Here is a 70707-nt window from a genome sequence, read left to right as displayed (position 1 = left end):
CCGCATGTGTTTATTCTGTGTAAATAGTGAGCCACGGCTGGAGTGTGAACCCCCACAGCCCATGACGGGAGGGCTGGCTACGTGCCAGCACGGTGAGCCCCACGAGAGCCAAAGCCAAGGAGGCCCTCAGCCAGCGGTGGAAGAACCTTCCTAGGAACATGTTTTGCTTAAAACGTTTGCATCTTCTGAAACCTGTGGAAAAGAAACTGGATACCAAGCGGTTGATGGAGAGCAAGAGTTGGGAGGAGTGAGGCAGCCCAGGGTCATCACGACAGGAAGACGCCGTGTCCTCTTTGACCCGGCACAGCTGCTGCCCTCATCCAGCCTGGGGAGGTTTCTCCCCTGAGGGCCTGCAGCGATCCTGACACGTGTGGGCGCCGCCCGTGCTCCTGCTCAGGAGTCCCGGTCCTGTCTCCTCTCCATCCCTCCGACCTGGCCTGTTGAGTGACTTGACCGCTGGTTTGCTCCCTCTGCTGGGGGCCCGGGGGTTGTGGCGCCTGACCTGGGTTCTCGCTCCAGGAGACAAGGCGTCTGGTCAGGGTCTCTCTCAGGAAAGAGCCTGCTCTTCGGGTCCTTGGCTGTTGCTGTTTCCTCTGTCTGTCCTTGTCACCAGGCTTCTTTGGCGAATAGAAACCACTGAGAGAAGAGAGAGGGGAGAGAGGAAGGCAGACAGACAGACAGTGAGGGTCTCCCCACAGCAGCGAGTGGGGAGCTGCCCGCCTTCCCCACATGAGGAACAGCACGGAGGACACGGAGAAGCCGAGCCCTGAGACCCGTCCCCGGGGCTGAGTCTGGTGGTGCCCATGGTGGAGGAGCTGAGAGTTAGTTCAGGAGGCACATTCTGGGCCCTGTGAAGTACCAGGCGCCGTGTGCCACAAGAGGTTTTTAAACAAGGAGCCATTAAAACACTCAGCCTGTGGTGGGGGAGCTGCTGGTGTGCAGGAGAGATGGAAGCCGACCTGGGTCTTCACAGTGAACTGTGCCGGGCACAGCGGAGGCGGGGCGCTGCTTCGGGAGCAGAGCACAGGAGGAGGGTGGCCGTGGCTTCAGAGGAGCAGTTTCAGACGACCTGGGTCTTGAAGAAGGAGGGTCTGTGGGTTGGAAGCAGAGGATGGTGTGGGCAAAGATGTGCGGAGTCGATGCTGGTGGTGACTTGGAGTGAAGTAGGGTCTCACAGCCTGAAGCTGGGAAACACGGAGGGAATGGCAGGAGCAGGGCTGGGCCAGAGAGTGAGGGTCGGCCTTGATCATTTATCCTGCGGAATTTAGTCTGAGGAGAGCGGAAAAAGGTTTGTCCAAGGAAGAAGGATTTGAAGAAGTGGAAAGGCCGCCAGGTGGGATGAGGGAACAGCCTGAGCGGGAACTTGGAGGCAGGGTTGGGGCGTGAAAGATCATCCTGGATCTGTGCGGTGGTGTTGAGAGGTGAGGCTGGAAGTGGATCCATGTGGGGAGCTGGAGGGCCTGTTGAAGTCGAGGTGTCAGGATGATTTGGCAGTGGGGAGAGATGGGAGCACTCAGCCATGTGAAATTCTTACAGAATCCTGTGAATTCCAGGAGGAGAAGTCCTTTTTGCTTCCTGCTTGTCTGAGTCCTAAGGCTACTGTTACTACCAGGGCTCAGGATGATCACCAGAAAGCATATACTCAGCCTGGATGATCTCAGTTCCCTACAGGGATGGCTCTGCCAATTTCAACTGGAAGCTTTGCACTTGCCTTTTTTTTTTTTTGGTGAGGAAGATTGGCCCTGAGCTAACATCCATTGCCAATCTGCCTCTTTTTGCTTAAGGAAGATTGTTGCTGAGCTAACATCTGTGCCCATCTTACTCTATTTTATATGGGTCACCACCACAGCGTGGCTTGACAAGTGGTGCTAGATCCACGGCCAGGATCTGAACTGACGAATCCCAGGCTGCTGAAGCAGAGCACGTGAACTTAACCACTGTGCCACCGGTGGGCCCTACACTTGCCTTTTACAGAGTGCTAACATGGAAGCCCTTGCTGAAGAACATTTTCATGTCTTTCATCATTAAGTACATTGGTAGACTTCTCATGCAACGACCTTTCTGCAAGTAACCACACCATCAGTTTCTCTCAAGTGCAGCATGAAGAAGGAAACACGTCTGTTCAGACAAACTTCTGTGTTACCTTCAGGACAGATAATGAGATAATATACTCCAGTGCATTCGGCACTTTTTGCATGGCTGGCAGGCAAATCAGAACTAAGTCGGCTTTGGAAATGTGGGAACTCCCTTGTTCTCTTGCTCTGTTCTTTCTCATTGGGTCCTTATTTTTTAAAATAATTACATTCTCTTTTACTTGTTCTTTTTAAATGTGTTTGAATAATGTAGATGCCTCAGATACTTCTGGGAAATAGGCTGGGTGTGTAATATGATTAAATCTTAAGTGAATACTTTCCTCTCCCTGGAAGTCAGCTCATGCCTGCTTTTCCAAGCAGCCCGAAGGCCTCCCCCTCCTCCTGCCGGCCACTCATGCTGGCTGTGGCACCGGGCCTGCCTCTCTGTCAGCTCATCCTGGCCAAGCTCCTTAGTAAGATGCACTCGCTCCGAGCCCGTCCGCCTCTGCTCGCTGGCCCTTTTGGCTTGAGATGTTTTCCATCTTTTCTATATTTCAAAGCTTTGTGGTAAATAATCAATTCAAACCAGCATTGAGTCTCTCTTTCTGTAATTCTAAAAACCCGTTAAATTATATTGTTGGGAGAAAACAATGGCTGTGCTAATCATGCCCTGTGCATGTGCATCTTAATTTCCCTCGAGGACTGAATATGAATTTTTACTAACATGTTAATTTTGTGTGTTAATCAGTAGCTGTAGGCCGAATGAATGGATTGACTATGTAAAACTGTTTGATATTGAAACAACTCCTTTTGACCCCCTCAAATTGGCTTCATTCCCCTAAAGACGGTTAAAGTTAATTAAGCACTCAATAGGTTTATGGTGTTTAAATTAAAATATATGACTCCTCATTGTGCAGTCATCAACTGAGAACGACATCCTCCTCCGGGCCGCCTGGCTGGCTAATGGGCTTATCAAAATTCATGATGTAACACGAAGGCCGACCAGCACAGACTCCGCGCCACTTGAGGGACTGCACTGACCGCCGTGCCCACCAGGGGGCACAGGAGAGCCACACGCCGCGTCCCGGCCACAGGCCTGTTTCTCTCATTTGTGAAGAAAGCGAGCCATTCCTCTTTTTTCCTATAAATGGGAGCTGTCCCTTGATTTCCCCAGTCTTCCACTTGTTCTTTCCTTCCTGTACACCCCTCTCCTGTCTTCCTGGGTTTATTTGTGGCTCTGTGCTTGTAACAGAAGCGTGTGGCAGAAAGCAGCCCACATGGCTCTCAGAAAAAAAGAGCCATTGCTGTCTGTAGTCTGGATCACTTTTCCATGAAATTTTCATGTGGGGGAAAGAGCCTGAGGCTTGTGCTCCCCGAGAAAGTCACTGACATGGGGCAGAGAAAATACACAAAAGAACGCCTGAGTCTTTTCCCCAGAAAGACATGAAGGCTGCCGTTGTGCCTGCTGCCTCCCTCCGGGAGGGTGGGGATGGGGGTTTTGCAGCCTGCACGACACTTAGGCCTGGATCTGGGGGAAGGACTGCTTGCTGAAGCCTGCAGAGTGCAGTGGGGAGGAAATGGTGGGTCCTGCAGGAGCACTGACTCTGCATTAAGACGGGGCCTGGGTGAAGCAATTCAGGGAGCTCTGCTCACAGGTGTTGGCCCAGGCCTGCCCGCCTCTCCTCTGTCTGGCAAACCCAGCTTGACTATGGGGATGTTCGTCAGTCATGGACAGCTGCTTGTGGTCACTTTTGGAAACGTGGCTGGTGGTAGGGATTGTTGGGGATTCCAAAGGGTTCTTATTGATGAATCTATAGCTCACTTTCTTAGACTGGTTTTAAGAAACGTATACTTTTATTTAGTTATAAATGTGTGCGTGTGTGTTTAGGGGTAAGTCACAAGATGGACAGAAGATACCTCCTTTAAAGGATAAGTAGCCACGGGTATGAGACGAAGGAGTATGAGCATGAGTATAAGATGAAGGAGTATGAGTATGAGATGAAGTATGAGATGGAGTACGAATATGAGTATGAGATGAAAGAGTATAAGACGGAGTATGAGTATGAGACAAAGGAGTATGAGTATGAGTATGATTATAAGACGGAGTATGAGTACGAGTATAAGACAAAGGAGTATGAGTATAAGGAAGAAGGAATATGAGTATAAAGAAGAAGGAATATGAGTATAAAGAAGAAGGAATATGAGTATAAAGAAGAAGGAATATGAGTATAAAGAAGAAGGAGTATAAGGAAGAAGGAATATGAGTATAAGGAAGAAGGAGTATAAGGGAGTATAAGGAAGAAGGAATATAAGGAAGAAGGAGTATGAGTATAAGGAAGAAGGAGTATGAGTATAAGGAAGAAGGAGTATGAGGATGAGACAAAGGAATATGCATAGAGTATAAGGAGGAAGCAGGCGGACCGGTGAAGGAAATGGGCGTCATCATGAGGAAGCTTCAGGGTCGCAGGGTTGTTGTAAGAAGCTTATACCTAAAGAGATGGGCATGGGCCTGCCCTGGACTGCAGTCCGTCAGTGGGAATAAGTGTTTGAAGGGCATAGTTGGCCACCTTCTATTCAGGCTATGTGAATAGCATGTGAGTTTATTTTCAAAATTCTTTTGATTAGTAATTATTAATGGTGACTTCCTGGAGGACAGTGGTTTTTAAGCCATGAGGTAGGGAGCAGAACCTGGAGGGTAGTTTACATTTTAAAACTTCTGAGTTATTGCCTTCTGGTATACAAAGTTATCCATTATCCTATTTGACCTTCATAACACGTTTTCTCTGTATTTTCAGAAAAAGAAGCAATGTTCAGAGAGGTTAGGAAATATATTCATCATCACACAGTCAGTGGTGGATCTAGGACATGAGCCTGGGTCTTCAGATTCAGGACTCCTGTCCTGCGGCAGGGTGGGATAAGGGCCTAAACCAGACTTGAAGAGGGTTGTGGCTTTTGCCAGCAACTGGGCGACACAAAGAGGAGTCTTTACGGGGAGGGTGGTGGTGATGAACCAGACGGAGGAGGAACCTGACATTTAAAAGGTGGGGCAGTGGGAGGCAGCAGAGCTCCAGGAAGGAAGCCGTTCCTGGTGCCTCCTGGGCCGAGCTCCTCCCAGCCTCGCCTGCCTCTGTGCTGGAGGGAGGAGAGCCCTGCCCTTGGGCCTCTCCTTTCCTGTCGAGTTGTCGTCATCCTTCCAGTCCTTCAGCAGGTGGGGAAACCAAGTCCCAGAGGCTCTGTGCTGGTAGGGAACCTGCTCTGTAAGTTGTAGGGCCCGGTCAAGAGAGGCTTGCGTGTCTCTCCAGGGAAACCACCGGCTCTGGAGGAGTGAAATGGGAGCCGTTGCTTCCTATCAGCCCGTGTGTTTAGGGACAGCCCCTCCCGGGAGCCTCCTCTCCAGAATTGCTCCCACTGACCCTTTGACGAAGCTGTCCACCCAAGGAGCCATTTCACTCCCTGCTTTGGGACTGTGCCCTTCCCCCCTGCATGTCCAGCTCTTTCTTAAAGTTAACCAGTAACTGGTCTTTTTGTCATCCTGCTTTGTGTGGGGAGCCCTTCTAACTTGGGGTTTTTGTTTCCTTTCTCTCTTGGGTCTGCAGCAAAGCTTTCATGTCCCTTTGTGGGGAGGACTTCACGCTGTCCCCCCAGGTGCCAGGCTGCCTGCAGCTACCCCAGCCACACCCACATCCTGCCCCTGGGAACAATGCCGCCTGAGACTGAGGCCTCCTCCAGAAGGCTGCATTTAGGCTAGGAGAGCAGGATCATCAGTCTGAGTGTGATGCTCCTGTGCACTTTTCCTCCTCTGTGAGGAGTTCTTTCCCCAAAGAGGAGCCTGATAAACAGCAGAAGCCTCAGGAACCAATTGGCTGGAAAAGAAATGACAATAAAAGTCGCGCAGAGTAAAGCCTCTGTCAGCCCTCATTTGAGTAAAACAGGCCTAGGAGTAGCAGCAGAGAACTAACTGTTTGATTTGTATAAGCCAAGAGGATTTTCAGCACTTAGAGTGAGAAGAAAATTATTTCAGTGTGACTTTGTGTCTTCACCCCCAGACCGGGAGCTAATTGCAAGCTTCTCCCCATGCGGTCGGAGGTGCTCACAGGAAGGTCCCGAGGCAGGCCCTTGGGCTGTCTGCACTCTCTGCGGTTTGTAACCCGGAACATGCTGTGTTGCAGAAACCTCTCCAGGTCATCTCTCCTAATTTGTGCACTTAATTGACAGCTTGTTAACAGTTCATTAGGAACACTGAAAACCATGTGGCAGGAACAGATCTCTCTATGGAGAGGATGTGGTCCTCCTTCTAACCACTGTTTACTAAATTTCACCAGAGACACAACAGCAGGGCAGAAACAGCCCACTGCCTCCTTCAGAGCAGGACTTCGTGTCCCTCCTTGCTGAAGTCCTCAGTTTCCGGACACTGTGCTGTCTCCTGGTGCAGGCTTTGTTCTAGCAGAATGGGAACCCGTGGGCCTGTGATGGGGACATACCCAGAGGTTCTAGGGCAGCAGAGGGAGGACTCACCCATCTGTGAAGACAAACTGGCAGCTCTTAAAGGCACTGGGATTATGGGGCACCTTGATCTTCCCACTCCTGCTCCCCACTCCGCTGGGTCTCTGGAGACCTTAATTATTGTCTTTGTGGAGGCTTCTGGTAGGACCAGTTGCGATCCAAAATTCTTTCCTGTAATCCTCCCTGATCCTCTAGGGAGAATTAGTTGTCTCTTCGTCTCTGTGCCCATAACGTTCCACACTTCTTTCTGTTATATATTATCACATCGTGCTACTTAGGTGGCACCTCTTGGCCTGAGCATCTATGAACTTGTGTTTTCTCAATCTCTGCATCCCCAGCACTGGGCAACCCTGGGTTGAATTGTTGGAATAATTGCTTTTAGATCACGTTTAAGTATTCTGTTCTCAACCGCAACCCCACTGTCCCCCCCTTCAACCCAGCCACCTGGTGGAATTCCATTAGAACGTGAGCAAGAGTCTTCAGGCTGAGCCAGTATGTTAAATCATTGGCTTCTCCAAAATAAATTCACTCTACTTTCATTGCATCAAATATTTATTAAGCACCTACTGAGTCCAGGACTTAGGTGCTCGGTGGTGAGCAGAACAGACACAGGTCCCGCCCGTGTGGGTGTCATGATTATTAATCACAGTAATTGCTGTAGCCTGTAAGCTTAGGAGGAGCCTTGCAGCTTTCAAACGCACGTGGTGCTTTAAAGCCCTCAGAGCAGAAATGTGCTAAGGGACACCAGCGCCAAGAACTGCGCCTTTTCAAAGTGCGTCCCTTCTTCCTTACCCCTGGAGTCCCCCTACTCACTGCCTGGTGCCCTCTTGTCACCAGAAGGAATTGGCTCAGCCAGCTATGGGGTTATGAAAAGATTATTTGAAGAATGCTTCACAGAAAGTTGATATCACAAGTTTTCTTCCATCTTTTTACTAGATTTTGAGATATGTGCCAACTTCACGCTTGGCCAGGCTTTCCTGTGTAATCTTGGGGTGCAAGCTGATAACACTTGAGCTTTGTTCATAAAATCTTTCTGTAATTTTTAGTTCATGAGGCATCTGCGTCTTATATCCAGGGGTTATATTCGGGACTTCAGTATAGCAGGCTGGGGACATCCCACCTGGGATGGGGGGCTTGTTTGTGTGAAAGCTTTGTGCTGGGGAGACGTTTCTCCAGCCACAGGAGTCCAGTGGTTATGACACGTCTCTGGAGGGATTGAAATTAATTTTGTGGATGTAGTTGAAGCTACCAGAGAATCCAGCAATTCCCCAGTTGAGTCCCCACGTCAGGCAGGATACAGTGACAGCCTCAGACACATCTTGTTGAGTGTGGTGGTTGTTTGTTGGGGCCTCTCCAGGATCCACCCCAGCTTCTCACGCTGAGGGACTGACTTTCCTCTGGGGCTTGTCCCTCTCCATTCTCAGCCACCCAGTTTGGGTGGGATGGACCCTCTTCCAGCTCCTGGGATGGGCCCTGATTGGCCTAAACTGGTCAGGGAAGCCAGCAGTCACTTGCAGTGGTTGCTTCAGAAATGGACATGTGACCTAGTTCTGGCCAATGGCGGAGGGTGAGCCGTCGGATTTGTGGGGAGCTACTGAAGAGGATCTTTTTCTTCTGCTGGATGTGAGGTCGTCTACTGTTGGAGCCACTCTGAGACCTCAGGGTGACTTCTTGGAGCTGCCGGAGACCACAGAGACACTGGAGTTAAAGGCGACGTGGAGGAGTGCAGAGGGGAGAGAGTGTGAAATCAGGTCCTCGGTGAAACTGATGTAGCCTTGCCTGAAGCCTATCTCTTTGCCTCTGGTTAGGTGGACTGATGAGGCAAGCATGCCCTTTGCCTGCTGTTTGCTTGAGTGAACTTGAGTGGGTTTTTCTGTCACTCGTGACTGAAGAGTTCCTAACTGATAACTTTACCAATATCCCAAGTGTCCTACACTTCGAATCAGTTAGTCAGGGATCAATAACAGAATGGAACTTAGCCAAAGGTGGCAACTGTGAGAGTCTTGGGCAGGTCAGCTTAGATGTGGAAGCATCCACAAGCCCTTTTCACTCCTTATAAAGCGCAGCTGCAGCAGGAATCCCAGGAAGGTGATGCTGCCGGGGTCGGGCAGCTAGGGTGCTGACCGTGCCTGGCACAGGCCGCGTTCCACTCTTTGGGGTCTGATCCATTGCCTAAAAAGAGCAGTTAGTCTGTGTGTGTCACAGGGTGGCCTAAAGAAACTCGCCCTGAAAAGTCCTGGGCCACAGTCCCTGGGGTAGGGCAGGGGACAAATTCTGAGTGTGGACATCACTTTACAGGCTGTTAGAAGTAGCAGGAATGTCCTCCAGCACTGCTAGACTGCCAGCCTCTGGGTCTGCATGGTCCGTACAGTGGCCATTGAGGGATGTGGCCAGTCTGAACTGAAATGTGCTGTAAATACAAATATACACAGATTTTGAAGACACGGTACAAAAAAAAGATGAAGTCTCTCACTCGTAATCATTGGTATTAATTACATGTTGAGACTATAATATTTCAATATATTGGGTTAATGAAATATACTATTACATTAATTTCTCCTGTTTCTCTTGACTTTTAACAGTGTGGAAAACTTGACCCCACCTGTCTAGCTCATGTCACATTTCTACTGGACGTTGCCCCTCCTGAGGCCAGAGACGACATTTCATTAGCCCTGGATGCCGGTGTCTGGCACAGAGAGTTCTCCACGTGGCTCTTCAGGAAACAATCACAACCAAAACCTGCTGTTGAGAGCAGCCGTCAGCACACACCCGCCACCTGTGTCTGCGTGTGTTGGTCGCCTCTCTGTCAAAGTTGTGTCCTCACGTGGTGAGGTCCTGGGTAAGGCCACATCCCTGAAAGTAGAAGGCAAGTCTTCCCTGGGGAAGGTGACCATCCTAGGGTGAAAGTCCAGACAGGAGGGGGGCCTCAGCCAGGAAAGGGGCCTTGGAGGCTGGAGAAGGGAGTCTTGTCCGTCCCTGGACCTCGCCTCTTTGGATCTAGACAAAGAAACTTCTAGATATGCCTGAGGATGCTTCTGGAGTGGGAAAAGGGAATGTGGCTTCTGCCACACAGGCAGGCTGGGAGCAGGTGGGAAGGGGTCCTAGGGCACCAGTGGGCGATGAGAGAGCTCAACTTCGTGACCTGGATCATCTGGGTGTCTGTCACTGTGTTAACGTCCTGGAGCAAAGCCTGCTCCCGTGTTGCTGTCCAGCCTCTGTGGAGAGGGATGTGCTGATCGGGGCTGGGTTGACCATGGTGGTCATAGCAGCAGAGCTCAGTGAGGTGTCCCCAGAAGAAGAAGAAGCCTAGACCCTACCTCTCTGTGTGTGGAGATGCTTGCTCCATGGACGGCTCAGAAGGTCAGGGCTGCTGCTCATGGGACTTGTCTTTGCAGCAACACGTCTGAAGTAGGTCTGGCAGGACTGCCCACACTGTGAAACCAGAAAGTGACCTGATGATGAGGAAAAGCATCCTCCAGCTTGGACTTGCTCAGAGTGCTTTGCTGAATGGCCTCTAGGACTTGCCTAAGCCAGGCGCCACTTGCAGGTGTTCCCTGACCCCTCCCGCTGGGCAGAAGGATGTCTTCCATGCCCAGTCCCCTTGGGCTACTGCGTTTGTTGTACTCTGGTGTGTTTGTTAATGACCCTGTCTCCTCTACCAGACCATGTGCTCCTCAGGGCATGGTTCACCATCATCCTCCTGGCCCTGGCGCAATGTCAGACACTTAGCAGGCATTCAAGTTATATTTGTTTAAAAAAAGCAAGCGGATGGTTAAGGTCATGGGCTTATATGGACAGACATATATGGACAGTGCTGGGCACTGGGATGGAAGAGTGTTGTAAAGTGCTCAGCACGTCTGGCAGCTGAGCTCAAGCAGGTGCTTTGCTCTCTGGGTTGTCTACATCCGCCTGCTTTTTAAAGCTTGGTGTAGACAAATGAGTGCCCAGGCACTGCTGATCCTGGAGCTGCGGAGCCAAGGAATCCCAGTATCCTACTCGCAGAACAGGGAACAGAGTTTCATCCTTGTTCTGGCTCCTCTGCAGCCCCAAAGGAGCTCAAGTGGACTGATGACACAGGAGTGATCTTTTAGGGAGAAATTATTTGGACAAAGCTGTTGGCTTTTATCAAGGTCTTATACATTTTCAGATTGGCAGCATGGTCGTTCCCACAGTGCAGGGCTGGAGGGTGACGGGTTTCAGTTGTTTGAGGCCCTAGAGAAATCAGTGCCAGCTATTTATTTTAAAAGTAGTGTCAAGAGTAGACATTTCTGCAAATTATTCATGAGGTAAACAATTCAGTGTAGCTTCTTTGGAAATCAGAATGAAGATGGCACTGAATGACTCCAGAACCTGTAGAGGGGAGCCTGGGCTGGGCTATCCAAGGGGGCTGCTGAAATGCAGAGCTTTCAGGTTCACTGGCACCTTCACTGAGTCAAGATCTTTAAGGCTGACACTAAGAAAGACTGACAGTTTAATAAGGAATTGGCGTTGATTCTCAAGATCCAAGTGAGCACTGCTGTCGTTTTTATCCAAGCCCAAAGACCTAAAGTCCACCCTGTGCCCCAAATTCATGTTAGAGGGCCATTCTCCTCTTGCCAAAGACTGTCCATCTTCCTTGATTTGGTGTTTTAGCCTCTGTCCATTTCTTATTCAGTCTGTCAGTTTCTTTATAACTGGATGGGCTGAACCTATTGAGAAATCTCGACGACGTCGCTTTCTGGAATAAATGGCCTGTTTCCCACTCTTTGACTTACAGCTTCAGAATCTCACCTCTGAACTGATGTTGTTTTGATCCCACCCTGACACTCTCTTCTCCTTGGAGTACGTGGTCTGGTGCCTCCGAGAAGAATTTCCCTACTTTCTGGTCTTGGTTACCGTGTGGTGCCTGTTCCTTTCTTAAACCTCGAGCATGAGGCACGCTTTCCAGGATGCAGGACTTGGTAACCTTCATCAGTTTTTAGCATCAGCACTCTGTTGTTGTTATTGTTGTTGGAAATAGTGTATTATCTTCTATCGACGACTCTATGGTTTCTGCTTGTCACATGACTAGTCGTGTACGACCAGAACTGGAGGAAGTTTTCTCTGCATAGTCTTTGTTTCTCACTCTTCTTTGTCCTACTTGATGCTCCCGTCTCCCCTAAACCCTCACTTTTTTTGTTTTGGAATTATCAAACTACATATATTAATTTTTGAGAACTACAGATTCGGGACGAATTGTGCACTTTCCTCCCTCGTTCTCTCCATGTGTACTGTGTGAGAACAGTTCTGTACGCACTCAGGTGGTTAGTATTATTCTGAGGTTCACATTAGCTTCATACTCACAAACACCTGGGAAAAGCAAGGAGCTCAATAACATCAGGTCTTTTCGCCCATTTTCTTAATGCTGTATTCATAAGAAGCTTTTAGATGAAATGCAGCTATACAGTGGTGAAAAAGCCTCCAGTCTTTGGAGAAATAATTACTTTGTGAAATCTGCAGACTTTTAATTACTGAGTTGAAATAAAATAAAAACAAGGCCAGATATTTTAGATGTTTTTATGACTTTTCAAAAACATTTTGGATTGAGCTGTGCTATATAAATTAAAATTTTAAATCAAAGTAAAATTAGAAATGAAATTTTTAGGAAAATTTCAAATGTTTAGGCAAAAAGTCAAACTATATACCATTTTGCAAGTTTGAAATTTTTAAAAGACCTACGCTTACTCAAAATGGACTGGAATCATTGCTTTGGAATTCTAAGGTTCACTTCAGAGGAATCTGCGATTTTTCACTGCATAAGAAAAATGAAGGCCAGCAAAGTGTTGATAACATGCTTCTTATTACAAAATACAAATTGTATCAAACCATCTTTTTTAAAAGGTATATATATATATATATATATATATATATATTTATATATTTCTTTGCTGAGGAAGATTGGCCCTGAGCTAACATCTGTGCCAATCTTCCTCTATTTTGTATGTGGGTCGCCTCCATAGCGTAGCCACCTCTGAGTGGTAGAAGTCCACGTCTGGGAACTGAACCTGGGCTGCTGAAGCCAAGCGCATGGAACTTAACCACTAAGCCATGGGGCCGGCCCTTAAACCATCTTTTACTATGGTATTTGCCTACACTGTACAGGAGAGTCACTGACCAACCCCATCGCTTGTGGTCTCGGCGGCTGTCCACTTGGTGTCTGTACGTGACACGAGGCTGTCGGACAGCCACACCCTGGTGTGGAGGGATTAGGAATGGCTGGTGTTTTGCTATCTATGATTTGGATCAGATGCTTAAAGAGGGTTCATCCATTCTACCCAGGGGCAGTTTTTATGGCCTTGAAGTTTGTGCATTCGGGAGAATCTATTTATGAAAAAGAATACAGAAATAGATGCAGGACCTTGAAGGGGGCCCAGTGAGTGAGGGTCCTGCAGCTTGGACTTCAGCAGTGTCACGTGAGCCCACACCTTCTCCCGACCCACCGGATGAGCACGACACCTGGAAGGAGCTGAGTCCTGAGACTGATGGGGAGTGGGTTTCAGAGCTGGTGAGTGTTGATGGTCCCTCATCTCCAGCGTCTGAGCAGTTGTCAGAAAACTGGGTGTTGCAAAAGATGAATTTGAGAATGCACACCAAGATGTGTTCTGATTATAATTTGTGTTTCATTACACTGTGCAAAATGTCAATGCTAGAATCACTTTTAAGCTAATAAAAATGCCAAGAACTGCTACATAATTTGTTTTCTATGTGCAATTTATCATACTTCTGTATAGCATTTTAGTTCTATATGTGGTCTTTTAAAGTAACTTGTAAACTGTGTGTAACATAATGGGGCATCTCACAGGAGATGCTGATTTCGGGGCTCATTGTGATTTCTAACCTGCTGGAAATGCTTTTTAGAGGGTGGAGCATAATTGCTCCCGAGAGTTCATGTATTAGCATAAGTACCGGAAGGATGATTTTTAAAATTTCTGTCCAAATTCTGGTTTGGCTATTTTAATCTTCATGCTTAAATCGGTATGTCAACTATCATCAGTCTTTGGACTATTTTAATAGTGTAAGTCGTATATTTTCCTTTTCAGACATCCCTTGAATACAGTCTTATGTGGATTCTAGAGTCTGAAGATTCAGGTTTATTTTGAGCATCCTCACAGGACTTAGGAATGACATTCATTTTTCTCTTTTATATGTTTTCTTGGTGGAACACTTTGCCAAATGCCCTGGAACAGTTACTGTGGCCCTCAGGGCAGCACAGGCCCCGTGAAACTGCAGGACAGGCTGCCCTAGTCTCTCTCCTTTGGCACGTCTCCCTTTGGCCCTTCTCTTGCCTGGATTCCATGGAACAGCAGCTTGTTCCAAACCCCCGCTCTCCTGTGTTGCTCGCGGGCTGCCTGCTTACAGCCATTGGAATGTACAATTAACGCTGAAGCACATGTAGATAATGTGAGAACCCTCATAAAAGCACTAAACACAGCAAATAACATTTCAGGCTGGATTTCATCCCAAATGCCTGGCGTCTGAAGCAGGAAGGTGCAGAACCAGGAAGATGGCCTGGTAGCTGTGGAGGATTGGAGCTGCATGTGAAATATGTGCACACAACCACCATGGTCGAATGCGGACATTCATCACGGCTGCAAGCAGAGTGCGTAAATATCACAGATTCAAAGCTAAAAAGGGTTGGGATAGAAAGATAAGCCTTTTAGGTTTAATGTAGCATTGAAATGGTTCTTCTGGCCTAAGGATGGCAGACACATCCAGATTGCCTGGAAAGAGTGAAGCCTTTATGAAGCTGGGACCCGGGGTCTCGGATGGGACTTTAACCCAGGGAGCTGAGCTACCATCTTGACCTTGGCCTGGCCATTTACATCTCGAGGCATCAATTTCCTCTTTAAATAAAAATACTGACTTGTGTTGCCAAGTAGCTTCTACCAAGTGCCCTGGGACGATCTTTCCTGATGAATCAGAATCCACCAGGGAGTGTGTCCTGGTGGGGAGATGCTGTGGCTGCCTTTCTACCTAGCAAGTTCATCTTAAATACAGTAACAGCTGAGAGTTAAGTGCTCACTAGGGAGGCGGACTGAGGATTGGAAAGGGCCAGTCATTTGCCCAAGGTCACACAGCCACGCAGAGCCTGGGCTGGAACCTGTCTAGCCCTGATTCAAGGCTGCATGGGAGTTGCCTTCCTCCTTCGGCTTTCTGGAGGCTGCCATCACAGGAGGGTGGCTTGGTCAGGACCTGGAGCCCCCTCGAGGCGCTTCATCCTCTCCCTCCCCTCTTCAGGTTCTGAGGTTGAGATCAGAAGGTTAGAAAGAGCAGGACCGGTTTTATGTGCTCAGAGGAGAGGGCAGAGTTCCTCCAGGCAAATGCAAGCAGCTTGTTTTCCTAGAGATCCAGGGGACTTAAGAAAGCGCGAGGCAGTGCTAGGGGCTGATACATAAGAAATAGATGGCGGGCTTTCTTTTCCTTTTTTTGTACATTTATAAGCAGTGTGCAGAGCCAAGAGCTGATGATTTATTAATTGCATTTTCCAGATGGAATGGCAGCCTGAGGGGCAGTTTTCTACCTAAAACAGACACCGAAAATGCAGACATGCTCAGGATCTAGTAACTGACCTCAATGTTTCCATCTTTGCAGCTGAGCTTGAAAAGACTGACAAGCTGGAGGCAATGGTTCCTTTTCTGAGAGGTTGGTTTTATATTATGGAGAAAATAGTTCTTTATGAACAATCTCCAGCCTCAAAACTTTAATTTTTACAGAATTCAGTCACAAAGCTGAATTATATTAACATCTTACTATTGCATTTATATTGCAGTTAATGTTTTTTTTTTTTGCAGGGAAAGATTTGCCCTGAGTTATCTGTTGCCAATCTTCCTCTTTTTTTGCCTCCCCAAAGCCCTGGTACCTAGTTGTATATTCTAGTGGTAAGTCCTTCTAGTTCTTTGGTGTGAGCCACCACCACAATATGGCTACTGTCAGATGGGTGGTGTGGTTCTCCTCCTGGGAACTGAACCCAGGCCACCAAAGTGGAGGGTGTTGAACTTAACTACTAGGCATCAGGGCTGGCTCATGGTTAATTCTTAACAGAGCTCAGTGAGAGTGAGATGAGGATGGTATCCTTCATTTTGATAGAGAAATTGAAATTCTGCCTGATATTGGGGCCTTACATCCACAAAGGGCCATCTGTGTGCAGACAGATTTTTCTAACCTGTAAGTTGGACCAAACTTCAGCACCCTGTGTCTTTACACCCAAAGTAAATGGAGCTATTTTTCAAAGCTTATGTGTGTGTGTGTGTGTTTTGCATCCTTTCCAATCTCCTAATAAAGCTTCTGAACTCGAGAAAACAAAGTGCTGGCCTCCAAAGGTTGCTGGGAGGTGTCATTTCTGCTTGCTCAACATGAAGATGGCTAACCCTCCAACACATCACATTGTGTGTTTCTGCTCATGACATTAGGATGTTAGTCTGCAGCACAATATACACTCATTACCTCGTTTTCAGTTTTCATGGTATGTATTGTAATAGCAGAAGGGGATTTGCTGATGACTAAGAAGGAAAACAGAGGGAGAAAAGTTCTTATTACATAAAATGATTCTTTGCTTGCATAAAGAGGATTCTCTGGGGCTTAACTGGGAAAATCCAGACAGGAGGTAAACGTCCTAGATGTTTACAGGTTAAACATTCTGTAAGTGGCTTGGAAACCAGCCCTTCCTGGCTTCTTGACGTGGCTAACTGCTGGAGCGTCAAACTGTTGGAGCGACTCCGTTTTCCCTAGGCAGTGACACTCACGACAGACGACGCTCACCCTGGTCGGAGCATCGTGGTGGGACTTGGCCCAACTTGCTGATGAGATATCAAAAATAGCTTTAACGTAATTATGTTTTGCACTTGTAATATTTCACAGGCAATAATACAGTAGAAAATTGCACTTTTTTTTGGTCAGCTGGTTATTTAAAACTTTTTTGTTTTTGATGGAGCTACGATGAAGCTGACGTATTTGGTGGGTGGTTGTTTCTTAAATGTGTGCTCCGTTCCTAAATGCGTAAGTGCAGGCACTGGTCCAGCGTTTGATGGGGTTCGATGACTACGAGTAGGATGCGGGCGCTGTTCAGTGGGAGCCATGAAAGGCAGCTTCTTAACCATAGTAGCCGAGAGCTGGGAAGTAATAAGAGCCTCCTTTGTGAGGGGCATCTTGTTGTAGTAGAAATTCTGACTGCAGAGGCCAGAGATGTGGTCTCCAGCTCCCTGCCTCACCCGTCCTGTGTGACCTCAGGCAAGTTGTTGAAACTCTGAGCTACTGCTTCAAAGAACAGTGCTGATGGACTGATCTTTTGCAGACCATCCCAGGTATAATATCTATGATTATAGAAAGAATTCAAAATTTTCAGTTTATTTATTTTTTTACTTTGCAAAACATCTTCAGGTTCATTTTTTTTAATTCTGAGGGTTTTTTCACCACAGTGGTAAATTTTCTTTTTTCCAAGGGAGCATCATAGCCCTCTGAATCTTGGGGCTTGTGTGTTTTGTTGAGGAAAATAATCCATAACCAATGTATAAATGAAAATTTGGGAGAGTTTATTCTGAGCTAAAATCTGAGGACCATGGCCTGGGGCCTTTCTTCCCGAAGGAAGAAAGGGCACTGAAGAAGTGGGGTGCACAGAGTGGTTATATACCCCCAAACAGGATGTTTCACATATGATTGAAATGTCCCTTTTACAATAGTCGTGAGACTGCTCTGTTGGCACAGTGATTGATGGACACAGCAGGAAGGTCTGCTGTCTCGGTGAACACAGCAGGGTGGCAGGTCTGTTGTCTGGAGCTGGGTGGTCACAGGTGAGCTGGGTGGTCAAAGGTGAGCACAGAAATCAGTTCCTAGCCTGAGGAAAGATGCTTATCCCTAAGGAAATGCCAATGTGGGGGGAAGTTGCACCTTTATCTCAAGGGCCTTTGTTCTTGCCATAGGAAATGTTTTAAAGCAGATATACAATGCATGCTCAATGGCCACAGTCAGGCCCTTTTGGAAAAACAAGGTCAGGCCGAATTAGGTTTACACCAAATAGCTTCCTCATATTCTCCAATATATCCTATTGCTTGCCATTTCTATTTTGTCAGTTTTCTTCGGACTGTTGAAATTTTGGGAAAGGCTTCTGGTGAAAAATGTTGCTGGTTTAATTTCACCAAAGAAACCGCCACGTTGACGTGGTGTGGCGTCTCCAGTGCTGCCACTTTCTTAAAGCACTCATGTCACAACTTCCTCCTCCGAGCTTCATTTGGCAAATCTTCATTGAGCAACTGTTATGCGCTGTGCTGGTTTCTGAGCATACAACAGCCTATTCACACAGGATGTTGTTAACTGCAGGAAACAGAGATCCACTCGTTCAAGCTAATCAAGGGAACCTTAGAGGGACCCGGGCAGGAAGTAGAGCTGGATGTTTTAGGGACTGGAACAAAGGGCTCGAAAGCTCTCAGGCCCCAGGAGCTTCTCTCTCCATCTCGCTCTCTCTTTCTCCCGAGGGCTACGTGTCTCTCATCATGCCGCCCGTGTCCTTCACCTTTGTCTTCTTCCCACGCTCACCTGCGTGCATGCAGGACCCGCTGCTCGCCCTTGTGATGACAGGGCACACAGCCTGGCGAGTGGGGTTTCAGAGCTTGCTTGCCCCTTGCTTGGGTATCTGATGGCCCCTTGTACATGAGGGCCCTCCTTGCATGTGGCTTATCCTGGCAAACCCAAAATGGTGCTCTCAGCTCCCAGTTCAACGTGGCCTTCCAGCTAGCCTCCTCCACAGGGAAACGACCACGTCCCCATGAACCAAATTCCACTTCCTCAGAGAGAGAAGTTAGTTGGGCCAGGTGTCCATTCTTCATCCAATCCAATGTGTCTAGAGGGTTGAGAAGCAGACCCACGATAAATAGGGTTCTGGGAGGAGATGCTGTACATCTCTAGGAGTTGCACCCCTGCCTGGGGCTTTCCTTAGAGGGGAGCACTGAATCAGATGCACCTGTGTGGACGCTACATGTAGCTGAGTCCTGGTCTGGCACCTAAATCGCTCGGATGCAATGGTTTTGGAAGAGCAAGACGTTGTATGGAGACGGCGGTGGTGCTCCATCCAGTGTCAGAGAACTTCAGGGTCTGCTGTGAAAGGACTTCATTATATAGTGATAATGGGTCAACTCTTCCCACATTCTGATCCTATAATCTCATTTGAGACTGTGACTCCTGCCTTGGGCATGTGATGCTGTCCCCTTTCCATATACAGCAGTTCTCACCCATCACCCAGCCACAGGAAGCAGGGACACAAGTCATAGGGGAAAGACTTTGTGTTTGTTGAGGTGCAACTCTCAAAAATCTCTACACTGCACCCCAGTATCCTGTAAATGTGGGAGAAGCTCCTGTGAAAGTTGCAGGCATTCATCAGCATATCCTTCACTGCTACCACATGCAAGGTTTTAGATGATGATCTTTTCTTTTTTTCTTTGCTGAGGAAGATTCACCCGGAGCAAACATCTGTGCCAATCTTCCTCTCTTTTGTATGTGGGTTGCCGCCACAGCATGGCTACCAACAAGTGGTGTAGGTCCGTGCCTGGGAACAAAACCCGGGCCACTGAAGCAGAGCGTGCTGAACTTAACCCACTAGGCCAGTTGCCCGGCACCATAGATGGTGGTCTTTTTAAAGCTGCTGGAAAGTAACTGGGAAGATTCACCTAGGAAGTGCTATTTCATTAAACTGTGAGTTGTGTCAGAGCATTTTGCAAGGTATCTGATATTTTTATCTAAAAAAGAAATTAAAAAAAAGGATCAAGAAATGGTTGATTCATATAGATTTTGCCCCATAGAGAAGTGGGCCTGGCCAAGATGGCTCAGGGAGTTCATGCTTTGGCCCAATATCTCTGCTCCAAATACAGAGTAGCAAGAGATAAATTATTAACATTGAAAACCAAGACGGTATAAAAGGCCTGGCTCAGAAATAAGATAATGCTATAGACAAGAAATGCTGCATGAAGGGGACTGAGCTGTTAGACTTGCTGACTCTGGGTCTGGAAGTCAATGGGATGGTTAGGAGGTCCACCTCTGAGGTGAGAAAGATTCATGGTGCTCACTGGCCCCTCTTGCAGCTGCTGAGAGTGGGAGCCGGGATGTGGCTCCCTTGTTGTGGAAGGGCTGACAGTGCTGACTGCTGCCTGGGGCCACGGCAGCGTCTCACCTTGGCACTGTCAACACTGTGGCAGATGGTCCTCTGTGTGGGCTGCTCTGTGCATTGTAGGACGTTCAGCCACATCCCTGGCCTTTACCCACCAGACGCTAGTAACAGCTGACACCTCCCTCCAGTTGTGACAACCAACAATGTCTCCAGACATTGCCTGGTGTCTCCTGGGGGACAAACCAGCCCTGGTTGAGAACCTGTGATAGAGGTTGGAGAACACAGAGCCTCCTGAGGAGGAATTTAAATGATAGAGGTTGGAGAACACAGAGCCTCCTGAGGAGGAATTTAACCAGCTTGCCCACTGCCTCGTGACTAGACCTGTTTTCACAGTAATACATGGGACAGCAGCCCTGAAATACCGTGAAAAGATCTGACTTGGGGGAGCCTGCATGGAGGTAATTGCCAAGCTGTCAGACACAGGAAGTTGAGCAAGCAATGAAAGGCAAAACAAACTAATAAATGGAAGAAGAACCAATTAGATTCTTGGAAATAAAAATTATAGCCACTGAACTGAAAAAGTAACAGGATAAACTCTAGATTATATGCAGTTGAAGGAAGAATTAGTGAGTTGGAAGATGGCACTGAGGAAATAATTTAGAATGTGTCACTAACAGGAAGGGTATTTTAATAGAATGAAACGTAAAATAAAACAAAGTTAAGAGACATGGAGGATAGATAAACGACTACAACATGGGAAATAGTAGAAAAACAGTATCTGACAGGAAATTGAAGGAAGACATGAGCTCCTCAGGTTCCAAGTCAATGCCACATTCCAAGCAGTGACTATAGAGAATAATTCACAGCTAGCACATCATAGTAAAACTGTGATGCACGAGTGCAATTTCTTAGCAATGGTTAGGCCAGCAGACACTGAAGCAATATGTCCAAAGTGTTGAGGGACAGTAACCATCAACCTAGAATTTTTCTACCCAGCAAAACTATCATTCTAGAGAGGGGTCTGCACACTTCTCCTGAAAGGGCCAGATAGTAAATATTTTAGGCTTTGGGCCCTCTGGTCATTTTCACATGCTAACATCTGTGTCTCATTTGGGAGGAAGATAGAATTACTGAGTAATTCGAGACTGTGTTGTACATACACAATTAAGTGGGTAGGTCAAAATATTAAGGATAACCATTAGAAGAATAGAAATACAATCTATAGCTTTTAAACCAACAGAATAAACAAGCATTATTATAAGAAACTTTGTCAAGCTAAAAGAAGGCAGAAAAAGAAAGGAAATAAGAAGCCAAGAAAATGGATTAGCCAACAGAGAAAACCAAAGAGGAAGGCAGGAACAATTCAGTAATTGCAAGAAATGTACCTAACCCATTAAATGACAAAGGTGATCAGATTGGATCAAAACAAAATGAAAAATAAAACACTACAAGGTACAGCTAGATTTTGGCCCAAAATTTTAGAGGACTGTCTATCATAAATTGCATTAGAAGGGAAGGACTATCAGATTATTCCTCCACTCTAGCTAACATCCAGCTCCTACAAAAGGCTTCATATCGTGTGGTTAGATAAATCCATCTAGTCCTTTCCCTGAACTGATAGCTCAAATGTGAGAGAACTGGACTAGAAGACACCTAAGGTATTTTTAGCTCCAAAGTGCCAAGACTTAGTGCTTTCCTGGGTGTGACATCGTCGTGGGCAGAGCCCTGTGCTGGCGTTCTGGAGCCCTGAGGAAGCAGTGGAGCCTACTGTCCACCTGATGGACGCTGGCCTTGTCATTGGGCCATTGAACGTCTGGACTGTGGTCTCAGTTGCCACGCTGTCCGCGGCCTACATGGAGAAACCTTTTGCAGACGGACAGATGCTTGTCTCTACCGTCTGCTCGTAGGCAGCATGGAGACTGACCTGTAAGGCAGGAGAGGGACTTTTCACTCCTAATACATTATGAAAGTTTCATCAGAGTGGGGACTTTCTGTCATGGGTGATTAGTATCAGCTCAGATTAATATTCACTTTCCCTAATTCAGTATGAAAAGTGCCAACATTAGAACACTTTTCTTTGAGATGGAGAGAGAATGCAGAATGATGCCGCTCCCGAGGTCCAGTGTCTCCTTTCTGAAAGATGAGAGGGTTCCTCCACCCCACTGTCGAGTCTTTTCCAGAAAAGCTTAGCCTCCTTTTTTAATGATAGATTTTTTCCAGCTTTATTGAGATGTAATTGACATACAACAGTGTGTAACTTTAAGGTGTTCAACGTGATGATTTGATACAAGTACATATTGCTAAATGATCACCACAATAAGGTTAGTTAACAAGGGCATCACCGCATACAGTTACAATTTTTTTTGTGGGGAGAACTTTTAAGACCTACACTCAGCAACTTTCAAATATACAATATTGTAAAGTATAGTCACTGTGCTGTACAGCATATCTCCAGAACTTATTCATCTGATATCTGGAAGTTTGTACCTTTGACCACCTTCCTTCTACCCACCTCCCCTGGCAACTGTCAATCTGCTTTGTTTCCATGAGTTCAGTTTTTTAGATTCCACATATAAGTGAGATGATACAGGATTTGTCTTTCTCTGTCTGACTTAGCACAATGCTCTCAAGTTCCACCCATGTTGTTGCAAATGACAAGATTTCCTTCATTTTTATGGCTGAATACTATTTCATTGTGTGTATATACTGCACATTTTCTTTATCCACTTATCCCTCAATGGACATTTAGGTTGTTCCCATAGCTTGGCTATTGTGAACAATGCTGCAATGTACAGGCGGTTCATATATCTTTTCAAGTTAAGAGTTTCCATTTTCTTCAGATAAATACCCAGAAGTGGAATTGCTGGATCATATGGTAGTTCCATTAAAAATTTTTGAGAAACCTCCATACTTCTTTCCATAGTGGCTGCACCAATTTACAATCCCATCATTAGTGCACAAGGGTTCCCTTTTCTCTACATCCTCGCCAACACTTGTTAACTCTTATCTTTTTGATGGTAGCCATTCTAAGAAGTGTGAGGTGATATCTCATTGTGGTTTTGATTTGCATTTCCCTGACGATGATGTTGAACATCTTTTCATGTACCTGTTGGCCATTCATATGTCTTCTTTGGAAAAATGTCTATTCAGATCCTCTGCCCACTTTTTAATTGAGTTTTTTTTTTTTTTTTGCTATTGAGTTGTTTGAGTTTTTTATATATTTTACATACTAACTCCTTGTTAGATATGTGGTTTGCAAATACTTTCTCCCATTCCACATGCCTTTTTATTTTGTTGATTGTTTCTTTTGCTGTGCAGAAACTTTTTATTTTGATATAGTCCCACTTGTTTATTTTTGCTTTTGTTGCTTGTGATTTAGGTGTCATATCTATGAAATCATTGCCAAGACCAGTGTCAAGGAACTTTTTCCCTGTTTTCTTCTAGTTTTATGGTTTCAGGTCTTACATTTAAGTCTGTAATGCATTTTGCATTAATTTTTGTGTATGGTGTAAGATAGGGGTCCGGTTTCATTCTTTTGTATGTAAATATCCAATTTTCCCAACACCCTTTATTGAAAAGACTCTCTTTTCCCCATTGAATATTCTTGGCTCCTTGTCAATATTAGTTGGAAAATGCATGGATTTATTTCGGGCTCTTGATTCTGTTCCATTGATCTATGTGTCTGTTTTTATGCCAATATCATACTGGATTCCATTGAATCTATAGATGGCTTTGGGTAGTATTGACATCATAACAATACTAACTCTTCCAATAAATAAACATAGGATATTTTTCTATTTATCTGTGTCTTCCTATATTTCTTTCATCAATGTTTTAGTGTATGGATCTTTCACCTCCTTTGTTAGATTTATCCCTAAGTATTTTACTGTTTTTGCTGCCATAGTAAATGAAATTGCTCTCATTACGTTTTTTTTTTCCTGGTAGGTCATTGTTAGTATATAGAAACACAACTGATTTCTGTGTGTTGATTTTTGTATCTTGCAACTTTACAGAATTTGTTTATTAGTTCTAATTTATGTTGTTAATCTTTTCTGTTTTTTTCCTATTCTCTGTTTCATTTATTTCTGCTCTAATCTTTATTATTTCCTTCTTCCTGCTAACTTTCAGCTTAGTTTGAAAGTTCCTGGAGGTATAAATTTACCTTGTTTATTTGAGATCCTTCTTTTAAACTTCCCTCTTAGAATTGCTTTTGCTGCATCCAATAAATTTTGATATGTTGTGTTTTCATTTTCATTTGTCTCAAGATATTTTGTAATTTCCTCTTTAATTTACTTTTTGATCCATTAATTGTTCAGGAGCATGTTGTTTAATTTCCATGTATTTGTGAATTTTCTCACTTTCCTCCTGTTATTGACTTCTAGTTTCACACCATTTCATACTATATTTGTGGTCATAAAAAGACATTTGATATAGTTTTTATCTTCTTGAGTTTGTTGAGACTTGTTTTGTGGCCTAATATATGATCTGTCCTAGAAAATGTTCCATGCGTGCTTGAGAAGAATGTGTATTCAGCTGCCATTAGATGGAACATTCTGTATATGTTGTTAGGTCCATTTGGTCTACAATGTTGTTGAAATCTGCTGTTTCCTTGTGGATTCTCTGTGTGGACGATGAATCCATTGTTGAGAGTGGGCTATTCAAGTCCTCAACTATTATCATATTGCTGTTTATTTCTCCTTTTAGTTCTGCTAGTATTTGCTTTATATATTTAGGTGCTCTGATGTTGGGTGCATAAATATTTACAATTGTTATATACTCTTGACAGATAGATAGATAGATTCACCATTTTTAGCTTAAAGTCCATTTCATCTGACTAAAGTACAGCTCCCCTTGCTTTCTTTTGGTCACCGTTTGCTTGAACTCTCTCTTTCCACCCCTTCACTCTCAGTTTGTGTGTTTCCTTAAAGCTAAAGTGAGTCTCTTGTGGGCAGCGTATCATTGGGTCTTTTGTGCTTTTTTACCCAGTCAGCCATTTCATGTTTTTGATTAGAGAATTTAATCCATTTACCTTTAAAGTAATTATCGATAGGCAAGAACATACTATTGCCATTTTGTTAGTTGTTTTCTGACTGCTTTGTATGTCTTTTGTTCCTTGCTTTCTCTCTTCCTGTCTTCCTTTGTGATTTTATGCTTGTTTTGTGGTAGTATGCTTTGATCTCTTTGTCATAATGGGGCTTACATAAATTATATTTATAACATCCTATTTTAAGCTGATAACAACTTAACTTCAATAGCATACAGAAACTTTGTACTTTTACTTCTCCCTTCCTCATATTTTAGGTTATTGATGTTACATTTACATCTTTTTTATACTGTGTATCCAATAACAATTTATTGTAGTTGTTGTTTTTAAAATACATTTGTTTTCTTAACTTTTAAAGAATAATTGTAAATAAATGATGCACCACCATTATGATATTAGAGAATCTGACTTTTGACTATATATTTACTATTACCAATGAGTTTTACACAGTCATATGTGTTATGATGTTAATTAGCATCCTTTTACTTCAGCTTGAAGAACACTCATTAGTGTTTCTTGTAAGGCAGGCCTAGTAGTGATGAAGTCCCTCAGCTTTTGTTTGTTCAGAAAAGTCCTTATCCCTCCTTCATTTCTGAAGGACAACTTTGCTGCGTATAGTATTCTTGATTGATGGCTTTTTTTCTTTTAGTATTTTGAATATGTCATCCCACTTTCTCCTGGTCTGCAGAGTTCCTGTTGAGACAACTGTCATAGTCTAATGGGGGCTCCTTTATATGTCACGAGTTGCTCTTCACTCACTGTTTTCAAAATTCTCTCCTTGTCTTTGACTTTTGGCAATTTAATTATAACAGGTCTCTGTGTAGCTCTTTTTGAGTTTAACCTATTTGGTGTTGCTTAGGCCTCACGAATCTGGATGTCCATTTCTCTTCCCAAGTTTTGGAAGTTTTCAGCCATTATTGCTTTGAATATCCTTTCTGTCTCTTTTTCATTCTCCCCCTCTGCAACTCCCATATTGTTTCATTTGATGCTGTCCTGTAAGTCCTATAGACTTTCTTCATTCTTTTTTCTCTTTGCTCCTCTCAGTGGATAATTTCACATGGCCTATCTTCTGGTTTGCTGATTCTTTCTTCTGCTTGATCAAGTTTGATGTTGAGTCTCTCTATCATATTGTTCAGTTTAGTCATTGTTTTCTTCAGCTCTAGAATTTCTGTGGGTTTTTTTTTTGTGGTTTCTATTCCTTTGTTGAACTTTTTCTTCATGCATTGCTTTCCTAATTTTGTTTGTCTGTCTGTCTACGTTCTTCTAGTTCACTGAATTCAAGAGATTATTCTGAATTCTTTGTCAGATAGTTCATAGTTCTCCATTTCTTTAGGGTCTGTTTTTGGAGCTCTAGTAGTTTCTTTTGGAGGTGTAAAGTTTACCTGATTCTTCATTTTCTTTGATTCCTGGCATTGGTTTCTGCGCATTTGCATAAGGGATCTTCTCTTGCAGACTTTCAAGGTTCTCTTCATCAGGTAAAGACCTTCACCAGTCAGCTCAGCTTGGTGTGCTGGATGGCTCAACTGGTAGCACCCATGAGCAGGCAGGGCTTGCTATCTGGGTCTCTAGTTGGGTGAGGCCACTGTCTGTGCTCTGAAGTCAGAGGAGGGTGCCACTGGGTGGGCTCTGCACTTGGGTGGTGGTCTGCTGGCTGGGCTCTGCTTTCAACCAGGGCTTTTGGGTGGTCTCCCTGATTGGGTGGGGCTGATGACTGTGCTTCACAGTCAGGTAGGACCACTAGCAAGGCTTTGCAATCACCTCTGGTTGGGTCAGGTCTCAGGCTGTGTTCCCAGCCAGGATGGTGTCACTGGTTGGACCCCAAGATTGAGCAAGGCTGTGAGCCGAGCTCCACAATCTCTCCTGGTCAGGTGGGGTCTCAGGCTGTACTTCCTGCCTGGGTGGTGCTGCTGGCTGGACTTCATGTGTCCATAGGGCCACAGGCAGGGCTTTGTGGGTGAGCGCATCCTCAGGCTATGTTCTGTGATGAAGCAGGGCTGTGGGCTATGCCCCGAAGTTGGATGGGGCTGCTGGCTGTGCTCCACTATTGGCAAGATTTCTGGCAAGGCTCTCTGGTCAGATGGGGTTTCCAGCTGTATCCTGTGGTTAAATGGGGCTAGAGACTGTTCTCCACAATTGGGCAGGGTCACCAGCTGGGCTCCCTGCTTGAGTGTGGCCAGTCTATCTTCAGCAATTGGGCCAGGCTGTAGGCTGGCTCTAAGGCTGTCCAGGGTCACCGTTCAGGCTGCCTGGTTATGTGGGGCCAGAGGCTGTACTTAACAGTTCAGCAGGGCTTCTGGCTTGGTGCCCTGCACAAACAGGGCTGTAGGATTGCTCTGCAGCTGTCCAGCCTCTCTGGCCAGGCTTCCTGGTGGGGCCAGACTGGAGGCTGTGCTCAGCACTTAGATGGGGCTGGGAATTTTCTTCCCTGCCTGGGTGGGGCTGGAGAATGGGCTCCACAGTCAGTGTGGCTCCTTGTCTGAGGTCCCAAATCAGGCAGAACTGCCGCCTGAGTTTTCTAGCCAGATGGGGCCACTGGTTTGGCTCTGTAGACGGGCTGAGCCCGTGGCTGGGATGTGTGCTCGGGCACCACTGCAAGCCGGAAAGCAGTCCGTGAGATCTGAGCGCTGTTGCTGTAGGCCCCGCCCACCCCTCCATCTCTGTCTGACCCCAGTGGTCAAGCCCGCAGACTTCCCTCATGGTCCCTGCGAGGTCAGACCTGCATGGGCTTCCTGGGAAGTGTCTCCCAGTGCTGGGGGAGTTGGATGTCCACCTTGGGTCCTCTTTTTCCCACTGGAGAAACTGTAGGCTCAGGGAGGCCTCTCAGTGCTGTGCTGCACCTTCTAAGGAGGTCTCTGTGTGCAGGGGGTGCTCCAGTCTCACCGCCTGGTTCTGGGATTTTCAAGCTGTGTCTTGTCTGTGGATAGTTGCTAGTTGGTCTTCTTCTAAGGAGGACTGAAGTCAGGGACCACCTATGTCACCATCTTGCTGAACATCACTCCTTTCCAGCCTTTTCCCTACCCTTGTAAAGCTTCCTGAAGTGGTTGAGGTATCCACCCCAAATCACAGAGGCCTGGAGGAGTTCCTCCACATTTCCGTTCACAAATAAATAATAATTATGTATTAATATTGATATAGAACCATCATATATTGAGTACTTACTGTGTGCGAGGCACTGGGCTAAATTATTTACAGCTATTGACTCATTGAATTCCCTCCAACACCCCTATTATCCCATTTATGAATGTGGAAACTGAGGCACAGAGGTGTGGCACACAGCAAGCAGCAGTGCCGGACCCCAGCTCCGCAGCTGGGACTGGGCCTCAGCCCTGTGGAGCACTCTTGCCCCCGCTGTGCAGGAGGAGACTGCAATTTTTTTTAAGGATCTTGTAGGTTCTAGACCAGGATTTCTCAACCTTGGTACTCTTGACATTTTGAGCCAGGTATTCTTTGCTGTGAGGGCTGTCCTGTGCCTTATAGGATGTTTAGCAGCATCTCTGGCCTCTCCGCACTAGCTGCCAGAAGCCCCTCACCGCCCTGACCCACCTAGGTTGTGAGAACCAAAACTGTCTCCAGAAATTACCAGTGTCCCTGGGGGGCAGAGTGTTCCCTGGTTAAGAGCCACTGCTCCGGACCAAGCTCTTCCACCCTCTGCTGGAGTCTCACAGCCTGAAGCAAGTCCCGCTCCCTTCCTTCCTCTCAACACTTGATGGGGGCTGCGGTTCGCAGAGATGGGAGTAACTCTGAGTTCTGTTTCAGCTGAGCATGGGTTTCCCGAGTCCTGAGCTTTTGCTATGATAAGGCACCTGGCTCCCACCAGCCCAGTGAGAATGCAGGACTCCCTCACATCTCCTGGCCGTTCCGCATCGTTGTCTGCCCAGCTCCTCCTCCCTGGGACCACACGACATGCCCACAGTCAGCTGTGTGTCTGGCCATAGCTGAGGGCCCAGGGTGGATGTCTTAATCCAACGGGGCCGTCAGTTCCGTCTCCCGACAGGTTGGCAGAGGGACCCGGGTGAGTCTTCCTGGTGGCTGGAGCTGTGACCTGCAAACCCAGCAGCTCTGGTGGCCGTCGTCCTGCCCTGTGCCGTAACTGGTGTGGAGCGGTGGTTCTCAGAGTCAGTGCCCAGACCAGCAGCAGCGCCGGAGAACTGGCGAGAAATGCAGATTCTCAGGCCCCTCCGCAGACCCGTGGATCTGGAAACTCTGGAGGGGAGACCAGCAGTCTGCCCTTAGCAGGTCCTCCAGGTGATGCTGACACCACCAAGCTGCTCCAGAGGGTGGGAGAGACAAGGGAACGGGACCCAGGGGAGATAGAGGGGACCCTGTGGACAGGACAACTTCCAGGCCTCAGTTCCTTCCTTCCCGATGCCCTGCCATGTTCCTGCCCTCGGCTTTGGTGAGATATTTCTGAATCCTAAAAACAAAATACACCTGGACCTGGTTTTTCCCCTTAAGTTGATTGAAGTCGGTTTCTTTTGCTTGCAACTAAAAAATTCGTACTCATTCGCCTGAAATATGACTATATTAACACATGTGGAGAGGAAATTATATGGAGCAGCATCACCCCAGCTGCTCAGGAAAAGACTGGAATTTTATCAAGGGCTCTTGGAGATATGTAAAAGCTCCACAGAAAATAACCCATGGTTTTTTCTTGTTGTCAAGAGTGAGAATTTGTGTGTATGTGTGTGCGTGCATGCATGTCTACCTGAAGAAGCTGATCTGCTGGACAAAACACCTTTTTTCCCTTTTCTCTCTTTGTGGTTTTTATTCTTCAGTGCTAAAGGCTTGGTGTTTTCTTGACTTTTCTCTCACTTGTTTATCCTCAGTTACCCAGAGTTAAGGTAAATCTCAGTCACTGACAAGTATTTACCGAGAGCCTGCAGCATGTCAGGTGTTCAGAGGGCCCGTCACTCTTGGTTCCCGGGTGGTCTCCCCTCAGAGAACTTGGGTTTTGTAGGAGAGAATGCAAGGATCTTACTGTTGTGTGTCACAATGCCGTGCAGCAAGTCTGGAATTAGTTTGTGTACAAAGTTCAGAGGAAACCTGGAAGAAAGAGTGTGGAGCCTTCAGGGTGGGGCAGTTCTGGGAAAAGTGGACAAGGGGTGTTAGTCAGGGAAGGCTTCCTGGAAGAAGTCTCACCTGAGGGAGACTTGGGAATATGATAGGTACCCACCAGGCGAAGAGGCAAGGAGAGAGAGAACTCAATTTGTGGTTTGAAAGCATCCCAAGGGAAGAGATTTATGTTTTAATGCTCACCCGTTCTCGACTCTGACTGACTTGGCGGACTATGGTATTATATAGACATTGAACATATGGTAGAGACTTCTAATTTCTCAAAGCTCTAGAAACTGTCTGTTACAGCACTGGCAGCTCCCTTTCCCAGACGTGCTTTATTAGCTGGACCTTCAACATGATGTGCAGGAACATTGCCAGCCTTTTAAAGTCGTCCTTGGGAAGGGAATAGACTGTATGTTGGTTTATCCTCGATCAGGAGAAAAATAAAAAGTATGGAGGAGAAAAATTCCCTATTAAGTTTTATAATTATAATATGAAAATCCAGTTAATTTCTTTTATCGTGGCAAGTCATTAAAGACTGAAGTTGGTCCCAGGCTTTTGTTTCCGGAACAATCCCCAGAGGCTTGGCGCCCGTCATCAAATGGGCCTGATTGGAGTGGGGACCTCTGTCTTCAGTTACTGCTCTCTGTCATTAGCGTTACGTTATCTTGCTCTTCAGACTGATTTTTAATTGTTATGCTTGCAATTATAAATGATTTACAGGGACATTCATCACCCGACCTGTCCCGAGCCATTAAATTCACCCAGGTTGAGTGGCCGAGGTGCGCCTGAAATGAGACAGGTCGGTGGCATCGTCTGCGGGATTCTTCAGAGGCCCCACGGAAGAGAAGAGACTCCCTTCTCCCTGTCCGCTCTGTGGCTTAATGGGAAAAAATTCTTAATTGATCAGGAGGTAATTAGCCGCGACGATGAAGTGCACACTCGTTGTGCAGTATATCTCGCAGAGTTAGTCCAGCTGTGGCTTCTGGAATAGGCAGGAAGATGACCCCGCACAAACCAGGCTACGGCCATGGGGGCTCGCTTGAGCGTGTTTACCTCCTTCAGTCAAGTCCAGCAAAAGAACTATGCTTACGTTTCCTGGGCACCTACTATGCGCTAGAAACATTCTGTTTTGTGTTGTTTTGATGGAAGGAAAGGGTGCTTCCTCGGGCTGGCTCAGACGTAGGAGGCAGGTTGGAGGAACCGAAAGAGGCTCCTCCAGGCTCCTGCCCTGCCGTCCGGGAGCCATGCCATGGTCTTCACTCTGCTCCCCTCTTCCTCACAGCACCCATTCACCTCAGAGCTCTTTTTCTTGACTGGCTTCCTCTGCTGGTCTGTTTTGTGCTTGGGCCCAAGTGGCCATCCCACGCCATTTGCCCAGGCCTTTCTCCTCAACCACCCACCACTGGCCTGGCGACAGGCTCTCCCCTTCTTGGTTAAGTTCTCTGTGGAACTTCAGTGGTTCCTTATCAGCTGGCAGCTTTTCTGCCGTTGGGTTGGGAATATGTCCCTTGTCTGCTATGCCAGAAGGGACAGGATTTGTGGGCTCACCAAGTAAAGCGGGGGTGGTCATATCTGTTTGGTGCAGCTTTAAAACGGGGTGGGCCCTCCCATTCTCCAGATGAGGAAACTGAGGCTAATGGAGGTGGAGGTGTTTGTCAGAGGTCACACGGCTGGTAGGTGTAAGAGCAGGACTGCAGGATAAGGCGCTGGCTCCATTCCCCTGCTCCCGCTTGATGTGCTGACTGCAATGTTGGTGCTGTTGGTTACACAAGAGCCAGGCTGAGTGCTAGTTGATTTGGTTGGGAGCCCAGTGACCACCTGGGCAGTGTAGACAACACCGCCTTGCTCCATTCTCTTACTGCTTTCCGTGTCTGTTTAGGGACATTGAAATGGCACATCCCACCGTCCGAAAATCAGAGTGAAAGAGCAGATATCTTGTCACATCTTCAGCTTTGGAAATGCCCAGAAGAGAATCCGGTTGAAGGGCCATCAGAGACATTTGTAGGGCTTGACAGTGAAGCCTGGAAAGAGAGGGGACCAGAAATTAGCACTTTCCTCCTTACTGGAGGATGTGGACCCGCGCCTCACCGGCTTTGATACTGGCAGCTGGATGACTTCGTGCAGATTACTTGACCTCTGACCCTCTGTTTCCTCATCTGCAAAATGAAGATGATATGATTACAAAAGTCAGATGAGGTGCTGTGAGAAGAGCAGCCCCTCACACAGCAGTCATCCAACAACTGTTAACCCCTCACTCTCTCCCTGTCTTGTCAAGACACCAAGGGTCTGACTTCTGAGCAATGGTAGCCTTAATGTTAGCATTTGCTCTGGGTCTGAGAACCCCCTGGAAAGTTCTGCTAGTCAAGGGACTTTGTCTTTTATTGATCCAGCATCCTTTCCCTGCTCGGATAACAGCACCCCTTACACGGTGGGCAGTGACTTTCCTCCATGTCGGCTGGGAGGATGCCAGTCCAGCATCGCCCCAGGCCTGCACAGTCCTAGCACTGTCTGGACTGACTGGACAGAGACGGGCCCAGGACTGAAGGTGGGCCAGAGAGGATTTCCACTCAGGCGCTGGCTGGGGGGCCTCGCTTCCTTCTGGGGGACTGTTGAACTGGGATGCTGCGGCCCTGAGTTGTCTCAGTTGTGTCTTGTACTTGCTGCAGGAGCAAAGAGAAACAGATTAGAGGGAAAGGAGGACTGAGCTAATTCTTGAGACCATTGCTCCAATCCTGAGGGTCCCGAGGCCACTCTTAAACTTCCTAGTGACAGGAGCCAATGAATTCCCCTTTTCCGCTTAAGCCTGTGAGTGATTTTCTATCATGTGCAGCTGGCAAGAGCCCTGAGGAAAGCAGAGACTCAGTTTCCCTAGTCAGGTGCTGGGGTGGGGCCTGGTTCTGCTCCAGTGGTAACCTCTCCCGGCCACAGCCGTTCGTCTAGCGGAGGCCACGAGACCCCTTGGAGAAGTGATTCCACCGCAGTGATGTTCCGTTTTCTCTCACTCTTCCAGGAAGCGGGCAGGAGCCCTGAGGCCTGCTGGTGCTCTTGTCCTTCCTCACGTCCCACGCTGTAACACCAACACACACGCAGCGTGCCCTGCGGTCCACTAGCACCATGCCCAGCCGTGGCCTGGCATGTCCTTCTACTCTCCGACTGGATACCACTTGAAAAGCACGCTCCATTTCCCATCACAAAACCACACTTGGATTATAGCTCCTTGCACTTGCAACTTCTTCAGCACTGCAGGCCGTCGCCGATGGGATGAGATGTGCTTCCTGCAGCAGGCCTGATGCAGGAAGTCCCCACTCCCACCTCTGTGTCCAAACGTGTGTTCTCAGCCACATCTAAAGTTGGTACCTTCGCGTGTGCCCCAGTGCGGCCTCCCCCCTCTCTCCGCATAGCCTGCCTGGCCTTCACCCAGTACCAGCTCATCTGGAACTCCTCCAAGCCTCCTCTAGCCCATCTCCAAACTGAGCCTCGCTCACAACCTCTCTGTTCTTCTGAACCAAATGCACAGCCTCAAGGGACAGAGGCTTTGGAGTCAAACAGGCTTATGTTTGGATTTCGGTGCCATCGATCACTAGCTGTGTTACCCTGGATAAGCTCCAGCTTTCTCCTCTACAAAGTGGAGATGTACCAGGTTCCCAGACAAGGGTCTGAGTGAACTGATCTATTGGGGAGGGGATCCTAGGACAGGCCCTCAGAGGAGCAGGAGCAGGGGGACAGGGAAGTGAGGAAGCCAGTGCGGAGCGTGCTCCTGAGGAGGGCACTGCTGTGGGCACTGGGGCTCCCTCCCACTGTGTCCTCTCTGAGGTGGCATGGGACATGCTCGAGTTGTCCACCTGAGGGTAAGGAAGCGAGGAGAGTTGTCCTCTGACTCCTGTCTGTCCTTGGCTGACGTCTGTTAATCCTGGCATTTCCATGTACACCAAGCTCAAGCTGAGAGAAGGCCCCGGAAGGAGAGTTTCAGTAGATGCCATTGGCTCATTTGGAAACAGTGGATGCTGAGCAGACGTGGGCAGGGCCCTGAGCATCCACCACATTCCCTGAGTGCAGGTCTGCACTCTGCTCATGCTCTGTGTGCTACGTGTGAGGTCTCTCGAACTTCGTGACTCCAGCACCCGGCTGTGGACCCGTAACTAACTCCCAAATCTCTCTCCCCAACCAAGCCCTCTCCTTGGTTCCAGGACTCTGCTTCCCACTGCACACTGAGCTTCTCCACCTGGTGTTCCACAGGCATCTTGAAAGAAACACTTGTCACCCTTATCTTCCTTCCCCAGCCCAAACCAGACACTCCTTCTATAGTCTCATTCTTGGTGGATGACATAGCCATCTTTTCATTGTCCTGATCTAGAAATTTCAGAGTCAGCTTTTGACAACAGGCCCATGATTAGTCTTCTGCCACCAAATTCTCCTTCTCCAACCCACCCTATGTTTAGTTGCTAGAACTGTTTTTATACAATCTGTTCACACCACTTTCCTTTAAAAATTGTCTATTATCTGTGGAAGGCACCTTTTGAGGTATCTGTCTTGCCCCTGTTCACCCCTGTAACCTGTGTGCACAGCAGTGGGCCTGCAGCAGCCACCTCCTCCCTGAGACTGTCCCCTTCCCCACCGTCACAGTCAAGTGGACGAGCTGCACCAGTCAGACTCCCCCTGGATTTCAAATTGGAGCTTAAGTTCTCGAATAGAGAGGAAGCGTAACTTAAGCTGGGGATGAGAGTATTTCTTTTGCCATACAGACTGAAAAGACAGAAAACTGGTCTGCAGAGAAAGAAGGAAGAAGCTGTGATGGCTATGTTGGGAAATCGCTCTCCTCTCATTCTTAGCCCATGTGGTCCAGGTGGGGCCGGTGCCACCAGAACTTTGCTCCCCTGGCTATAGCCGTTGGTTCAGGGTTGGACACATGAGTGCTCCGCTTCCTGGCTTCAGTGATTGTTTCAGGAGTGCCAGGACAGTCAGCCATCCCCTGAACTTCAGCTGGAGCTTTCAGACAAGAGCCTGTCTTTTGGCTGCCATGCTTAGCTCTGCAGATGATTTAAAGATGAGAGTGGCCCTCTTTGCCTCACTTGAGGACACCTTCTTGAAAATGAAGCCAACACAGAAGAAAATAGAGTCAAATGGAGAGCGACAGGGTCCTGATGGTGTCCTTCAACCCCTGTGTCTACCTGTGCTGGAAGTTGTCTTTAATCTTAGAATTCTCACTTTCTTTTTTTGTTAACATTTCCATAACAAGATTTGCCATTTCAATCATTTTTAAGTTTTCAGTTTTGTGGCATTAAGTACATTCACATTGTTGTGCAACCATCACCATCTCCAGAACTTTCTCATCTTCCCAAACTGAAACCATTAAACAGCAACACCTCCTCCCCACACCCAGCCCCTGGCACCACCATTCTGCCTTCCATCTCTATGAATTTGACCGCTCTAGGGGCCCCATAGAAGTGGAACCAAACAATCTTTGTCCTTTTGTGAGTGACTTATTTCACATGGCAAATGTCTTCAAGATTCGTTTATGTTGTAACGTGTGTCTAGACTTCCCACTTTTGAGAGCCAATATATTCCCTATTTGGCTTGAACTATTTTGAGTAATGTTTCTGTCATGTATGACCAAAAGAATCCTGGTAAACATATAATAGATTGGGAAAAAAAAAATAAACCTGGACAAAGGCAGAGGGCAGTTCTTCTCACTTTCCTCTCCCAGTTCCAGGCCTGATTGGGTGGAGCCCTCTCAAGCTGATTCATTTCTGTTAAGATGAAAGGGTTGTAACCAGCACTCCCCTCCTTCCCTCCAGGATAAAGCCTGAACTTCTCCAGCGTGGGGCAACAGGCCTCTGTCTTCAGGTCCTGGACTCACCTTGGATCCTAGTCTTAGTCCTCACTGAGGATCTCCCCATTTACCAGTAATCCAGCTTTCTTGTGCCTCTCTGCCTTGTGCTATCCTGTATGCCTAGAATGTCTTTCCTTTCCTAAGCAGAGAACTCCTACATAGCCTTCAAGACCCTGTCCAAGTCTTACCTTCCCTCTGTAGGCTTCTCTGACTCCTTTTTCATTCTCCTGAGCTGCTGACTCCTTGTATGGCAACCGTTTGTAGGTTTCCTGGTCCTTGGATGAAGAGCTCCAAGAAGGCGTGGGTTGTATTTGCTTCTTCATATCCTCGGGCCCAGCACAGTTGCTGAAAGTGACTTTTTGTTGAATAAATGAACATAAAAAATTACTTGATAAGCCTTGAAACTCGATATCCAAATGCAGCGAGGGCTTTAAAAATAGTTTATTATCTAAGTCGGTTAAATATGTTCCATGAAAGCTTTTTAAAAGTTATTACTTTTACTATTAACAAAAATTCAGAGTGAATCCTCAGCCCAGTACAGACATACTTGGCAAAAGTTTCTAAGCATAGAAACTCAGATTAATGAGACGATGGTATTTGGTCAGATGTGGAGTAGCATTTTCTGTGGCCTGACTTGTACTTTGCAGGACGTGTTCTTTTTGAGGATATGGGATGCAATGTGGGTCACTGCTTATTATGTTAGATTATTCCTTAATCCTCTTACTCCTGGGCAAACTCAACAAACGACGGGTCAGGACATCACGTGAAAATTCACCTTCGTGGCTGCCACACTGCCTTTTCCTTTTCCTTGCTCCCAGCGTCTGTCTCCCACTGATGGACTAGAGAGAGATTTGAGCTGGACAGTCCGGCTAAACAAGGCATTTTGTTATTATGTTGCCTTCTCTGAAGATTGCTTTAGATTTAGACTTTTTGTTCCCATGGAACTTGTAAAACCCTCTCAGTCCCGTCCGGCCTACCAGGGCCTTTGAAATAATAGAGAATCCTTTGTCATCTGAAAGTGCCATGTCTGATTTTTTTCACCCAGTGATCTCAAGGTTCGTAAGTACAGACTATTTTCCTGAAATTTCTCTGTACACCTAATTCTTTTTTCTCACAAAAGTAGTTTTTATGATTTTGATAGTATAACTTGCTCATTTTGGACAATGTGGAAAATTCAGAAAATGATAAAGAAGAAAAGGATCATCATTAATAATCCCACAGTCAGAGATGGGTTTCGTCCAGATATCGGTGTACTTCTCTCCATTGTACTATGTTTTTAAAGCAGCTTTATTGAGCCATCCCTGACATAGAATGAGCTGCACATATTTAAAGTGTGCGGTTTGATGAGTTTTGGCGTATCTGCACAGTGGTGAACCATCCCTGCTATTGAGATAATGACCGTCAGCCCCGAAGTTTCCCCGCGCCCTGGGAGCCCCTCCTCTCACTCCATGCCTAGGGGACCACCCGTCTTCTTTCTTCCACCAGAGATTAGTGTGCATTTTCTGGAATTTTATGTAAGTGGAATCATACAGTATGTAGTCTTTTTTGCCTAGCTTCTTTCACTGAAGGTAATTATTTTGTGTTTCATCCATGTTGTGGTGTGTTCGTTCCTCTTCAGTGTGAGTACTATTCTATGGCAGGGACGTACACACTGTGTGAACTTGTGGACTGACATTTGGGTTGTCTCCAGCTATTACAAATACCGCTGCTGTGAGCATCCCTGTGACGTGTGCTTTCATTTCTCCTGAGTCAGTCCCTAAGAGTGGGATGGCTGCGTCATGTGGTAGGTGTATTTTTGACATTTTTTTAGGAAACTGCCAAAGTCTTTTCCCAAGCAGTTGTGTTAGTTTGCCTTCCTATCAGCAGTATATGAGAGCTCCAATCCTCCACATCCTTGTCAACACTTGGCACAGTCCATTTATTTATTTGAGGAAGATTAGCCCTGAACTAACATCCGTCCCCATCTTCCTCTACCTTATATGTGGGACATCTGCCACAGCATGGCTTGACAAGTGGTACATAGGTCTGTGCCCAGGATCTGAACAGGTGAACCCCGGACCACCGAAGCGGAACATGTGAACTTAACTGCTGCACCACTGGGCTGGCCCTAAGCACAGTCCATCTTTTTAATTTCAGCCGTTCTAGCAGGTGTGCAATGGGTATCTCATTGTTGTTTTAATTTGCATTTCCCTAATGACTAATGATATTGAAATCTTTCCATGTTCTTATTGCCTGTCGTGTATCTTCTTTTGGTGAAGTGTCTATTCAAACATTTGCACATTTTAAAATTGCATTGTGTGTCTTCTTATTATGGAGTTGTAAATGTACTTTATATATTCTGGATCCAATCCTTTGTTGGATAGGTTTGTTCAATATTTTCTCTCAGTCTATGGCTTGGAGATTTTTTTCATTTTTGTAATAGTGGGTTTTGAGGAACAAAAGTATTAATTTTGGTTAAGTCCAATTTATTGATTTTTTTCTTGATAACTTGTACTTTTTGTGTCCTACTTAAGAAAATCTTTGCTAAACACAAAACTACTAAGATTTTCTCCTATGTTTTCTTCTGTATGTCTTTTGAGTTTTAGCTCTGAAATTTTGATTTATGGTCCATTTTTCGTTGATTTTTGTATATCATGTGAGGTATGGATCCAAGTTCACTTTTTTGCGTATGGTTCTCCAGTTCCAGAACTTTGAATAATCTTGTGTCATCTGTTGGCACGTGTGCTGGGATGACTCGGTCGCTCTGGTGAGCTGTTGAATAATTGTGTGACCCTTTACAGTCTCTGACTTTGTGCATCTCGGTTCAATAATCTATAAAATGGGGGTGATAGTTACTGGCCCCGTCTGCCTGACAGGGTTGTTACAGAGACCAACTTGAGAGAAGTAATATCGCTTGGGATTTTTTTCTCTGAGAAGTTGGAAACTTGGGAGTCAGCCTTGATTGCTCCTCCACCGTCGTCCCCACACTCAGGCACCTCTTACGTATTTCTTGAATCTGCTGTCTCCTCATGACTCCTGTCCCCCTGTCCCTGTGTGTTCTCGTCTGGGTTGTTGCCACGTCCTACTAAGCGGTCTGCTGCCTCCAAGTGCTCATCAAACCTTGTTGGTCGTGTTATCGTCTGCTGACCCCGTGTCCTCTGCAGAGTCAAGTCCAACTTTAGGTCTTGGTCCAGGCCCTCCACGCTCTGGTCCTGCCTCCCCTCTGGCCTCGTCTCCCACTGCTCCCTGAGTGATATTTTACCTGCTGGAACACGCTCCCTCCCCGCCCGCCAACTCTCCCCCCACCCTAGACATGCACACACGCACATGCACACGTGTACTCGCACGCACAGACATGCACACATTCACACGTGCACTCGCACACAAACACGCACCCACAACCTTGCTGTTGCTCACCTCCACGAGTCTCCACTCAGCTGTGAGATCTGCTCTCCCCGTGTCTCCATGTCCCGGCCCCTCCGTGCCCAGAGTGTTGTCACGCAGCCCCGACCACACTGCGCTGTGGGTGCCGTTGTGTCTCTCCCATCACAATGTAAGTGGCTCAAGAAAAGGACTGTTCCTTCATCCACTTTTATTTCTTGATTTCCAGCATAGAGTCTTCCCAGAGTAGAACTGAGAGTTGTCTGAAGAACTAAACATGGTGTCAGGAAAGCGATGACTATTTTTGTGAAGAACTGTAGCAGTTTGGTGCAGGTGTGCCTCTTGGAAACCCTCCCTGTGAGCGCTTCCTGGTCTAGATTGAGAACCGGTGACGGCAGACGCGTCCCAACCTCGTCTCCAGGATGAGGGAAGGGCAGGGGCAGGGCTGGAGCTGCCCTAAGGCCTTCCCCTTTGTCTCTGCATAGGAGGCAGGAGGGCTTATCAAGGACAGTGTCTGAGGCTGAGACCAGGACAATCCTCGTATCTCCCCACGAACTGCTTGTTAAAAGGAACAAATAAAAACTACAGAGCAGAGGCATGAGACTGTGACTGTCCTTATTGCCACTGAACTGGACACTTAAAAATGGTTAAAATGGTAAATTTCATGTGGTGTGTATCATACCACAATAAAGAAACAGGCGAGAGAAAACTACACAGTAGAAAAACCAGACAGTAAATACCTTAATCAAGTGATCAAACTAACATCGCCGGGAAAGGGCAGATGGACGTGAGGGCCTCTGGACTTGTGCCTGAGCAGGGCCCCCAGTGCCGGCACAGGGTTCCAGAGACGATGCACAGCCGCCATGAGGAGCCATGGGCAGACCGGGGCGGCGCAGGCTGCATCGAAGCTGGCCTGTCTTTCTCAGAAGGGTCTGCGTCCCAGGGTATAAGGCAGAGTGAAGAGCGTTCCAGATTCGAGGACGGCAACTGAACGTCCACATGATCCTGGGTGAGACCCTCCAGGAAAAAGAAGCTTCTTTGTTCTCTTTTCCTTCATTTTTTAGATAAAACAGCTTATTGGGACAACTTGGACTATAAGCCGCAGATCAGACCTATGTCAAATTTCCTGACTTGGATGACTGGACTGTGGTTGTGGAGGAGACTGTCGTTTTTAATAAATACACACCGAAATACTGAGGGAAGGGTGGCGTGGTGTGCACAGCTTCCAACAGTTCAGAAGTAAAAGTTAGTGATGACAGACACATGGCAACACGTTAAAGATGATGACTCCGTATAAAAGAAATACAGGAGCCCTTTGTACTATTCTTGCAGACTTTCCAGTAAGTTTGAAAGTATTTTGAAATTTAAAAAAATCTTTAAATTGCTTTGGGATTGATTCAATAAATGTTTCTCATCCGTACAAGGACATACTTGGCAGTCATTAACAATAATGATAAGAAATATATTTATTGGCATGGAAACAAGTTTAAAATATATCATTGATTCAAGAGAGCAAGTTGGGGTATGATCTCCATTTTATTCACAACAAAACAAAAATCTCCTTTTCTAAAAAACAGTCTGGAAAGATGTGTGCCAAAATATTAATTCTGGTTATCTCTGAGTTGTGGAACAAAGGGTAATTTAAATTTTCTACTTTTTGTTTATCTATATTTTCTACTTTTTCTACAGCGTGCATGCATTAACTATGTAATAAAAATTAATTATTTAAAAATCACGAAGAAACAAGTGACAAAAAAGCTTTAAAGCCACCCATGTGCATGGGCTGATGTTGGGGACCCTCCGAGCTGGGGTACCTGCTGTCGTTAGTCACCCCTTTCTGGAGCAGAAGCTCGAAGTTCTTTCAACTTCCGACATCACGCTGTGGAGATTAAAAAAGAAAAACGCGTGTCCTCCATCCTCCGTCTCCCCAACTTCACCTTCTCTGGATACAAAGCTCTCAGGGAGTCGTTTCTGGTGTATCTGGGATTCTACATTGGTCTCCACGGTTTTAAGTGTTTTCTGGTCAAATTAAAATAGGTGTTTAAGCTGCTGCTCAGTGTCTCCTGGAATTTTCCATAAGTGACTGAACGATGCTGGATGTCAGGGACCTCACGGCTTCCCCCACTTCCTAAACTTCCGCTCCCACCTTCTCACAGGCCTAGGAGTGAGGGCTGGGTCCCTGGCTGCTTACTTCTGAGGGCTGGAAAGACCGAATCGTCCTCTCCAGAGGACGCTCTCTGACACCGCTCACTCGGAGAGCGGCTCCAGCAGAAGCAGAAAGCGCGGCAGACTGAGTTCCTCTCAGCATCCTCTCTAACGTCTGGACTTCCGAAAAAATCAGATCATCGTCTGCCATGTTTACCCTTTAAGACTGCGTTTTCCTGTTAATTGAGCATAATGTCACAGTCATCTTACTTTTATTCAAAATGTTTTAATGAATTTGTTTCTCGTCCTTCACTTTTTGGTCTTGAATTTTTCATCAGACCCTTTAACACTCAGTTTCTGAGCACAGATTTGGAGACGTCTGCTCGTTACGCATTGTGCCTCCTGAGACGTGTTGGAGCTTCTTGTCATTTTGACACTGATTTACCGGAATGAACTTCCTGGGACAACACTGTTGCAAAGAAATGCTTCTGCTCTGACACAGATCATTTGCATTAGTTTTGCTCACTTTGGAGACCCAGCTCACGCACTTGGGAAGCTGCAGTCGCAGCGAGCTGCAGCTGTCTGGGGCTGCGCGTTTTCTTATGTGAGCTATTGCCAGCTCATTGTATTAGCTTCTCGTGTGTGGAGACAGGCAACCTGGTTTATAAAGGCCATTTTTATTTTTTATATTGTCAGCTGGCACAAGAAACCTGGCATGGGGTAAAGGCTTGTGTAGATGCTTGCCCAGCCTCACATCTTGCTGAGCGTAAGTTCTAAGAAATCTTTCTTGTTACCTAAGCCAAAATGTGCTAAAAAGCAACATGAAAGTAACCAAAGGAAAAACTCAGTATTCTTCAGGTCATGATCGTTCAAAATGTGAGGTTCTTCCCATTTTTATCTTAACTGCCTCCCATCCCTTTTGGGAGCAAATCAGCTTAAAAGTTTGCAGCTAAATTTGTTTGTCTGTGTGGTCATTTCTCTTGGGTTTGGAAGAATATTCCTCTTGAAGTACTTGAAGAACCTGGACCTAAAGTTATACTCAGAGAGAGTGGGACGCGGTCACAGGCGCAGCCGTGCAGAGCAGTGGGTAATGGGAGAAACGGCCCTGGAGCCGAGGGTGTGGGGTCACCGTGCGGAACCTGGTTTCACCAACAGCCTCGGAGAGGAGAGGGGCTGGTGAGGCTGCTGCTCTGTCTGTAAGCACTTTACTATCAAATGCTGACCTTTGAGAGGTGAAACCAGCCAGGAAGGCCCAGGGAGGGTCCTTTAAGCCCCCTCTCGAATATCTGGGAGCTGCTCCTCTGTCCAGCCACAGCGCCTCACTGGGCTCCCCCTGCTCTGTCGGGTCAGGCTCCCCTGTCGTGGTGTCTCACACAACCAGGGCCCTCTCCTGAGAGCACTTAGCCTGTTTGTACTGATGCACCATTGCAGTCTCTCGTGGATTCGGTGTCAGCGCTGCCAGAGAAGAGACCCCCTCACAGCTGCCGCATCAGCACCGGAGCCGGCGATGAGGTTAAGTTAGCAAAACTGGATGCAGTCTGGACGGATTCACCAGTTTCTGCTGACACGGTCTTAGCTCCACAAATTGGTCTGCTTGCATCATTGCCTCAAAGGGACCAGGCGAGACTTCCATTGTCCCTCTTGAGTAAATTCCTGTCTGTTAAGACGATGCAGTAAACACTGGTTAGATTCTATCGTATTTACTATGCAATTACATTGGCTCAGACTTGCCCTGCCTCAGTTGCTGGACTGCCCGCTCTTCCCTCGAAGCATCCCTTAGTTCTTCCTTGAAGTTCCTGAGGTGTAGCTTTCACCGTGCCTCCCTGTCTGCTCTGCTCTTTCTGCTCTGCTCGCCTTGTTCTCGTGTCCACTGCTCTTCAAGCCCCCTGAAGGCACAGTACGGTGGCCTTTGTCCACAGTCGTCTGTGAGGTCACCAGTGTCCACACCCTGTTTGGTCACCAGGGTCCTGACACAAGGAGTCTTCCCAAAATAAAGGAAAAGTTTGGCCCAAAGACGAATGTAAGTCTCTACCCATAGAGACCAAAACTATTTATAAAATCCAAAAAACAAACTAACAACAAAGATCTTTAAGTTCCAGAAATCAGGCAGGACATGTAAAACGTGGCTTACTTATTTAATTGTCACAGAAGTCCCGTCAGGTCTGTGGTATCACCTCCGTTTTAGAGATGAGAAACCGAGGCTCCAGGATGCTGACTCATTGAAGTCACACAGTAGCAGGGCCACGATTCAGACCCAGGCCTGATGACTTCAGCTCTTACCCTGTGTCTACACTGCAGGCCGACATCAGTGGACACGGCTAGGGGACTTGCATGCAATTAATTTCAGTTAGACCAGAATCGTTCTGTGAGGCAACAGCCAGACAGGCTTGACTGAGGATGCGCATCTGTGTGAAGACACACAGAGTGCGTCACCTAGTCTTACTCGGTTTAAGGTCTCTTCTCCCTAGGACTATGTTCTAAACCTATGCATTCCTGCTAGGAACCACAGAATCTCCTGGCCCCCAGGCAGGCCCGTGCAGCCCCCAGGCCGGGGTTCCCGCTGGCAGCTCGTGGGGCCTCCTGGAGACTCAGCGCAGTCCTGGGGTCACACTGCCAAGCTGGCGCTTATTCTTAGTTTCGGGGAGTGTGGGGACGGATGTGCTGCCAGATCCTGCCCTGGCATTCCAGGTCGACCAGGCCGACCACATGCTGTGCCCACCCTGTGCTATTTATGGTGAGTGACAAAAATAGCCTCCCCCTCTGAAAGGTGTGTCTGTGCCGCATGCCCAGGGGCCTCCAAGCGTCTGACAGGAGCTTCTCTCCAGCCCCTGGGACACAATGGGGCCCAGTCCTTGCCGGTCCCAGGGCCACTGTGCCGCTCCTGTGCACACACCTCCTGCTGCAGAGGCACTCAGGGCCCGGGGAACACCGTGACAGGGCCCAGTGACAGGCCCAAGCAGGGAGGTGGGAGTCTGGGGAGAGGGGAGTAAGGCCAGACTGTACCCAGCTGTTGGATTTGGGTGCAAAGTCAGGGTGAGATCGTGAGCGTTGCTGGTCTGCTTCTGAGCCATGAATGCCTGAGACCAACGGGTCCCCAAGGTTGGACCAGGCTCAGGTGCGGATGTTAATGGACCTGGCCGAAGGGGCTGAATGACCATGGAGTGTAGACAGATCCTGCCTCTTTCTGGTGGCTTGCAACTCACTTCATCCTTCTGGCTATTTCCTTACTGAGGGGGCAGCGCTGGAGGAGCACCTCCCGAGCTGGCTGTGTGCGTCAGAGTCCCCGGGAGCCTGCTCCACCAGGACGCCGGGCCCCCTGCAGACTGACTCAGGGTCTGGGAGGGCGTTCCGCAGGCTCCCCAGGGGATTCTGATCCACACAGTGTAGGAGGACCCGTGCTAGATGAGCCCAGAGGGGTCTTCCGACTCGAACACCCCTTTGTTCTAAAGTTCACTCCCTGGGGGACGAGAAGGCATTTACCTCACACAGTGATCAGGCAGCATCAGAATCAGATGCTTCCTCACTCGCTTGTTGCATCCTAAGAAATCATCAGGTGGGGGCTTATTCAAAGCCAGTTTCTCGTGTATGGGGCTGAAACCCTGGGCTACGCTCACCCCTCCTGTCTTATCCCCTAGCAGATCCCTTCCTCTCCCGGAGGTCACAGCTGGGCCAGAAAGACAAACTCAGGCAGGCCTCAGGCGAGTTTAAGCAGTCTGCATGGCCATTTTAGAAGTCTGCATTTGTGGGGTCATACTGGACCCTTGCTTTCCAGCTGCCTGGGCCCCCCACACCCGGGTGTCCGACACCAGCCAGCCTCAACCCGTTACGATGTCTGCTTGGACCCCAACTTCAGTCTAGGCCGGTCTCTCCCCTCCTGTCTCCAGCCCAGGCCTCTTTCTCAGCATCAGACCCAGACGCCTCTTGGAGAGACAATTCGGTTATGTACTTAATTAGAGGCCTGGCATGTAGTGGAGGCTAATAAATGCTAGTAATGATGTCATTACCACGGGGCGGGGGGGGGAGTCTCCTCAGAGCCCCTCAGGCTCCTCGACTCCACCTCCTCCCACCGGAGCCCCTGGCTTCCCCCACCTTCCCCGCAGCCTCTCCTCTCCGTCCCCCTCCACCAGACTGCGAGTCCTCCTGGGCTCTTCTGTCTCTTTTATTCTGATTTGTCTTCAGACCTCATGCAAAATCTCTCCGGATTCCATCTACCTTTCTCCATCTCCACTGTCACGTCCCTCATCCAAGTCACCAGCATCTTTGCAGGACCGTGTAGTTGCCTAATTAGTCTCCTGCAGACATTGTTGTTTCTGTCTAACCCATTGTTCAATCAAAGCCATGATTCCCGTTTTACTCAACAGGTTTGGTCTTGCCTCTTCGCTGTGTACAACTCACGTGTCGGCTTCCCAGTGCCCCGGCTAAAATCCAGGTTCCTCAACAAGACCCTCCCTAGTCTGGCCCCATCCCTCTCTGGCAGCCTGTGTCCAGCCCCCAGGGCTTGTGTTGCCTCTGGGATGTGCCCTGCTGTCTCTGGGCCCCCACGTATGCCGTCCAGGTTCACTTGAGTAGTCCCTGCATTGTCCTCATTTCTCTCAGGTCTTCCCTGACACCAAAGACCAAGTCAGGCCCTGCCAAGAGCTTGCAGAGCCCCTGGCTTTCCCCACACTGCGTCCTGGCTGCATCCTCTCTACACCCAGGCTGCTCGAGGGCAGGGGCTGTCACGTCCAGCGTGTCCACAGCCTCTCTTCCATGCCTAGCATGCGCTTGGAGCAGAGTGGTGCAGAGTAAATGTCTGCCGAGGAGAGGAAGAAATTGAGATGAGATGAAGAAAGAGGAAGAGGAACCAGAAGAAACACAACCAGCCCCTTCCCCCTGCAAAGACGGGGCGAGAGGGCACATCACCCCACCCCATACTGAGAGGTCTCTCTTACTCAGGGCTGTAACGCGCGTCCAGCAAAGAGCAGGTGTGCTGTGCAGGTTGTGGAGGGCCGAAGTCATTCCAAGAACTTTTTCTTAAGCAACAGCATAATGTATTTGTGATTTTTTTTTTTTTGCAGGGAAAGACTTGCCTGAGCTAACATCTGTTGCCAATCTTTCCCCCTCTCTCTTTTTGTTTTGTCCCCAAAGCCCCAGTGCGTGGTTGTATATTCTAGTTTGGGTCCTTCTAGTTCTTCTATGTGAGCTGCCACCACAGCACGGCTACTGACAGACGGGTGATGTGGTTCCACACCCAGGAACCGACCCAGGCCGCTGAAGCCGAGCCTGCCAAACTCTAACCACTAGGCCATCAGGGCTGGCCCTCCAAGAACTTCCCGACAGAGACGAGAACCAGAGGAATGAGCAGCCGGAGAACAACTACTTTCGTAACAAGGCTTGAGGAACGACTTGACTTTTCAGAGTAAGTACATGTGTACGAACTCTGATAAAAATTAAAACCTGAAAAAAATGAAACAATGGAAAAACTTCTCACTGAGTGCCCTGTTGCCACCACCAGCCAAATCAGATTGGGTTAAGAACTTGTAAATAGGAGGTCTATTGTCCAAACACAACACCTAGAGAAAAGGTAATTCTTAAGGTCACAGAAACACTTAAGGAAAATGCAGTTCATCCACTGCAATAAAATGGAGGTTTTGGCTTCACCACCTAAGAAGCCAGAATGGGGAGAAAACGTGAACTTTGAGCCCAGAGAGCCACCACTCAGTGCATGTGTGCCTTTGGGAAATTTCAGCCTTCCCACTTTACCTTCTTTCCTGTGAAATTGGGAAAATAAGACCCACCTTGCAGGGGTGTTTTGAAGACAGAATACAAAATTCAAAGCGCCCAGCATGGCCCTGGCTACCAGGTGCTCCTGGACGGACAGCATTGCTGGAAAGAAGGCCTCCGTGTCAATTATTTAAGGGTGCACAGCTGGACTGGGATCCAGGGAGCTCACGAGATGCTGCTCTCCCCGTGGGAAGAGGCTCTCTTTCCTGTCAGTGCCTGGAAAGAAGGATGAGGTGGCGGCGAATGAGGGGAGCAGTGGCACAGAGACGCATGGGAGATGCTGAGGGAAAGCCTGGTTCTCGCTGGGTCTCGGGGTCATGTGGAAGCGCACAGCTTTTCTTCCCTCTTCCGTCTCCGGGCTGTGTTCTCGAGGAAGCCCGGGGAGGGCAGCCAATGGCAGAGGCCCAACGGCAGGCAGAGACTTGTTAACCAGCCTGCTCATCTCCCCAGGGCTTTTTTAAAAATGAAATTCATGTTCTGACATTTTGAAAAACAACATTTTTTTCTTATTTCAAAGGCAAATCATGTTCATTCTGGAAAATTCATACAAGCAAAAAGAAGAAAAAGATGAGCTCAAATTCCACTGCTAGATAACTATGGAAGCCTTTGGAGTCCATCCTTTCAAAGTTTTTTCTAGGCACTGAGTACATTAACCAGATGTCTTGTATAACAAACGGGATCAAGTGGCACGTTCTGTAGCCTGATCCTTTCCACTGAACAGCTTTCCACGTCAGGAAATGCAGGTGTCTCATGTCACAGTGGGCGACATCCGTGGTGAGAGCCACAGGTGTCATGGTGCACCCCCCCGGCTGGAGACTCGTAGCTTCTTTCGTGAGCGTAATTCAGTGGCCAGCTTTGTAGCAAACCTGTATACAATCCCCTTGTTCCCGCACAGTGAATTCTCACATTGTCTTAATTTTCTCAAGAAAACAGGACAACAAGACAATGTGATTAGAATGTTTAAATCGTAAGTGGGCCTCTTAGGTGGGAGGAAGGGAGAGGCTGTAACTCAGCATTATGCTTTTTATTTCCAGTTCTGTTCAACCTCCAGATTTATCACAAGTGCGACCTCATTTCTAGTCAACAAACAAAAATTAAGACACAGCCACTGTCCTTAAACAGATTGCAATCTAAGAGCAGAGATAAGAGATACAATAACTATCTCTACTAAGTGAGTTTTCTCTTCCAAGTTAATACAAAAGTACCTGGCTTTTTACCATAAGACACAAGGATAAGATGGACACAATAATATTAACAATAGCCGATGTTTAACGAAGACTGTCTATGTCTGAGAACTGTTAAAATATTAAACGAAATCTTGCATTAAATGCTCATCATCACTTAATCCTCACGTCAGCCTATGAGGTAGGTACTAGGGTTATGAACATTATATTGTTGTGTGAATCGAGGCACAGGGAAGGTCAGTTGCCCAAGGGAACTCAGTTCGTGAGTGGCGGAGCGCGGATTTGATTCGAGGCCCGTTGAAGCTGGAGCCCTCTGCCGCCGAAACGCGGTGACCTGGAGCAGGTGCCGTGGTCTAACCTGGGCACTGCGGCCTGCGCATGACTTGCTCACTTCCCCTGGTGGGGTCCATGGTGACCAGTTGGTGCAGCCTCCACACGCATCGCGGCTTTCCCCAGGTCCCGTGGCCTCTCTGTTTGGAGAAGGTTGGTCCCTCCTGCGTTGTCACCACCCGGCTTCCTTCCACCTGAGCCCGCCGAGGAGCCACCTGCGGCAGATCGCTGGGACCTCAGTGCCGCTCTCTTTGGCCGCCCCGAGCTGGCGCATTTTGATGTTGTTGCTTGTACCCCCAGTCTTCTGTCTGTGTCCTTGTGGGTCGAGCCACCAGCAAGCCAATGGGCCTCCCGAAGACTTCTGGAGGGGCCTCAAGGCCGACAAGCCAGCTTCAGCGCGAATCCTCTGTACTTGGAACTGCGCCTGTCTGACATAAAGTTTTAGATTATTTGCTAAAGGATTTCTTTTGGTTCCTTAGCATATATTTTTACCTTTAATTGACTGTCAATTCCTAAAGGATATATGCCAGACTCAACCAGCTCGATGGACTGAGCATCTCCTTGCATCAGGCCCAGGAAAAAGTGCTTCCCACACAGTCTCCAGAGCCCACGTGCCGCCAGAGAGCCCGCGAGCGCCGCTCCAGTGAGGGACCAGGGCAGGAGCTCCGTGGAGTGGAGGGCCCAGGCCCAGGCTGACAGCCTCAGCTGGAGCATCCTCTGACCCTCCAGTGTCCGGGCGTGCTCTCCATGCGCATCTTTCTTCAACTCTGATCTTCGCAGCACAGCACATACTTGCCGTGGGTTGGGTTCCCTCATCTGATGTGACATTAAGTGTCCTCAGCTTCTGACAGTTAACAATCGCATGACCTCTTTTCTCTTAAACATGTGGACTTACAAAAACCATCTTTCTTTCTTTCTTTAAAACAACAAACACACTTTGATGATTTTCTGATAAATCTACAACCTCCATCAGTCACTAATGCCATGGGTTGAAGTCTAAAAATAACCATGAATAATAAAATTGTTGATGCCAAAACATGTGAGGACCTTGCTTTGGTGTAATAATAAAATGGCCACCACTTACCAGCTGACCACAAAGCGCTGCGCGTTCCTTAGTTCATCCTCATTCTCTCCCGGAAAAGGCGCTCCTGTTGCCGTCCTCAGAGGAGGATGCTGAGCTGGACTCGAGGAAGCCATCTGCTTCTGCCTCCACCCCAGGCCTGTGACGGAAACACCGCTTATCTCTCTGGGCCTCAGTCTCCCTCTGCTGGAAACATGACCCCCAGTGACCTTTACAGTGGGGACCCTGAATGTTTACTGAATGTTTGGGGACTCTCAATCTGCTTTTTTTGTATTTAGTTCCAAATCCCAGTCACATATAAATAGCTTAGGAATAGTGTCACCATGATTAATACACTGCTAAGTGCTACACCTTTGTCATTTAATCCATTCAGTTTCACGTCATAGTAGATCCATTGTGAGGTTTTAAAACTAGTTAACACAATAGTTCTAAAACTCAGAAGGACTATCAACCAGCAGCCTGGTTTTATAGGCATTGATCTGTCTGACCTCTGGCATATGACTCGCAGTAGGGACAACACAGAGAAATCACTAATGTCACACTCTTGAGTCCCTAAAGAACTTGCATGTGATTGTGTCCCATTATCTGCAAAACACCTGTGAAGAGAGAATCATTATCATGACTACAATGCCCACTGTGCCGTGAGAACAGGCCCTCCAGGAGGAGGTGGCCTTCATCACGACCACTGTCCCCACTGTGCCGTGAGAACAGGCTCTCCAGGAGGAGGTGGCCTTCATCACGACCACTGTCCCCACTGTGCCGTGAGAACAGGCCCTCCAGGAGGAGGTGGCCTTCATCATGACCACTGTCCCCACTGTGCCGTGAGAACAGGCCCTCCAGGAGGAGGTGGCCTTCATCACGACCACTGTCCCCACTGTGCCGTGAGAACAGGCTCTCCAGGAGGAGGTGGCCTTCATCACGACCACTGTCCCCACTGTGCCGTGAGAACAGGCCCTCCAGGAGGAGGTGGCCTTCATCATGACCACTGTCCCCACTGTGCCGTGAGAACAGGCCCTCCAGGAGGAGGTGGCCTTCATCACGACCACTGTCCCCACTGTGCCGTGAGAACAGGCCCTCCAGGAGGAGGTGGCCTTCATCACGACCACTGTCCCCACTGTGCTGTGAGAACAGGCCCTCCAGGAGGTGGTTGCCGAGATCACAGCGGTCTATTGCAGCAGAAGTAGAACTCAGTCCAGCCACTTTGGTTGCATCTTTCCATGCACCGACTCTGCATGGCGTCCCCTGGTGCTGAGTTTCTGATCCCACCATTCTTTGCCACAAATTTTTTAAATAGTAGTAATATTGGTGGTAGTTTCACCTAGAACGTTTTATCTTGGAGCCAACATTGTGGCTGATCAGGGGCTGGGGTCCTCCATTAGGCCTGGATGTGTCTCCTGGATCTACCGGTGTTAAATAGGGGACCCCATGTTCCAGTTTTCCTGGGACAGTCTTGGCTGTCTCAGCACGTTGCTGGCTCACCCCTGATACTTGTGGGCCCCAGGTGGCAGTTAGAATGGAAAATGGTCCATGGGCCCCTCCACCATGTTTCTTGCTACCAAGGGGCCACATGGTCACGTTGTGGATGCCGCAGCTGCATGTTCACACTGAGTCGCCAGCTGCTCCTCGGATCCTTTGGGCCTGGATGGTGCACGTCTGTGGCTTTGTCTACCCTTTGGCAGATCCACCCGCGGGCACACGCAGGCTCTGGAAGAGGCTCAGGGTTTGGGGGCCGGGAATCCGGGGTGCCACAGGGCCTTGCAGCATGATCTAGAGGCAGAGGTTGCGGCTCTGAGTGGGCAGAACGCTTTCGACCCCTCCTCCCAGGAGGAAATCCCACCTGAGGAGGAGCACAGAGGGTTCTTCTAAATCCCAAAGTAGGCAGGACAGTTGCCCTGGACTTGGGGAGGTACTCATGAAGAGGGCGTCCTGGTCTGCACTGTCATCTGGGTAGTCATGTGCTCTCTGAGCTGTGGGCTTTCCCTCATCTGTAAAGTGGGAAGAACAGTGCTGTTCCCACGGCCCCCAGCTGTGCTGCTCCCGTATTCCCGCTGGCCCGCCTGAGCAGCACCTCCTGCTCCCGTGAAGGCCCGGGGGCCCTGTGACTTGCTCTCACCAACGAAGGTGAGCATGGGCGATGTGGGGATGTACTCCTGGGCCCCCACACCACAGCCATTGTGGACAATGGCCCAGAACCACAGCAGACTCTGCAAAAGCAAAAATGAACCCGCTGTGGCTTTAAACCTCTGAGATGACGGGGCTGTTTGTCACTGCAGCACAACCCAGCTCATCCCCTTTCCTACAAGCACCAGCTTTGCAGGGTCGTTGTGAGGTTACACGGGAGATGGCTGTAAGTCCTCGGCATCATGCCCGGCACACAGCTGTTAGTATCTATGTGGACGACAGGAGATGCTTATGTGCTTCCACGGCACGAACACCTTGAGTGGAAAGTGACCAGTGCTCACGTCCCCCTCTCCTGTGCCTCAGCCGGGCCTGGACTCTGCTCTACCTTCCACGGGAAGACTACAGAGGTACTCGAAGCCCCGGGATGTTGGGATCCCAGCCTTGGACCCCGCAACCGACCAGAGCTGGGAGCGCAGGTGGAGTCCTGGGGACAGCTCCAAGTTCTTGTAAATCTCATGAGTGCAAGAGCTGATGACACAGTTGTCCCACGGCTCACATTTTTAACCCTTCATTGTGAGCCAGAGAGCGAGCTTTACGGCACTGGGGGTTCTTGGTGCGGAAGTCTAGCACTATACTCGTTCTGAGAGCACCAAATCTCAGACGCGTGGACTTGAAGGGAACCGGATTTTGTTATAAAGGTGGCAAAAGAAACCCAGAAAAACTTAAAAACAGTCCAGCCAGCCATTCACCACGTCAGTCTGAGAGGTGTTCTCGCTGAGCTGCTAACAAGTAGCTGTGTAGACGGTTTGCTGGGCACTTCTGAGCAGACACGATCCGCCTTTGTAACAAGCAGCGACTACGATCGCCCGAGCGGGTGAAGAAAACCTCCAGGTGTTGCTGGCTTTCTAACTACGCTTTTGTTACACTCGAATTCATTTGAAAACCTACAGTAAGAGACAAGAGGTACAACATGTGTGTTCGTGTTTTGCTTGGACAGATTTTGGCTCCTAGCAATTAATGCTTTCAGTCACACTAAGCATATAAATAATGCTTTCTGACATTACAGTATTTCCCATTACAGATCAATTTTGTAGCATTTATTCATAATCAGACTTGAAATGTTACCTAGAAACAAAATATGTTTTCCCTGAAACAGTCAGACCCTATTAGGAACCTAAGCCTTTTCACATCACCATGCTAACAGTTACGGCCCCAAGCTGAGGTTTTCTTTCCTTAAATAGTGTTAAATTCAGCCCCAGAAGCACTAGTCTCTTTGAGGGTTCTCTTCTTATGTGCAATGACTTGAAAAACTTAGGGCTCAGAATACATTTAACATCTTACTATGTGCAACTCAATAAATCAACCAGTGTTCTTTTGGGGGAAAAATAATGTTAGCACCTTTTAAAAGTGTTATGTGTATAATTAGGTTACATGATGCGATTTTCTCACTTTTAAAGGACGGGTTTTCATTGCTTAAAAATAGGTGTCAGCCTATTTCTAGGTAAGAAGAGTTCTTCTCATTCCCTAACCACGTAACCCCATGCCATGCATGAGCAAAGAAATAAAGGAACACGTCAGGTTCAAGATCTGGGGCAGCAGAACGTTGTGCTAAACAGCCAAGACGGGAGCCAGGGACACCTGGAACCGAGTTCTGGCCCCGCCGTCTAACCACTGTGGAATCTTCGCCAGATCCCTGACTTCTCATTCAGCAAAGGTTAGCTATTTTACAGGATTCTTTCTTCGTGAGGAATTTTCTCTTTGATTAAAGCTAAGAAGCTCTCGTCCACTCAGCAGATCATCGCACAGTCTTATCGTAGGAGAGGCTCTGCTGCTGTCGGTCCTGGGAAACAGCAAAGGCAGACCAGACTGCTGCTCCCACAGAGCTTATATTCTGGCTAGGGGAGGAGTCCCAACAGACAAACAAGATAACGTCAAACGGTGCAGTTGGTTGAATGCTGCTCCCCAAGATATGTCTACCTCCTAACCTCTGAAACTTACGAATGTGACCTTACTTGGAAAAATGGTCTTCACAGATGTAATTAAGGATCTCGAGATGAGAGTCTCCTGGATCATCCAGGTGGCCCCAAGCATCCTTATGAGACACACAGAGAGGAAGAAGAGGCCGTAAGATGGCAGCAGAGACTGGAGGGATGCAGACACAGTCAAGGAACGCTTGGAGCCACCAGAAGCTGGAGAAGCAAAGGAAGGATCCTCCCCAGCAGTCTCCCGAGGGAGCACGGCCCTGATGACACCTGGATTTCAGGCTCTGGCCTCTAGAACTGAGAGTAGTTTCTGCTTTGAGCCACTTACTTTGTGGTGATCTGAATGTCAGCCCTAGGGAACCAATACAAATGGTAATCCGTACCAAGAAGAAAACAAAGCGGGGTAGGGGCTCAAATGGAGGCTCCTGTAAGGGGTGGGGTCTGGAAGGCTGCACTGAGGGGCTCTAGCCAAGTTACCCGAGGATGTGGAAGACGGGTGTTCTGAATCTGAGGGGACATTATGTGTAGAGGGTCCAATCTACGAATGAAGGTGGTGTGTTCAAGGACCAGAAAGAGTCAGTGAGGCTGCGACGTGGGAGGTGATGAAGCAGAAGGCACCAGGGCCTCAGGGCCTCGCAGGCCTGGGTATTTCTGGATTTTCTTCCAAAGGAAATCTATCTCAGAAAGATCTTAGAATGACTTGCAGGTCCCCTAACTAGCATCTAGAAGGAAGGAAGTATATTTATTAAATATGTAAATACAAGGACATTCTGAACATTCTAATAATTGGATTTTGAAAGCCCAGGACCTCTGTAATCTTACCTGTGTAATCCCACGCACTATTTACTGCCATGTGAATGATAATGCCGCAGCACAGGTGAAGTTGCACAGCACAGGACACAGTGGGAAATCCGCAGTGGGATCCTTTATTTCCTTCACTTTCTACTTATAAGGTGGAATTTCAACCTGTAAAAGCATTCTTCCAGTCCAGCCAATGGCTTGGAACATCGCTCTGTCCTGATTCCATGTGTGCGCAGGCCCCGGGCAGGTCTGAGCAGTGGGGTCACCAGGGTGCATGCAAGGGGCTGTGGCACTCCACGAGGCCGGCTTCCCTGGGTCTCACTCCCTCGTTCCTAACAGTGATCAGCAAGGAACAGATTGTATTTCTACTCACTTTTTCAAAGTGAATCACTTGCATGTCAAGAAAATTTTCTCAAGTGTAATAGTGTTTACTATTTTCCTATAGTTCTTCAAATGCCTGACACTCATCTTTTCCCTACTTCTAGAATTCCTTTGTTTTTCACATTATCTTTCTTGATTGCTTCTTATTGTAAAAACAACAACAAAAAAATAAAGATGTGGATCTGTTGTGCACATTAGCAGGTCCATACAGAAAAATGCACAGAGGTTTTATATACCATTTACACTAACAGCTCAGAGTACAAAGTCAAGAAAGAAGAATCGGAAGTAATAGACTTGCTCTGAAATAAGGCTACTAGGATGACACCACTGCAGCTTGATCAGAATTTCCCCTCACCAACTACTCTACAGTGGCAGACGTAAAAAGTCTGCAGTTAAAACAGTCACTCCATATGCTGCCCCCCAACGTCTGAATAACAGTGCTTTTCCACTTTTGTTCCTCTTCAGTTTAAATTTAATGGAAAAAACTAAAAAATCATGTTTTAGCAATGTATCCCCATAGAGCCCTGCAATTTACCAAGATTTTCATGTGTTTTGAGAGAAATCTTACTGAAACAATAGAGATGACTATTTTCCAGTAAATATTGAGTGAGAAACAATCTTAACCCCAATCTGAGGTGATAAACTCGTTTTGGGGGACACAGGTGCTGAAATGTGAGAACTGCGGCCACCTCGCGAGGGAGCGCGGGAAGCCGTGACAGTCCGCCCCGCAGCAGCGGCGGCATCAGAGCTCGTCATGGTTCTTGGTGAGGTCCTCCCCATAGTTGGTGGCTTGGCTTCCGACAAACATGTTCCAGTTCTCGAGTATCTCCTCTTTAGTCAGCTTCTCATCCTGCAGGAGAGGAAAGGGCTGTCACGGAGGCTCCGGCACCTAGCGACGGTTCAGCACGAAGCTCACGGCCATGGTTTGCAATACTGAAAATCCTCCACTTAATAATTAAGAAGCTGCTGGATCCCTCCTGCATCTACCATTACCGCCCTGCCAAACCCCAGCCTGGAGCAGCCTTCTGCTACAAGCATTGTGCTAAAATGTATCGGTCAGTCCCCAAGGAATGCAGAAGCTGGACTCCAGTGATGTCTACAGGCGGTGCTGCCATTCCCAAAATGGGCCTCAAAGAATGCCACTCCCCTTTTATGGCCTGACTGCAAAACTTGACTGTCTTCCAAGAATTTGGAGCAGTGATCAAAATGGGAAGAGGCAGGACTTCTTTCTAAATCTCGTTAATCTGTTCATTTGGATATTTATCAATAGCTGTTGAAGAGCTGGGCGTCAGATCCAGCAGTGTGAGCTCCCCTGAGGGGGCCTGTGTTTAACGGGCTGGGCTTCCTTCTGCCTGACCCCTCACGGATGTTTGATAAATATCTGCTGACTGAAGGAAGGGAGGGATACGCTCATCCTAGGGCAACACAGGGTGTATTTCTTACACCCACGCCCTGCCCACAGCAAACAAAGTCACGGGTTCTGCAATCCTGGGAGATGGGAGTGGATGTAAGTGTGTGGCCCACAGCAGACTTCCCACAGGCCCGGGAAAGTCTGGGCCTAATGAGCTCGCCGTGGGTCATCACCGCACTGGCTCAAGTGTAAGGTCTCTAACGCAGGGCAGGAACAAGAGAAGTCACAAGGACACACGTGGCCGCCCTGCCAGTGCTATCCCCAAAGACGCAAACAGACCGGATCTCATGGAGAACATCTCCCTTCAAGGAACGATTCCAGAAGAGCGTGCAATACCTTGTTCTTATCTGACTCGTACACCAGGTGCCTGGCCTCGGCCTGCGCGTGGTCATAGTCCTGGGGGAGGATCCAGTGGCGAATCTCATCTTTGTCCAACTTCCCGTCCTTGTTCAGATCCCGGAATTCAGTGAACTGCTCCCGTTCTGACAAAACCCAGTCTGGCTCAGGGCCATTCTCCTCGTGGGAAAACATATCCGCTGGAAGGGAAGGCGGTTCTCGGTTATGGAGACAGGTGGGAAGGTGATGGTCAGAGAAACTCGGCCTCTGGAGTTTGGGGAGGGGGAGGACCAATCAAGAGACCCAACCCAAACGTCTGGTGGGCGGTTCCTGGGGACAGCCATGCAGTGACCGGTCCACTGCGAAGGCCGCTCTGAGGAGCAGAAAGAGCTGAGCTCAGGAGCCAGAAGATGAATCCTGGCCGTGGAGCTCGTTCATCGCCTGGGACTAAGTTACTTAGCTCAGTGACTGAGTCTTGAGTTGCCTTGTCTGTAAATGGAGGTAATTCATAAACCACGGGGTTATTATGAAGGTCAAATGGGGCGCTGTCTGTGAAAGCCTTACACAACCCGAGCTGGCACCATGTGGTGAAAGCCAGTATCAGCACCAGCGCCTTCTACCTTCGAGGGTCCAGATGCGCCCCAAGTACTCCACATGCATCTGTTCCCGTGGTTCTCCTAACAGTCCTCCGAAGCAGGTGTTATTAGAACCCCACCTTACAGATGAAAACACGGAGGCAGAGCCCCACCCAGGGCCCAGGGTGAGCGTGGGCTCGAGCTGCATAGGAATCTGCCCCCACCCACGGCTGATACCTCCGTGTATTACAACTGTTGTTTAGATCATTTCCAAAGGGCTCTCCCACATTTCATTTTATTCCACCCTTACAATTCTACACGATCATTGTCCTTGTTTTGGTAAATGGCAGGGAGAGGAAAGAAGGCAGGGTGTGCGCACTGTTGGCCGAGTCAACCCATCTTCTTGGAAAAGGGAGAGACCCTGTGGGCGGCTTCTCTCTAAGGGAAGTACAGCTTGGAAACGTCAGGTGGTGCAGGGGCAGGCGGCAAACGTAGGTAAAGGAGAGCAAGACCCTTGATTCAGCGGCAGGATGGACCCACACCTGATGTCAGCACTGTAAGAAATGGCCGTCACACTGGCACACTGGTCAACCTGAGCTTCATGCAGCCCTGCAAGCGTGGGCGCTGGTACCCCTCTTTACAGATGAGGAAACCAGGGCTTATCATGGTCATATGGCTCCCAGGGCCACATGGCCAGTAGGTGGAGAAGCCCGGACTCCCGACTCCAGTGCTCTTCCAACTGTGCCACACCACCACTGCTCTTCCTCTCGTCCCCGCCTGAAGAGAAGGTTCCCCGTAAATGAAGTCACTTCTTGGACAGTCCATACCTCGGGCCTCTCTGACTGCAAGTCGCTCAGAGTTCTCTTCTCAAGCACGACGCCCCCACCTCCCACTCCGCCCAGGGTGAGGAATGGAATGCTTCTTTCAGGCAAAGCCACCCCAAGAGTTGGCCCCGATTGCCCATTTCAAGGCAGAAGTCAGGAGGGCCAGGAGGAGCATGCACGTCTCCTCAAAAGCACCCACTGCCTGTCTGATCCGTCGGCCTTCTCTGTCGGTCTGATTCTACCTGCACGGTCAAGGGCAGACGTCCATGGCTCTGCGGCTTCCCTCCCGCACCAGGCAAGAGGAGGGCCTGCTGCCTGTGCTGGGGAGGGGCTGCCAGTGTCTTTATTCTACAAGGACCCCTTAATTACTGTTCCCACAGATGAACGGAGAACAGCACTCGGCCCTACAGAGAAAATACAATTTCTAACGACTGGAGAAACTCTGCTCTTCATAACTGAAGGCACTTGTTCTTGTGTGTGGGTGGCAAAGAAACACAGTCACAGACAGAGACTGATGGCCACGTGGGCGCTGGTTCTACATGGAAAGGAAATTAATTGCCCATATTAAATACGTGTACAAAAATCATGTGTATCCCACCCTCAAATGATTTTCCAGCTTACGTCATTGAGGCTTGGGAAGAGGTGTCGTGAGCAGGCAGCCTGCAGTTGGAGCTGTGTGCCAAAGCCCCAAAGGGGCAGCCCTGAGGGTCAAATGGAAATTTCCATGTTGCCTGCTCCGGGCCTTTGCGCTCCCAGGGCTACCGGCTGCAGGGCAGGCTGGAACCAGCAGCCCAGGTGCATTAAGCTGAGCCCTCATTCAGCCGGTGCTCAGGACCTGCAAACACTCCTCTTGCTGTTAGGTGGAGCCCCACAGAACAAACTGCCGGGTATGGGACTCCCAGAGAGAGGATCAAAACCAGAGGCACGAGATGCACATCACAGGCTTCACCTCTTCAGGAGGGAAGGCCTTTCTGCGCATATAAACAGTACCGCGGACCACGGCTGCGTCCTCAGAGCCACCAGGCCCCGCTGACCCACGGCCAGTTTAGTCTTTCCCAGGAGTGCCTGCTCCAGCCTCACTGTGTATCTGTGGGGTCCCCAATCCTGTTGTGCAAAGGTGAAACGAGACAGCGTGATGGGGGCACCCAGCAGAGCCAGGGCCGAGGGCTGGACACCTCTTCTTCCTCCACTGAACGAGGCCTAACAACGCCCCCCGGACACGGCACCGCTAGGGTGTTGGGACAAGCCCCTCCCCCCAGGTCACGGAGTGACACCTGCACACTTGCAGCTGTTGCTAAGAGAGAAGTCTGGGGAGAGCAGTCAGACACGCGGGTGGAGGAGTGTGGCCCAGTCGGGACAGCTGAGCAAGGCTCGGGCTGCGCTCACCAATGTACTCGTCCTGATCCACAAACCCGTCCCCGTTCTTGTCGATGTCCTCCAGAGTTTCCTGGGGAGCAAAGGAGAAAAGAGAATCCAGGATGGCTCTATGCTCTACATACATCTGAGACCCAGCCGCTGCCCCCTTTGGCTTTTATGGCTGAAGGCCCCGCTGACTCCTGGCTCCTCTCCTTTCCTCCCTGGGCATTTGTGTCTTATCTGTAAACAACAGGCAGTAGCTAGCCCTCCTCCCCGACCCCACAATTTTATGAGAAGAACACTCTCTTCAAATGAAAATATACCTTAAGTCCAGAGGCTCTGATTCTGCCTGGAAGCCCTGACAGGCCACCACCTCCACCATCCTCCCAAACCACCCCCTGGGTACCGTGAGGAACCCAGCCTGAGAACCAGTAGACTAGAGGTAATCACAAACATGGATTCCAGAGCCAACTGGACTACGAACACTGAGCTGGTATCAGAAAAATATGAAAAAGTCAGCAATTAAAGTAAATAAAAGTATATCTGACTTTTGAACATATTATGTTCTGTATTTAGTACACCTGACTTCTTAATCAGGTTTTTCGCTTGCGTGAATAATTAAATGAGTTTACTGTCCATTGTTGCAGTGACTCAAAGGCATCCTGGGTTGAAGAAAATAGCCACCCCGAGAGCCAAGAGCCAGTCCAGAGGCACGCAATCCTCTTGTGGATAATTCCCCATCTTCATCATCCTCTGCAAATTAGCTAGCACTAAATGCATGTTGGGTGGTAAAGAGAAATGATTCTTAGAGCCACTGCCCAGTCCTTAGGGTCATGGGGGTCATGAGGACGAAGCATGAGACAAGAGTGGACCCATCCACCATCTACGAGACCCTGTGGAAAGCAAGCTCACTCAGAGGCCTCAGGAGCACAGACATCCCGTAAAGCCCAGGGTCTGAGCCATCACCCTGCGAACACCCAGCCCTAAAGGGTGTGTCCTTCCCAGGCAAGGTTTTCCTTCAAGTATCCATGTGGCTCAACAACCCAGCGCATTCCACTTCAGTCTTTTTCTAGTTCCCTCAAAGCTGAAAAATGGGATAGAGACTAGCCAGTGGCCCACTGAGCCCATCCGCTCTTTCGGGGCTCACACCTCAACTGTACTTCCTGCCTCATCAGATCAGGGAGAGCCCATGGAATGTCAAAGGAAGGGACAGTGCATTCCTGGCCAGGACAGGAAAGGGAGATGGTGCCTTCTCCTCACGCCCTCTCCTTTCCTTTGTCTACCAGCTGGTTGTGCTAGGATGATCTTGAACCCACAGGACAGCAGAGTACAAAATGGAGTGACCTGAGGGGGCTGCCAGCACTGGAAAACCACCTGGAGAATTCACCTGATGGGGCCATCTTCACCGGCCTTGGTCTAGGCAAGAAATAAGCTCTGGTTGCATTAAATGGCTAGGATGGGGCTCTTTGTCACAGCAGCTGGCCTGCCCTGACTAGTTTACCAGGTCAACAGGTGTTCCAATACATTCCATGCCAGGGCCCTTCTCCAAGTCCCCTCAGGCTGAGGAACGTTCTCTCTCTGGAAGAAGGGACAAGACTGGCATAGCTTTCGTCTCGGTCTTTTCCAGGCCAGGCTCTCCGTCTTACCAGAACCACAATTTCCTTCATGTGCTCGAACTCCTCAGGGTGCAGGAAGGCCGTGAACTCCTCCCGCGTGGCCGTCTGGTCACCGTCGCGGTCTGCAGCCTTGAACCTCCTCTCGTCGCGTGGCAGCATCTTTTTAAAGGTGTGATGGTCTGAACTATCCTGAAACTCTGCCGGGTTTCCTGCAGGGTATGTGCAGAAACGTTCAGACAGGGCTGCTAAGGAAGAGCTTTCCCTCCAGATCACTCATCCTTCACGTCCAAACGGTACACGAGCGACAACGGTCCTGACCCATCACGTTCTAGGAAACATTTTATTGCAGACAGCCTCTGGCGTCTGTCCCTTCACCCCACAGTCCAGACCCTAATGGCTCATCAGGGCACTGCTGCAGGTGGTTGAGAGCACAGGCTGAGACCATCCCAAGGTCATACTTCTCTTTGCAGAACCTGCTTTCACCTGTCACTCTTGGGTCCAGAACACGCAGAGGCTCCCCAGTACCCAAGACATTTTCTCTCAATGTTGCTGCCTGGCTTTCAAGATCTCCCTTCATCTGGCTCTGAAAGTGTGCAACCTCAGCTCTCCGCAGACCTGTCTCCTTGCTGTCTCCGCCATGTGCCCAGTGGGTCTGCACCCTGGGCTCTGCACACACCCCTCCATGATGGCCCCAAACGAGCATGTCTTACATCCAAACTCTGCCCACTGCCAGATGCACTGCTGCCTCTCTGCCCTCCGGCTGACCCTCTGCCCCACCTGTCTCTCTCTCTCCAAATACATATCCATTTCTCAGGGCCCAGCTTCCAAACCACCCTCTACCAGGAAGCCTTCCTTGACTGCTCCTGCCCACTCAGTCCTTGCTACCTGAAACGTGGCAGCATTTAGAAACCGTACCACAGACACGCTTCCCCTCTGCTTTGTTCTCCTGCGTGCCTCTGAGATGGTGAGCTCAGGCTGGGCAGCAACCCAAGTCATTTCCATTAGACCCTCGACTCGTGCACTACTCACCACCTATGGCTTCACTCAGCATAAGTAGAGCAGGATGTCACAAGGGCAGGGTCTACCCTTTGGGTTCTACATCTTTGGGGAGATGCTGTGACATCTCCCTGGGGGGGTGGATATGACAAGAGGGCAGAGTCTCCTGCGAGAAGCTCATCACGTGCCCCACCGTGCCACAGCTCCCACAGCCCCTCTTACCCAGGTAGTAGCCGTAGGTGGCTTGTTTGTACTCTTCCCAGGAAATTTTATCGTCTTTGTCCCGATCATAATCCTTCCAGACTTTGGCGACATTATCATAGATGTATCTTTTTTGTACCCGTTTGATCCAGGTTTTCAGCTCTTCAGTGGTGACAAAGCCGTCCCCATCATTGTCGATTCGATCAACAATCTTCCTGTAGTAAAAAAACCCACAAGACTATTATTAAGGCTTGTGTGATCCTGATCCAGAAAAAGATCAAACACTTGCAGAATCAAAAATGCATTAACAATTGAAATAAGATCACTGATCCGATGGTGCCGGAAAGGATCTTAACATTTATCTTTTCCAAGGATGGTATGCCTTCCCCGCCAGGGCGAACGGCAGGCACGACTAGTGGAGCATTCCCCTCCGTCCTGATAAACCCAGACGTGGCCTTGGGATTGTTTTCAACACTGGGCTCTGCGGGTGGACCCTACCAACTGATTAGGGCTGATGTGTACAACGAATGCTGGCAGTCTCCCCTGATGTGGTCCAACTCCCTCATTCTAGAGTAATGCAAACGGAGGCCAAGAGAAACCGGGTGACTTTTCCAAGACCACACAGCTGGTGTTTGGTACAACTGGAGCAAGAACCCATGTCCTCTGGCTCTGGGTCCGAGGCAAAAAATGGGAAATTCTATGTAAACCGAAAGACAAGTAAGTTCTTTGTTTGTTTTTTTTAAAAAAAAAAAAGCTCATCACCTTGGACTCCAAGACTTGAAATGGGAGGGGACTAGATCTTGTTGGACAACACATAAAATGTTGGGGATGCAAGAGCCTCGACTGCACAGGGCCTCTGCAAGATGAGCTGGGCAGCACAGGCCCGGCTCGCACAGGGACGATTCCTGTGTCCACTGCTGTCTGCTGCTCTGCTGGCCCAGGTCCCAGCGATTTCCCACTGGACCCCACTGAGGTGCCCCAAGGCCTGGTCCAGAGCAAACCTCAGGGTGGGTCCATCTCTAGGCAGAGGGTCCCAAGCTAGGGACGCCATCCCTGTAGGGAACTTCGAAAACACCCACCAGCTATTCCAGTGTTTAAGAAGTTTTAGCCGGGTAGTCCATTTACCTGGGATGAGGACATACTGGCTAGTTAGGGACTTGTTTCTTCACTTGGGCTGGAATGGTATCAACTCAGTGGTAAAACTTTCAGAAGTTCTAATTGGAAGTTACTCTTTGATTAATTAGAAATGGGAAATGAATTCATTAGTACTTATGTCTCTATCTCCCTCCTGAACCTGCACAGCCCAAACTCCTCTTTCCCTGGCAAGTGTGGACATTACTAAGAGCTTTAATGTGTCCCTTCATTTGTAATTTTAAGAGATCTCTAGACTGAAAGACTGAACCTCAAGCATCTTCAGGCTTCATTTCAGGAAATCACAGCCAGACACAGCAGAATTCTTTCAACACCGCGTAGTGTTCAGCCTACCTACTACGTGCCAAGCACTGCTCCAGTCCTGGGGACACAGCGGTGACACGCCCATTGGTTCTCCAAAGCCAGTCAAGCAACAGAATCTCAAACCAGCAGAGACCTAAGGACGCCAGGTGGTGTACAACCTTCTTTTGTGGAAAGGATAGCATCTAATCCATCCAAACAGACACCGGGGACATAGCTCAGCTCGACACACAGTAACTTAACAAAGAGTTGTCAGAAGAATAAATAAGATCGTACCCTCTTCGAAACTCTCAGAAGTGAGCTACTGGGAAAGGCAGCCAAGAGGTGGATGAAGCGAACACTGTCCTTGGAACCCCTGGATCTGTCCTCACCCCGCTGAGGCTCGGTTTCCCTGACTGTGAACTCGAGCCCCTACTCTACCAGGCATGTTGCGAGGAACCAAGGGGAGAAGGGGCCTTGCCTCCCTCGGGATGACAATCCAGATCACAGGGGGATGGAGCACTCAACAAACAGCTGGAAGGGACAGAAGTGACAAAGCCTCCAGCAGAGCCGGGCAACGGGACGTCCCTGCCTGCCACCCCTGGGGCTGCCAACTCGCTTGCCAAGGACTGCCCCGGGGGGCAATGGTCCACAGGGGTCAAGGGAAACAAGAACGTGGTCTGTACTGAAACCATTCAGATTTTAAACGCTGGCAAGTAACATACACTTTTTCTAAGACCGAGTGGCATGTGTGTGACTATGTGTGGCCTAGGGTCCCCACTCTGCAGCCCTCTGGCAGAGGTGTCTTCAGGGGCCTGGAAGCCATCACGTTTTCAGGACCTGTGGTCAGGCGGTGGTGACAAGGTTGCCCGGATACGGCCATGCTCCTCCCTCAGCAGCCCTGACTTGGAGGGGCTGTTGCACCAGAAGCTGTGGATAGAGGCGGCTTCTCATGCCCCATCCCACATTGCACCCATCACCTCCAGCCCTCTGCCCCCACCCCAGACTCTAGCCCCACTTACCTGACGGGTAAGCGGTGTGTCCACCACCCATTGGTGGCTCAGGCCAGAGACCCAGACGTCACCCTGACTCCTCCCCCCTCTCCCCACCCTCGCTGAGTCCCAAGCAAGCACTGCCACGTCTCTACCCTCCTCATGTCTGGCCTCACCCCTCCTGCCGTCGGACCGGCCGTGCCTGGTTCAGGCACTCATCGCCATGGGCGCCCGGTCTCCCTCTCGTGCCTCAGCTATGTCCTCCACCCCACTGCCAGTCAGACTTTCCCCACAAGCTTTTGTGGGTGATGACATTTCAGCCACGTCAGGATAACATCTAATCTCCACTTCTCAGAGGTCCCTCCTGCTCTGCCCTTGGTACCCCCTCCACTCCCACCTCCTACTTCTTCCCAACACTGTCAGACACCCCTTTACTGTCCCAACACCCCCTGTGCCCAGGACAGGTTGCAAAACCCTTGTGAGCGGGCTGTTCTTGCCAGGACTGCCTTCCCTGCTTTACACCCGGCAACTCCAAGTCATCCCCAAGCCCTGATCAGATGACACCCCAAGCCTCCAGCCCCTCTTTCCCACCTGAAGCCTGGGGGGCTCCTTCTCCTGGATGTGCTCACTGCGGTCTCTACAGCTACCTTCACAGCAACTGTGCATAGTGTCTGCCTGTGTCTCTCTCCTCCACATTTGACTGTAAGTGCCCTGAGGTCCCGCACACCTGCTGGGTATCTAATGCCAGGCTGGTGCACAGCAGCCGTTCAAATGTTTGTCACATGAACACGTGAATGAAGTTAAGGTGTTTGTACAAGGATCAAAGCCAGGCCAAGTCCATCAGCACTTGCTGTCACCTCTAGGCTCACTGGTCACGACAAAGGCATGACCCTGGAATCTGTAGGACTGCAAATACAGACTTCCCTTCTGCAAACCCCAAAACCTCTCCTGCTTCTCCCAGGTGAGAATGCTGCAAAGCGCTGCCACTCAGGGTCCCAGAATAAACCAGCCTCCAAGGGCCTCAAAGCAATAGACAGACTGACCCCTCCATGGCCCCCACGGTCGAGTCCCAAACAGAAGAGAAAGTGCTTCTCTGCAAAATAAAAGGTGATTGTTTGGAGGTGACTTTGAAGTTCAAAGACCTTTTTATGAGAATGGCAGATGGTGCACCTGCACAATACGCGTAATTTAGCCTCCTACTCTGACCCACTACGTTGCCCGTGGCAGCCCATCACACAGGGATGGCTGCGCACTTTTTTATGTAGCTGGACACCCCGGGGCCTGGTGCCCAGCAGGCAGGGCTATGGGCCCCTCCCCAGCCCGCCTCCACGTGGGCCCCGCTGGCTCCATGGAAGGGTTTCCAGAGGCCTTTGCACAATGCCCCGAGTGCCTCCCAGGGCCGAGGAGAGGGTGCACTGAGGTGTACCAAAGTTTTCTTTCCCCGGTTTGGTTTCTGACTCAGCTGCCTTCCACAGTGACATTCACGATGCACCCCACGCCACCCGCCAGCTCTGCCCTCAGTTCCCTCAGTTGCCAGGGGGCTGGGCGTCTCTGCAGACACCCCTGGAGACAAGTGGTGACCAGTTTCCATTTCCACCCCCATCCCCTACCCCCGAATGCCCCTCCCTTCTCAACAACAGAAATGTTACATCCCTACTTCAGATTTACGGGGCGACTTGGCAGAAGGCAAGAACCCCAGCTGGGCCGGGGACCCAGGCCAGGAATCCAGCCTCTCCTTTGCCTGTCCTCCGGACTTTCATCCACTTAAGTTCATCCTAGAGACCTTAGCAGGGTCTCGGCCCTCCTGTCTGGGAATTCTGGGTGTGGGGAAGAGCTCATGTCGCCAGAAAGCCACCGTGGACAAATTCCTCTTTGTCCACTCCCCCTTCCTTCTGGGGCCAACGCAGGGAGGGCGCGCCCTCCGGTCCTGGCCGCCGCGGCCGCCACGTTCTCGCCTCCACACGAGTCCGCGGGCCCCTGCACCCCCCGCGCGGCCTCACCCCAGCCGGTCCTTGCTCTCCTCCGAGCTGAGCTGGTCGAAGGTCTTGGAGTCCTCCTTGCCCAGGAAGGCCTCGTGGTCGTACTGGAAGCTCCGGTTGTCCTCGGGCGGCCGCTCGCCCAGCTCCGAGTCGGGCCGCACCACGCGCTCCTTGCGCACCGTGGGCTTGGCCCGCAGCGCGCGCGGCCACAGCAGCAGCAGCAGCAGCAGCAGCAGCGCCGGCAGGAGCGCGGGGCCGAGGCGCGCCATGGCCGGGCCGGGGCTCGAGGAGGGGGCGCGGGGCAGCGGCTCGGGGCGCGGGCAGCAGCGGGGACGCCCGGGCCTGCACCGGGAGGGGAGGGCAGAGCGCGGGCGGCTCCGGGCGGGCGGCTCCGGGGCCCCTCACGCGCCCATTGGCCGCCGGCCGCGGGGGGAGGCCGGCCGCGCAGCCACGTCGCCGGCCCGGGTGGGGGGCGCGCCTCGGGTTGGCGCGGCCCCTCCGCGCATCTCCGGAGGGCGGGCCGGGCGCGGGCTGGGACTGGAGGGCCCACGGGAACCGGGAAGTTCTTTGTCAAGCAACAGATGTGCGGGGTGAAGTCCCCTCCCTTCTCCCAGCTCCGCAGAACTGAAAGGACGGAGGCGCCGCCCCTCCCCGACTTCCAGCCGGGAGCCCGAGTCTCAGCCCCAGACCCGGCCCCAAGATGTGCCCCTAAACCAAATTCACCTCCACCTACCCAAACCGGGAGTCTGCTTACAAATGCAGGCGAGAGGAGGAGACCCGGGCGGGCGAGGTCGCCTGGAAACGAGGGTCGCAAACTCAAATGTCGAGGAGGGCGGAGCGAGCGACTTGAGCAGGACCAGGCACCAAGTGAGCGGCCGCGCACCCCAGCTGGCAGGCGTGCGGGCCCCAAGCTGGCAGATAGTCCCGTTTCCCAAAAAGAAAGCGGGATTTCCAATGTTTATGTTTTCATTTCCAAATGATGGCGACTCATTTTACAAAAGCACCGCATGACTCACACGAGTCTTGTCTGTACACTGATGCGGAGTATTGCCGCTCGCATAAGGGGAGCTCGGTGGAACTCCGAGCCGTGATGGAATGTTCTGTCTCTGGGCTGTCCTACAGGTAGTGGCTGTTGAGTGCACAGGACGTGCAGCTAGTGTACCTGAGGCATTGAAAATTTAATGTAAATTTAAACTTGAATAGCCACATGTCGCATACGGGACAGGGCCGGTCTAGAGCAATCATTCTTTCTGTGTCACAGCCTTTTGAGACTCATTGAAAGCCATGGACCTTCTTCCAGAAAAATGCACAAGCAGCTACTGGCTTGCATGTTGGATTAAAATGTCAGAGGAGTCGGAGTCTTCTGAAGCTGCACTGTGAGCCTCAGATTAAGAATTTCTGTAAAGCTAAGCTGTGGTTGAGGAGAGCAGCCCATCCCCAGGGCCCAGACAGCTGTGCTCCAGAGCTTTCCCTCTGTCCTGCTCCGTCCCCCATCCCTGACAGGGTAGGAAAGGTCACTGGATTGTGCTTCTTGCAGGATGTCAGGACATCGAAAGCAGCATAGATCCAAATACTTTTCTTATGAAGACTTTTTTCAGTCAATTAAGGAATAATTACTGTGTGCCCACTGTGGCCTAAGCACTGGACTGTGTGCTGAGGACACGGGGGAACAAGACAGCCATGGTCTCTTGGAGAGCTGTAGAGTATGTGAGCAGATATTCATTCATTCACTCTTCAATATGCTGAGCACATGTAGATGTCAGGCCTGTGCTGGGCACTGGTTCACTGAGCAGCCACAGACTGCAAATCAGTGTGACTATCAGGGAGGAAGGCATTCAGCATTACGGAGACAGGACCAGACTTGGGGATGGATTTGGCAAGGCTTCCTGGAGGAAGGGGTGTCTAGATGAGACCGCAGGTGAGTCGGATAAGCAAGACAGTGGAGGTGTGGGTGTGGGAGAGGAAGGAGCTGGCAGAGAGCAGTCGGGTTGGAGGTGATGTCCTTGTGACCTGCACTCCTGCATTGGCTGGCAGTGGGAGGTGAGGACATGGTCCTTGGTGCCTCGCCGCGGCCACTGACTTTGACGAGGCAGGAAGTGCTGTGCTTGAGAACAGACTTGTCCACCCTGCCAGTCCAAGGCCTGAACTTCTAGCAACAGAGAAGCCTGACTCGGGTGTGTAAGAGCTCCCTATGAGGGTGCAGGGGCCCAGGTGGGTGGCTCAGGACATTTGTGCTCATCAGGCAAGCAGGATGTGAGTTGTTGAGTGAGGAGGAGGTGTGGGAGGAGGCAGAGAGAGGAGATCAGAGGTAGAGAAGAGGAGGAGGATGGGGCTGGGCGTGGGAAGGTGGGCGAGAAGGAGGACACTTTGCTTCTTCCCAGCTTTGCCGCGGGCAGGCGGGCCCCTGGCTTGATCCAGGCTCTCAGGAATGAGGAGGGTATGTCCTTTGCCCCTGTCCTAGTTGGCTTCCTGCCAGGCACAAGTGGATTCCCAAGATAGATTGTTCCAGGTGGTCTTGGCTCAGGTGGGAACTGCCAGAGAGTCCCGGCACTGCCGTGACTGCCGAAGAGTATGCGTCACCTCTCAGCTTGCCTGCTTTACGTCTCACTCCTCCACCGCCTGTGAGAGCCAACAAGCCCTCTCAGCCGGAGGGTGGGGAGTCGAGCTGAGGCAGCACAGGCAAGGTACATCCCTGCGTGATTGCTTTCTTCCATTTCACAGCTGCTTCTGTTTCTTCCCATGTGCATGTGTGGCTAAATTTATTGCCCTCTCTTAAGTTGATCTCTGTTCTTGATGAGGCAAAGGAACCAGAAGCGAAAGGGGTGACATTCAGTGGCTGGTTGAAGTGGTGGCTGACCAGTGAGGGTATGTGGTCTGTGTGTGTGGTTGCAGGTGACAGCCTGCAGCAGAATCCAGCCGGAAGTCACTAAAACAAGAAGAAAACTTTTCATCTCACGTGACAAGACATCTCAAGTTAGACCACTTCCAGATCGGTTAGGTCAGCTGGCTCGATGTCATCATCAAGGAGCCAGCTTTTGTGGGTTTTTTTCCCCTCAGAGGCAGGGAAACGAGGACTGCTCCCTCTGTCTCTCAGGAGGAAATGTCCCAGCAGACTTCCCCACATCTCTTTGGCCAGAACTGTCACATGTCACGTGCCTACGCCTGATCAGTGATGGGCAGTGGGGGTGGACCCTGCAGGGCTGATTTAGACAAATCGGGATTACTTCCTGGGGCTGGAGGATGTGTGGCTCCCTCTGAAGCGCACGATGGGGTCTGTTGGCAGGAGGAGCACGCCGATGCCTGTGTCCGCTAGGAGGAATCAGGATTGGCTGCTTCATGTTTAAAAGCACTGTGAGCGTTCTCCCTCCTGCCTCTCCACCATTCAAAACCACACATGCTCTTCAAGGCCCATCTCAAAAGTCACCTTCCCCCAGAAGTTTTCCATTATACCTCAAATTAGAATTGATCGCTTCTTCCTAAAGATGCCCAGAGCCTTTGTACCTCACACCTAGCGCCTTTCACAGTCTGCTTTGTAGTAACCAGTTTTCCTCAGTCTCTCCTAACTCTGAAACCCTTGGGAGGGAGGACCGCATGTGATTCCTGCCTATGTGTGCAAACCCAGGGACTGGCACATGTGTTGCCTTCTCACAGGAGTTGACCCCATAGGACAAGTTTGCTGTGAGGCCAGGGACCATTATTTCGGGTTCCTCACTGTACATCCAGCACCCAGCACAGTACCTGGTGCGTAGTAGGTGCCCAACAAATATTGCGAATAAATAATAGAATAATAATAGCTACTGATTTCTGCTTCTGGTCGAGATGGAGTAAGGGAGGACTAGGTTTACTCTTCCATTGGAAACAAACAAAAACAGACAGAATATATGAAACAACTGTTTTCAAGGCACTGGACACCAGGCAGGGAAGGACATTGGAAATAAATAAGGAGAGTCCTACGATTGCCCCCCTTTTCCACCCTGATGGCTTCCGGGCCTCCGTGCAGGGCGGGGACTGAGAAGACGCCCTGAGTCGAAAAGAGAAAGGTGAGTGTCCAGAGAGACAAGTCAGACATGTTTCCTGGGAGAGAGTGCCAGAAAGTGGAGAGTTGCACAGAGGGGGAACCCCAAAGATCCACAGAGGATCCCCGTGAGCATTCAGTGGAGTCCTGATCAGAGCACCTGAGGTCGAAGAACAAACCCACTGAAAGGATTGGCAGGAACAGCAAGT

The 70707-nt window shown here is 49.1% G+C and overlaps 1 protein-coding gene across 7 annotated transcripts; it reads right to left on the bottom strand.

Moving 5' to 3' along the window:
* Positions 1-29477: 29477 nt before the first annotated feature.
* Positions 29478-67237, bottom strand: RCN1 (reticulocalbin 1). Of its 7 annotated transcripts, none has more exons than XM_044752252.2 (6): positions 66505-67237; positions 62103-62296; positions 60915-61093; positions 59299-59359; positions 49485-49620; positions 29478-31809 (listed from the first exon to the last, which is right to left on the bottom strand). In XM_044752252.2, exons 1-6 carry the CDS (start codon positions 66750-66752, stop codon positions 31644-31646), a joined length of 984 nt encoding a protein of 327 aa, XP_044608187.1. In that variant the 5' UTR covers positions 66753-67237; the 3' UTR covers positions 29478-31643. The 7 variants fall into 7 exon arrangements, with proteins under 7 accessions (XP_044608187.1, XP_070347531.1, XP_044608191.1 ...); XM_070491430.1 differs by lacking the exon at positions 29478-31809 and adding an exon at positions 35823-35973 and having other exon boundaries at positions 66505-67234; XM_044752256.2 differs by lacking the exon at positions 29478-31809 and adding an exon at positions 42765-42780 and having other exon boundaries at positions 66505-67217.
* Positions 67238-70707: the final 3470 nt, after the last annotated feature.

The sequence above is a fragment of the Equus asinus genome, chromosome 20, assembly GCF_041296235.1.
Source record: "Equus asinus isolate D_3611 breed Donkey chromosome 20, EquAss-T2T_v2, whole genome shotgun sequence".
In the NCBI taxonomy this organism is placed as follows: domain Eukaryota; kingdom Metazoa; phylum Chordata; class Mammalia; order Perissodactyla; family Equidae; genus Equus; species Equus asinus.
Note: the sequence above shows the minus strand (reverse complement) of the source record. Positions and strands in the feature narration are given on the sequence as shown.

Excerpts from the sequence above, each read along its gene's own strand:
- RCN1 (XM_014863231.3), bottom strand. The coding sequence starts at position 66,752 with ATGGCGCGCCTCGGCCCCGCGCTCCTGCCGGCGCTGCTGCTGCTGCTG. Across the intron at positions 56,714-59,298 it reads GGATCAGGACGAGTACATTG|CGGATATGTTTTCCCACGAG; the intron begins GTGAGCGCAGCC and ends CTTCCCTTCCAG. Across the intron at positions 55,617-56,513 it reads ACGAGTCAGATAAGAACAAG|GATGAGAAGCTGACTAAAGA; the intron begins GTATTGCACGCT and ends CCTCTCCTGCAG.